At 35.5% G+C, this 61,932-nt stretch overlaps 6 protein-coding genes and 1 long non-coding RNA gene across 11 annotated transcripts in view; 4 read left to right on the forward strand and 3 right to left on the reverse strand.

Moving 5' to 3' along the window:
- Window positions 1-5,382, reverse strand: part of LOC121254817 (mitotic spindle checkpoint protein MAD1) — a 24,302-nt gene extending 18,920 nt beyond the window's left edge. The window contains exons 1-3 of one of the 2 annotated variants that reach the window (XM_041154989.1): window positions 4,972-5,382; window positions 4,512-4,611; window positions 3,777-3,937 (exon numbers count right to left, since the gene is read on the reverse strand). In XM_041154989.1, coding sequence (XP_041010923.1) covers window positions 3,777-3,937; window positions 4,512-4,611; window positions 4,972-5,151 — 441 coding nt within the window. In that variant the 5' untranslated portion in view covers window positions 5,152-5,382. The remainder of the gene's footprint in view (window positions 1-3,776; window positions 3,938-4,511; window positions 4,612-4,971) is intronic. The other variant, XM_041154990.1, reaches the window with a different exon arrangement.
- A 3,897-nt stretch (window positions 5,383-9,279) lies between these two features.
- LOC121254818 (auxin response factor 1) lies at window positions 9,280-21,541 on the forward strand. Of its 2 annotated transcripts, none has more exons than XM_041154991.1 (15): window positions 9,280-9,544; window positions 10,359-10,431; window positions 11,625-11,740; window positions 12,216-12,311; window positions 12,434-12,490; window positions 12,600-12,752; window positions 12,867-12,951; window positions 16,099-16,189; window positions 16,280-16,444; window positions 17,675-17,794; window positions 17,872-17,947; window positions 18,266-18,431; window positions 18,515-18,996; window positions 19,771-19,961; window positions 20,842-21,541. In XM_041154991.1, exons 2-15 carry the CDS (start codon window positions 10,389-10,391, stop codon window positions 21,011-21,013), a joined length of 2,013 nt encoding a protein of 670 aa, XP_041010925.1. In that variant the 5' UTR covers window positions 9,280-9,544; window positions 10,359-10,388; the 3' UTR covers window positions 21,014-21,541. The 2 variants fall into 2 exon arrangements, with proteins under 2 accessions (XP_041010925.1, XP_041010927.1); XM_041154993.1 differs by having other exon boundaries at window positions 9,324-9,544; window positions 10,343-10,431.
- A 2,377-nt stretch (window positions 21,542-23,918) lies between these two features.
- On the reverse strand, window positions 23,919-36,138 carry LOC121254816 (zinc finger CCCH domain-containing protein 5). The gene is made up of 9 exons (XM_041154988.1): window positions 35,632-36,138; window positions 35,376-35,528; window positions 35,147-35,278; window positions 34,856-35,014; window positions 28,481-28,573; window positions 28,096-28,212; window positions 26,500-26,574; window positions 26,057-26,277; window positions 23,919-25,205 (listed from the first exon to the last, which is right to left on the reverse strand). Exons 1-9 carry the CDS (start codon window positions 35,998-36,000, stop codon window positions 24,326-24,328), a joined length of 2,199 nt encoding a protein of 732 aa, XP_041010922.1. The 5' UTR covers window positions 36,001-36,138; the 3' UTR covers window positions 23,919-24,325.
- LOC121254820 lies at window positions 30,410-31,681 on the forward strand. Its single transcript, XR_005938720.1, has 2 exons — window positions 30,410-30,904; window positions 31,444-31,681. It is a non-coding gene; the product is annotated as an uncharacterized LOC121254820 (long non-coding RNA).
- Window positions 36,139-38,950: 2,812 nt separating the features above from the next.
- Window positions 38,951-43,346, forward strand: LOC121254819 (NADPH-dependent pterin aldehyde reductase). Of its 2 annotated transcripts, none has more exons than XM_041154994.1 (5): window positions 38,951-39,254; window positions 39,537-39,606; window positions 41,252-41,445; window positions 41,931-42,194; window positions 42,353-43,050. In XM_041154994.1, exons 1-5 carry the CDS (start codon window positions 39,027-39,029, stop codon window positions 42,362-42,364), a joined length of 768 nt encoding a protein of 255 aa, XP_041010928.1. In that variant the 5' UTR covers window positions 38,951-39,026; the 3' UTR covers window positions 42,365-43,050. The 2 variants fall into 2 exon arrangements, with proteins under 2 accessions (XP_041010928.1, XP_041010929.1); XM_041154995.1 differs by having other exon boundaries at window positions 38,953-39,254; window positions 41,931-42,103; window positions 42,988-43,346.
- Window positions 43,347-44,586: 1,240 nt separating this feature from the next.
- LOC121255877 (chloride channel protein CLC-c) lies at window positions 44,587-51,195 on the reverse strand. 2 transcript variants are annotated; one of them, XM_041156420.1, is made up of 7 exons: window positions 50,804-51,195; window positions 49,662-49,862; window positions 48,704-48,881; window positions 47,394-47,656; window positions 46,524-46,793; window positions 45,197-46,325; window positions 44,587-45,011 (listed from the first exon to the last, which is right to left on the reverse strand). In XM_041156420.1, the coding sequence occupies exons 1-7, from the start codon at window positions 51,010-51,012 to the stop codon at window positions 44,922-44,924; spliced, it is 2,340 nt and encodes a 779-aa protein (XP_041012354.1). In that variant the 5' UTR covers window positions 51,013-51,195; the 3' UTR covers window positions 44,587-44,921. The 2 variants fall into 2 exon arrangements, with proteins under 2 accessions (XP_041012354.1, XP_041012355.1); XM_041156421.1 differs by lacking the exon at window positions 50,804-51,195 and having other exon boundaries at window positions 48,704-48,886; window positions 49,662-49,800.
- A 6,666-nt stretch (window positions 51,196-57,861) lies between these two features.
- On the forward strand, window positions 57,862-60,342 carry LOC121255880 (glycosyltransferase BC10). The gene is made up of 2 exons (XM_041156427.1): window positions 57,862-58,949; window positions 59,671-60,342. The coding sequence occupies exons 1-2, from the start codon at window positions 58,395-58,397 to the stop codon at window positions 60,310-60,312; spliced, it is 1,197 nt and encodes a 398-aa protein (XP_041012361.1). The 5' UTR covers window positions 57,862-58,394; the 3' UTR covers window positions 60,313-60,342.
- Window positions 60,343-61,932: the final 1,590 nt, after the last annotated feature.

Genomic DNA, 61,932 nt, shown 5'->3' on the forward strand with positions numbered 1-61,932 from the left:
TGGAGGCAAGCTATGCAAGATGAACTTCAAGCTCTTCAGGATAACCAAACTTGGGACATCGTCCCATGTCCTGATGGCGTAAAACTCATTGGTTGCAAATGGGTGTATACTATTAAACTCCAGCCTGATGGTACTATTGAAAGATATAAGGCCCGTTTAGTGACTCTTGGAAATTGTCAAGAGTATGGCCTTGATTATGAAGAGACCTTTGCACCCATTGCCAAGATGACTATTGTACGTACTCTTCTCACCATCGCTGCTTCCAAAGGCTGGTCTCTTTGGCAGATGGATGTGAAAAATGCGTTATTACATGGGGATTTGAAGGAAGAAATCCATATGTCTCCTCCTCCTGGTATGTTCAGTTCATCCTCCACTGAGGTTTGTTAGTTGAAGCGGTCTTTGTATGGCTTAAAGCGAGCACCACGTGCATGGTTTGAGAAGTTTCGCACCACTCTTCTTGATTTTCATTTTACTCAGAGTCAGTTTGATTCTTCTCTCTTTATTCAGCGAACTGCCATTGGACTTGTTGTTCTTTAAGTATATGTCAATGATATAGTTATCACAGGTTCTGATTCTCACCTAATTGAGCGACTACAACAGCATCTCAAAACTACCTTTCGTATGAAAGACCTTGGCCCACTTCAGTATTTTCTTGGTCTCAAGGTACATTCTTGTCCCACTGGTATGCTTTTGCATCAGCACAAGTATACCCAAGAGATTCTCACCTTGGTTGGGCTTCAATCTGGAAACTCAATACTTACACCTCTGGAAGTCAATTTAAAGCTTTGTCTGGATGAGGGCGACTTATTATCTTATCCATCTCTGTATCGGCAGTTAGTAGGGAGTTTAAATTACTTGACTATTACCCGACCTGATATTTCCTTTGTTGTCCAGCAAGTCAGTCAGTTTATGCAGGCTCCTCGTTAATCTCATCCAGCAGCAGTACGACGGATCATTCGTTATCTCAAAGGTACATCTAGTAGAGAGTTATTCTTTTCTACTGAGAATTCCTTACAATTAATGGGTTACAATGATGTTGATTGGGCTGGTTGTGTGGATACTCGTCGTTCAGTTACTGGTTGATGCATGTTTCTTGGTAATGCTCTCATTTCTTGAAAAAGTAAAAAGCAGGATCGAGTATCCAAATCGTCTACCGAATTTGAGTATCGTGCTATGTCATCAGCATTTTCCGAGATTGTGTGGCTTCGGAGCTTAATGAGTGAACGTGGTATTCCACAACTTACTCCTACTCCTCTTCATGCGGATAACATCAGTGCTATTCAAATTGCTGCCAATCCTGTGTTCCATGAGCGCACCAAGCACATTGAAGTAGATTGTCATTCCATTCGTGAGGCATTTGATCGTCATATGATTACACTTCCTCACATTTCCACCGAACACCAAATTGCTGACATCTTTACCAAGGTTATGTCTCGCCACCGTCATCAATTCATGATTGACAAATTGATGCTTCTTGATCGACCCACATCAATTTGAGGGGGGATGTCAATGATATCTATATATGGCAGTAAATATATATGGCTGTAAATAGTAGTAGTTGTATCTATGTGTATAGGCGCCAACTTAAGTTTTATTTCCTTTCTTGTATTGCTTTATTCTTTCCTATTTTACAGATGATTAGTAGGCTGTAATTTGGGCTTGGCAGTTTATATAATATACGGAAACTCTCATTTGAGAGGTATTCAAGCAAACTTGACACTTTTTTTAATCAGTAAATAAGAATGAAAATATACAAGAGCCACACCTAGGCATGACTGTCTAAAGCTACAAGAAAATCATGTACGTTCATGCCATTAAAGTCTATTACAATCGACCAATAAAATAAAGTGTGAAGAAAAAAAATTCTAAGTTCATCCATTGTCTATTCACGATCCTCAAAACTCCAACCGTTCCTCTCCATCCATATGCACCACCATAGGCAGGTCAGTATCATCTTCCACATAGCTGCAATTTGAGAGTTACCCTGGATGCCTTGCCAACTGGCCAAAAAGTCAACAATCATTCTTAGCATTACTCAAAAGAGTCCCACTCTCGCAAGAGTATCATTCCATAAGCTCTTGGCTACATCACAATGCAATAATCGGGGAAAGTATTGAAAAATAAATTTTTAAGCTCATCCATTGACCGCTCTTGATCTTCAAAACTTCTTTCATTCCTCTTCTTTTGAATACACCAACATAAACATATTGGAACCATCTTCCATATTGATGCAATCTAAGAGTAACCAACATACTAGAACCATCTTCCATATTGGAACCATCATAAACATGCACCACCATATGCAGTTTTCTAACAACAGACAACAAGAGAACGTTACTCTTTATCACATTAGCACATGATTGGAGTTGGCGGCTCTCATCAATATTTCACTGAGTATATTTTACAAGGGTAAAAGGAGGGGGGAGGATAAAATTCGTTGGATTCCTTGAAAGAACCGATCCTTCAAGGTTAAATCCTTCTACAATGTGTTCAACCCTCAAGTTGGAGGTCCATGCCCATGGAAAAGCATATGGAGGAACAACGCTCCTTCAAGGTTAGCATTCTTTTCCATGGGCATGGACCAATGGAAAAGCATGTGGGTTGCACTCACATGCGCTATTAATAAGATTCACTCTCTAATCAAATAATGAACTTTCCCCATTGTGGGGTAGATTTTCACGCTAGAAGAAGTTTGTCCTTGAAGCTAGAATGAACCAAAAAATCAAAGAACACATAAGTATATATAGCCATTTGCAGAAATATTTGAATTGTTAGGATATGGATTTAAATTTAGTAATATTAGCATTCAGTATTCACGCCAACAAATGAAACAAACAATTATCATGGTAATTAGTGGACCAGATATAACAATCCAAAGAAAACTCAAACTACATCACGGTCTATATTTCAAAAGAACCAATCAATATTTCGATTGGAGCCCTTGGAATTGTTATAAAGGGCAGAAGTTTCTCCTTCACAAGCAATGTGGGATCCAATTCACAACCTCCCTATACTCAATTTGAGGTATTGAAATCCCTACCTTAAAATCCCTTACATCTTTGTCATGTCATTTCATTACAAGTGACACATTTCAAACTGCACAGTTGTGCTTGAGACTGCCTGTTATGCCATTTGCAACAACTCAAGGAAAACTCAAGTCACATCTAGGTATATTCTCCAAAAGTATTTTTTTTATTTGGCACTGGATGTCCAAGAACAACATCCCGACTCATCCCGGGGATGCACAAGCCTTCCGCAAGGAGTTTCCTGCAAGTGTACCTCAGGTAATTCAATGGGAATATCCCCAGTCCGATGACCCCTAGAGACTTTTTACACCCAATGGGATTTGAACTTTACATCTGGGGGAGCATACCCTCAAACCCAAAGCCTTTACCACTTGAGCCAACCTCTAGGGGTTATATTCTTCAAAAGTATTCGATCATTGTTTTTTTATTCATAAACAAAATTTTATTGATCATAAAATAGACAAAGGGCCAAGTATACGGGACATATACAAAAGCATCGTATGTGCATGATAGTTTAGTGTATTCAATCACTATTACAATTGGAACTCTTGGAATCATTATAAATGGAAAGAATTTCTCCATCCCAAATAATGTGGGGTCCCATTTAGCATTCACCACCTTCCTATAATCAACCCAAAGTATTAAACTAGAACTTTTATTCTTTGAGACAAGAAAATAAAATCACATGAAACCAAATGGATTCATCAATTCATCGCATGAAATTAGGTTAGTAAAAGAGAACAAGGATACCTCAAGTTCGCTGTGTGATTGTATTTGTTTTTTAAATCGCTCCTGAAAATCATTCACCTCTTTCAAAAGCTGCTCTTGCAGTGCCTGTTCGCGCCCTTTTGCAGCAGCAAGTTCTTGTTCTGAATATAGGAATCGATCTGAAATTTGCTTCCTCTCAGCTTCTGTTAGGATCATAAATGAATTAGAGGATAGAAGCTTACACCAATCCCACACACACACACACACACACACACACACACACACACACACACACACATCTATGTATGAATGCATGTATTCACATATGCGTACATGCAAGCATGGAGAAGCTTACATCAAATTCTCAATGACAATTCAAAGAATTTTAATGGTGCATACAGTGATATCTATTTAAAAAAAAAAACGAAAAAGAAGACTGCAAGTCATACCATTAAACTCATAAAGCATTTGCTCAGGACTCAGGTTACAGCATATAATGATAAATTAGAAAACATCATTCCAAACAAATTATTCTATTTGCTATCCTCTTCCTAAGATTACTAGCCTCTCGAGCACTATGAGATTAATACTTGAAACAAGAAAATAAAAAATAGAAATAAAACCACATGGAAGTCTGGAGCTCTACGTGGAAATTTAAGGAACGCGAAGACTGATAGAATTTAATTGAGGCAATCAACTAGGTCAACTTTTTTTAGGAAATGCAGGTTTCAAAGTAGAAAATGTTGAGAAATATAGTGGAAGATTTCTTCAACTTACCAACTTTGCTAAAATTCTCCTCCAAAGCCTTCGATCTAGACTGGTAGTCGTCAACTTGCTTCTCTGCACAGCTTAAGGCGTCAAAGAAATCCGATTTAACCTACAATAACAAGAGCAATAAGTTCGTAAACCCAATTGCGTGAGCCATTGTTGATATTGAATAATCGGAATACGGCACACAATATATACACCCAAGCTGGTTAAGTAATATCAGCTAGATGTAATTTATCCCAATCGAACTCTTACTATAGACACACGCAAAAATGTGCGCGTACAGGCATACATAAATACAAAAAACAAGTAGTCTTAAAAAAAAAGTCCACCAAAACGTGTAGCCTTCTAGCTGAAAATCTCAACATGTACATACTAGAATTAAGGAAAATAGAAAAATAAGAGAGCTAAAGTAATGCGATATCGATGATTCAGAATGGACTTGAAGGAGAAAAATGGGTATTGTCACCATTTGGCGACATTGGTAGGTGCAGAGCAAGTGTTCGCCCGAGGAGGACTGGGGAGGGGGCGCCGCTGAAGGAGGATCCTCGTAGATAACGAGAGGCAGGTCTGACGCGGCGGCCAACAGGCTGCCCGGATCCCTCGTTTCGGACCGTTGCTTCTTCGGTGGCGGAGTCCTCAATATCATCCTCTCTTTCTCTGTCTCGGACACCACTTAGGGTTTTTAGGCTCTCTATCGCTCTCAGATTCGCTCTCTAAAGAAGGTTTTGAATGGAAAGCAAAGGCGCCACTTTTCAAAGAGCATCTGAAGCAACAATGGCTGACAAATGGACACTCGAAACAAAATCATCCGATTCATCCCCTTTTTTTTTCCCCGAGTCGCCCGCAATTAAAGTGTGCATTTGTTCCGAAAGATACTGCCAACAACTATTATTATTAGAAAAAGTTTAGAAATAAGTCATCAATTTAAAAATATGTCATTTTATTTTTTTATCTATATAATAAAAATAATTTTAAATATATTTATTAATAAAATAGGATAAAAATATAAAATAACATATTTTTAAGTAAGTATACAAGATGTAAAGTTTATGAGTAGCACGGCTCTTATTATTATAATATTTATTATTACTCTTATTCTAAGGTATGGTTATATAGATGGAAGGAGAAATATATAAATAGTATTGAGATAATTTATAAATAATAGTTAAATATTTTGAATTAATATGTTTTATAAAATTTTGAAAAGTAAGAGAAAAAAATTGAATAAAATTATTATAAAATAAAAATAAAAATAGAATATTATTTTTTACTATTATTTTTATTTAGTTATTTAGAAATTTGAATTATTTTTTGTGTTTTGTTTGAAAGTTTATGAAAGTTGTAATGATTAGTTAATTTAGATAAAAAAAAATTAACAAATTTAAAATTAAAAATGAAAAAGTATTTGTATTTAAATTGTGTTTAAATATTGAGATGAGATGAATTGAGACTATATATAAAACTAAAATGGGCTTAAAGATCTTAAATTACTGTTTATCAGTTGACTGTGTCGGATTTTCACATCCTTCGTATCACTAGTGTGAGTGTTTTAACGTGTAAAAATATGAGTTTCAAGTATATTTTTCTTTCTACCCTCTAATCGATAATATTATGCATACTATATGGGCTAGTTTTCTATCGTCCCAATCCCGTCCTCTGTGTTTGAATATAAATAAAAAAAAAAAAAATACTAGAAAAAGATTGATCTTGTACCAAGCACAAATTAAGATTGTGAGGATATATAATTCCAGCGTAGAACAAAACAAAACGATGAAATTGTCATTTTAAATCCAGCATGCAAATTAGGGTATTGAACTTATAGAATTATGAACTTAGGGTCAGGGGTTTAAATAATTATCTTAACCCACATATTAGGGTTTTAGAGTCCAGACTCCAGAACCTGGACTCTACCTGAATTTTATTTTTTATTTTTTTACAAAAGCCTACGTGTTATTCAACTTTTTACGATGAAAAATAATGTTGAAAAGCTTTTTTTTTTTTTTTCTTTTTTATCTAGAAGCTTGTATTTTATTAGTTTTTTTTTTTAAGGAAAGAATGTTGTTGAGAATCTAATTTCTTTTATATATAAAAGCATATATTTGATTACAACTTTTTCAAGAAATCATGTTGAAAATCATAATACTAATGCATTCAACATTGTCTATAATAATAAAAATCTATTAAAACGGGAAACTGAATTTTATGTAAAAAATAAATAAAACTATAAACATGTAATAACCTTTTTAACTAAATGCATGTAAAAAAAAATCTAATATTTATTTTACTTAAGGCTGAAGACTTTTTTTTTTTTTTTTGGTATATATATATAAACCCGGAACCGAACATTAGGGTTTCAGACCGAACCAGAAAAAATTGAGCTCGAATGAATAATTTTATAAAATAATATCACGCGTGTGGGTGAGATTCTATCAGGCATTGATCAAGTGAATTTAAAAGAAAATATATATTTTTTATTCGCTAGGGAATTGAAGAAAACATTTATCTTTTTTTTAGGTCTGGTTTGAATAGCAAGATCATCTCAACTCATGACATTTTATATTATCTCAATATACAAACACCACAAACGTAAACACTGTTTAATTTCAAATATTCAACTTATTTATCAAATCATTACAGCTTTCTCAGACTAATTCAAAACAAAACACAAAAATAAATTTAACTTTTTCAAATGTCAAAACATCAGTAATATTAAAAAATTATATTCTAATAATATTTTAAATTTATAATATTTTTATTCAATTTTCTTCTCAATCATTTTTTAAAACCCCGTAAAACATATTAACTCAAGCGGTTTTACTCTTATTCACAAACCGTTTAACTATTATTCACAGGTCATCTCATCTTATATCATTATTCATTCAGACCTTAATGGATATTCTATCTTGATCCAATATAAATAAATTCGTAAAAACTTATGATCCATTCGGCAACACAACTGTTTTCAGATATTTCATTATCAAACATCACTAAAATACAAAACACTTAGTCTCGTTTGGTTACACATATGAGATAAAATGAAATTATAAATATGCGAATAATACCTGAAATGATTTGAGCTAAAATGCTTTATAAAATTTTGGAAAATGTGAGCAAAAAAATTGAATAACAAATATTGTAAAGTTAAAATATTGTTGTAATATACTTTTTATTTTAGAATTTGAAAAAATAGAATTGTTTTTTGTGTTTTATTTGAAAGTTTGAGATTTTTTTTTTTTTTATCATTGATTTTCTTAGTGAGAGACTAAAGTGTTGCCAATTGATCAAAAGAATATCAGCAGAAAATTATAATAATTATGTAATGATTAGATAAACAAATTGAATATTTGAAATTAAGGGTTTCACAAATTGTTTCAACTTATCTCAACATTCCAACACAATTAAAATACAAATATTTGTTAATTTCAAAATTTCAAATTTTTTATTTAATTATTACCTAGTCAATATAACTTTTTAAAACTCTCACACAAGATATAAAAAGGAAAATTTTATACATTACACTACCATCCCATTGTTATCCTATGATATAAAATGTGACATATTTATCATCATTGGATATTTTTTCAAAATTACTCAATAAAATTATGAAAATAAAATGAGAATATAGAGTATAATATTACTTAATACAAAAAAAATATTTCTTTCTCAAATTTTAAAACAAAAATTTCAAATAAATTTTTAACTTAATAATATTTTTATCCAATTATTTATCTATTATTTATTAAAACTCAATAAAATATTTTAACTTAAACTATTTATACTAAAGTATTTAAGTATTCAAATGGTCGCTTCTTTGACCATAAAAGGAGGAGGAGGTAGACTTGATAATCATTACAAGCATAAAGACTTTGACAGTGTTTTAGGGAATAAAAGGCAACAAGGAGACAAATCAGTGGGTCTATGAGGAAACAAAATAGTAGGAGAAAAATTATATTCATAATCCTCTAATCACTCATTATATATAATTTTTTAATTTTTATTCCTACCAAATACGCAGTGTATAAATAATAAATAAAAAAATTCAATTAATTTAAAAAAAATAAAATAAAAAATAAAAAAAATTAAATTAATTGTAATGTATAGAGATGATGAATAACAAAACTCAATAATAAAATATGCAATAAAATAGAGAGTAGTGCTATATTTACGTATTCACATTATTATATATAGGGTGTAGTGGTTTTATTTTATTATTATTTTTTTAAATTTAAATTTAAAATTTATAACAACTGACATATAAGTACATATAATTTATATAAATAAAATTGTAAGTATAAATAATATTTTTTAAAATAAAATAAAATTAATAAAGAAGGAGTTAGAAATAAATAAATTAAAAAAAAATAGATTAAAAGAGGTTTAGATAATAAGTTGAGATGAAATGAAAATTAAACATTGAATAAAGAATTATTAAAATATTATTTTTGTTTTAAGATTTAAAAAAATTAAATTATTTATTATATTTTATTTAAAATTTTTTAAAAATTATAATAATTAAATAAAATTGAATGAGATGAATTTAGACTGCATGATCGGGCATAATGGTTGTTAAACTTATCAAAAAAAATAATGGTTATTAAAATAAAAAAAAAAAAGTGAATAATTTAATAATTGAGTCTGAAAATGGGACAGCGGGTGTAGGTTGTAGGGGATACAGGAGCCAGCACTGACCGGGTCGCTGTTCTCTACTCCTAATTCCTTTTCTTATGTCTTCTTTTGTTTATAAAAAAACAGTGTAAAAAAGCCAGTCCGCGTCCGTCCATTGGAATAGGGAGAACTTATGTACACAGTAAAACCAAAAACGAGAGAGAGAGAGTATGTGCGCGCGCGCGTGAGAAAGAGAACTGAAAAAGAGGCAAACAATTTACAAAGAGGGTCCGTGTGGTGTCGGCTTCAACCAAACACCCACCTTATCGATCCCTTGTTCTTCTCCTTCGTCACACCTCTATTTCTCTGTCTGTAGCCCTATTTGCTTTCCATTATACTTTTGTACCAACCGGAGGAGAGATTAAAACTCTCAGGTAATACTCACTCTCTATATTGCTTTAGTCTTATATTTTCTTTTATTAATCTGGCTATCCGCTTCGGCGTGTCTCGTCTGCACTTGTACCTAGGTTTTCCTTTGTGTGTGTGCTGGAATCTGCGAGATCGGGGTTGGGGACGCTGTTTGGTTGGGGGAGAAATATGGATTGAATCGACAGAAAATGGAATTTGTTACTCAATTTGGTCTCTTTTTTGGGTGAAACTCGAGAGTCAGATCAAACGTCACTCCAAGCGGTAGTCGTTTTCTTTCTTGGATCCGTAATTGTGGCGGAATTTCGAGACGCACTTAATTGCCGATTTTCCTTTTTCTCCCTCAGCTTTCCACCAACCACACATGGCATTCAATTACTCACTTATATATTTCATTTTGTTCTACTTTTTTTCATGTGACGAAACTTTCTATGAAATCTGTTGGTTGAAAAGGTTATGGATCCTCTTACGGTAAGGATCTTTTTTTGCTTGCCGGAATGTTCGCCGAGTAAGGTTCGGTGCATATTTGGCTGAATATTGAGTGCTATTTTTCCTTGAGAAAACGACTTCGAAAGTTGAAAACCCAACCTCTTTTGTGCTTTCATTATGGTGCTCTATTTTGAGAGACGCAGCAGAGCTGGACTGGCAGAGAGAGTTGAGTAATTAGGATTTAATAGCATGACTCCGACACAACCAATAATGAGGCTGATAATAAATGCGTGATGATCAATGGGTTTGTTTTACTCGGTTAGAAAATTAATTCATGCTGTCATTATTTTCTGGTTTGCAACAATCTCTGAACACAGGGTTTTATATATTTAGTGCTCAGCTGAAGATTTGTGTGGGTTTCTAATGGCATTTGCGGTGAATCATTCCTCTGGCAGCCCCCGCGCAGGTTTGAGTTATTTGTTCTTTTACATGGTGGCTATTGTACATGATTTGTTGTAAAATTATAACTAGGAGGAACTGTTGACTAGCTTTATATGATATTTCCATATTCCTTTTATGCTATTAACTAACTTGCATTTGCAAAATGATGCTTTCTTATAATAGATATGACAGGTATTCCCCCACACCTCCCTCTCTGAAATAATATTTTGAATGGAATTTGTTATATTTACCCTTTTCTCTTGGGTTGTAACGACTAAATATATCAGCAACTAAAACAGGATTGTGAGGTTTTTGGTTGATCATTGTTTATGTTTCCTAACTGTTGATTTTATTTTATTTTTTTAATTTTTTATGTGGAATAATTAAATGGGAATACTTATTACTAAAAAAAACACATTTTTTTTCCAATATTTATTGGGATAAGAGAAGTTACGTGAAGAATCTCTTTATAAAAGTGAATGGAAAATGTTTAGAACGTAGCATACAAGTTATATTTTGCAATTGTACTCCCCAGGCAGAATGTTTCACGGGTAGACCACTTTTTACACGAATAAATCCAACCTAAATTGTGGCTCAGACACAAATTTGTGTCAGCGAACCGTCAAAAGTTTGTCGAGTCATCTTTACATTTGGTACAAATGGTCAGTGTGTGAGCCAGGACATGTGAATGAGAATCTTAACAAATATATCATGTGGAGTAGAATGTGAATGTGATATGTTATAGATTTTAAAAATCAACCTAATTGCGGTCATGTAGGAAGATGAATATGATTTTTACATCCAAGACATTGTAAAAAATTTGACTTGTTTAGAGATTAACGAACACTTTGGAATGATAATCATAGTATTGTTTGCAATAAATTGTTCATTGGTGGACATAATCTCCAATTTGCAATAAATTGGCTTTAAAAATAATCTCTAATATGCTCATTCGTGGAACTTAATGTGGGAGTTGATTTGAATTTTATGTGGTTTGAGTTGGGTTGGATGGAGCGAAACCTTTCAGTATTATCTGATAACTTCATGTGATGGAAATCATGTACACAGATACAAATCATGGTAACATGCAGTTTGCATTGTATTTTCAACATTATTGTCGTATTATACTGTAAACTTTTCATGCTTCTCTCTCTAATTTGCAAGTGTTCTTGGATTGGGATAACAATTCTTAAAGCACGTGTCTTTGGTTATTTCTAGTGATTCCAAATGATGCCTTATACAAGGAATTATGGCATGCTTGTGCTGGCCCCCTTGTCACACTTCCTTGGGAAGGGGAGCGGGTTTATTACTTTCCCCAAGGTCATATGGAACAGGTATTTTGAAGTTCAGCATTTGGTCATATTGTTGATATAAGGGAACATTCGATTGTTGTTTTGGATTACAGTGTTATAGGGATGAAACTATGTCAAGGGCCAATATAAGCTCAATTTTAGGTTATTTAGATCCTGGCCAATTGTTTTTTTCATGCATATATGGTAAAAAAAAATTTATCAGACAAATTTTACTAAAATTTAATTTTCGTATAACATCCGCATAATGTGGTGACTGGTCTTTGGAATATCTCATTGTCAGTTTTCAGGACTTTGTTATGCACAGAATTCATTCATTCATTTTTTTTCTGTTGGTGCTTTCATTTCTTGATTCGTAAAATTAATTTGAGGGCATGGGTTCCTACTCTTTAAATTATTTCACAAGCCACTATCTGTTACTGTGGCTTTTTTTTTCCCTGAAAAATATTGTCTTTTTGTTTCTATCTCCCTTCATAACATGTATCTTCCTCTTTTACAGCTTGAAGCTTCTATGCATCAGGGTTCAGAGCAGCATATGCCTTCATTCAACCTCCCATCTAAAATTCTCTGTAAAGTTGTCAATGTCCAGCTTCGGGTGAGCATGCCATTATTGTCATTATCCTCACTCATATTGATCTTACTTCTGCTTGTTTTTCATGCATTTGGGAAATTGGAATTTTCCTATGATTGTTATAAGTACATTTACCTTGAGTGTAGGCTGAGCCCGAGACAGACGAGGTCTATGCACAGATCACTTTGTTACCTGAGGCAGATGTGAGGTTTCTCCAACTCTTATTTATTTTTTTTTTATAATTCATTCAATTTTCGTCCCTTTGGCTTTTTTGTTATGCTGGCCTCATCTTTCTTTATCCCTCTGCATCAGCAAAGTGAGATTACAAGCCCAGATCCTCCGCTTCCAGATCCTCCTAGGTGCACTGTCCATTCATTTTGCAAGACACTTACTGCTTCTGACACGAGCACTCATGGGGGATTTTCAGTTCTTCGGAGGCATGCAGATGATTGTCTGCCACCATTGGTTAGCTTCAAAATTTTAAATTATCATTCAAGTCTAAATGAGATACTTGATGGTCCTCAACCACCTTTATCCAGTTATGTTCCTTGTGCCTAATTTACAATGTTGTCTGTTTAGGATATGACCCAGCAGCCACCATGGCAGGAATTAGTTGCAACTGATTTGCATGGAAATGAATGGCATTTTCGGCACATTTTTCGAGGTTCACAATATTCACAATTTTTTACACTGATTGCCCTTAATGATAGCTGCAGTTTGTGCACTAGCTGCTTAGAATGGAATATTGTAGTCTCTTTATGCTTCAAGGCTTGTATGTTTAATTAGTTGTCTTGGTAGTTTTTTTCTACACGGCAAAGCATTTTTCTTTTACTTTGGTATTATTGCATGCAATTTCCTAGAATGTTATTTATTTTAATGCGTAGTCAAAGATTTTATTAAAACTCTCAAGACTTAGCCCAAGTATATAGGTAGTATACAAGAGGAACACCTAACTAGTGATAGAATTACCTGGAATATTACTGGAAATTCAACCTTGAAATATACTTTTTATTGCTCAAGTTTTTTTCTTTTAAGATCTTGCTGAAAATATCATTTTTTATTTTTTATTTTTTATGGGCAATAGTTAAGATTTCAATGGGCACCTTAGAATACCTCACTATCCAAATACAACTGAAGTCTTCATGATTTCGTTTTATCCATTTCTATTTCTAGGCCTACTCTTGTTTACTTCTCAATTACTTGGACTAGGCCTACTTAATATTTATTGATAAAGTTTTTGTTTACCTATTTTTTTTAATGATTTTTTTTTCGGTTTTGTGAAAGTGGTGGGGCCATTCAAAATTGTTTGGGAAGATTTTTTTTTTTTTTTTTTGTGTGTGGTTTTTATGTTTTTTTTCATGGAAACTTGGGGTTTGTTTGGGAAGTGAGATGATATGAGAATTCTGTGAACAATAGTGAAATGGATTGTGAATAATAGTGAAATTATTTGAGTTAAGATGTTTGATTGGATTTTGGGAAATGAGAGAAAAAGTTGAATAAAAATATTATAAGGTTAAAATATTGTTAGAATATAATTTTTATTTTGAGATTTGAAAAAGTTGTATTGTTTTTTGTGTTTTGTTTGAAATTTTGGAAAAGTTGTAATGATTAGATGAAAAATTTGAAGATTTGAAATTGATAAGTGTTGCGTTTGAGTGATGTTTGGGAAGAAAATTATGAGAAATTATGATATGAGATGAGATCAGCTCACTTCCCAAACAAGCTCTTGGGCAACTGATTAGATGAATTTTTTTGAGAGATTAAAAATTTTCCCTCGGGAAAATCATCACCATTGACAATATGAGGAAACGTGGTTTTTGTACCCTGGATTAGTGTTATTTATGGAAGGAAAAGCGGAATCAGTGTGGAAGATGGCCCCAATATGTCTATGGTGGTGTATTTGGAGGGAGAGGAGGGCAAGAAGCTTTGATTTTCATGACTTCTTGTATCGCTAAACTAGCACGCATAGGCTACGCTTTTGTATATGTCCGGTATACTCGGGATTTTGTCTATTTCACGATCAATAAAATTTTTGTCTATCGATAAAATAAAAGAATGAAAAAGGGGAATCAATGGACCATTTATTGTTGCTATTGTTGCATTGTGAGGTGGCCAAGTCCTTGTGGGATGATATCTTCAATTAGACCAAAGTGACATGGGTTGTGCCTAGAAAGGTAGCAGAGTTGTTTGGTGTTGGAAGGGTCTTCAGGGTAATATACATGTGCTTGCGGTTTGAAAAAATTATTCCTCATTGTATTATGTGGTGCCTTTGGATGGAGAGGAATGGTAGGTCTTTTGAAGACCAGGAGCGTTCTTTGGAAGAGCTGGAAAGATTCTTCTTAATACTCTTTTTTATTGGGCTTCGGTTATTGATTGTAACGGGGATCCGGGATAGTTTCCACAATTTGCTTGTATCCATTTCTAGTCCCTATAGGTCTATTCCGTGTATACTTCGTGTATTTGGGCCATGCCTCTTTCCTTTTGATAAAATTTTATCCTTACTCATCAAAAGAAAAAAGATGCTTGTGGAACATTTTAGGGTACCTGCAGTTTCCACTTTCTCTTGGGTACTTCTTTTTTTGGGGGGGTGGGGAGAGGGGGTTTGATCTCTACTTGTCAGTAGTGCTCTGTGGTTTTTTGGTCATAGAGGTCTTGGAGGAGATTGGGAATTTAATTGGTGAACTTTATATCTCAGGTGGTCTTTCATTAGAATAAGTCCGTGTGATACCCCATACCAAGTGGTGAGTATAGGTGGTGTATGAGATTCCATATTATTTTGGAGAGAGAAGTTCTTACTCTTTTGGATGTTTCCAATGGGTTCCAATTGTACAGTTAACAAGGTAAAGATGCTTGTGGAACATTTCAAGGTACCTGCAGTTTCCACCTTCTTTTGGGCACTTCCCCTTTTTTTTTTTTTTTTTGGGGGGGGGGGGGGGGGGGGTGGTTTTGATCTACCTTGTCGGTAATACTCTGTTGTTGCTTAGTAAAGAGGTTAATAGAGTATAGGTCTTGGAGGAGGTTGAGAATCTCATTGGTGAACTTTATATCTTAGATGGTCTTTCATTAGAATATGTCCGTGTGATATCCCACACTGAGTGCTGAGTATTATAGGTGGTGTATGAAATCCTACATTGTTTGGGAGAGAGAAGTTCTTACTCTTTTTAATGTTTCCAATAATTGTACAATTGACTAGTCTTTTTAGAATATGGCCCAGCTGTGGCTTGGGCCTTCATTTGCGGCACTGCAAATGAAAAGGGAGGTTTCATTTATAACGTTCCAAAGGGAGGCCCAAGCCACATATGCGCCATATTCCAAATGGGCCATATTTCATTGGAGTCAATTAGAAATTAGAAACATTATAAAGAGTAACATAGGATCCCATACACCCACCTATACTCACCATTCAGTATGTGGGTATCACAGTCCAAGTTAGTCATTTATTATGTGGTTTGTTGGATGTAATATTTCGAGTCTTCAACTTGGACTCTCTCTCTCTCTCTCTCTTTCTCTCTCACACACACACACACAGAGCTTTGTGGCATTTATTTTTCTTTCTCTCATGATTTCTTTCACAGGGTTTTGGGATAAAAATGTTTTGTTTAGGAGTTCTGCTTTCATTGCTCTGGCACATTTATTTCACATCCTTCTCATGTTGATATTGAGATGACGATTCCTTTAAATTTTGCTGTCTTAATTACTTATAAAAAATATATATATTTTGCTTTCTTAATTTTGTGGGTCTGATTTTGAGTCCCCAATACCATGGAGCTTCCCTATTATGAGGATAATGATAGAAAAACATTGATTGTAGGGCAACCAAGGCGCCACTTACTGACAACCGGATGGAGTGTCTTTGTTAGTTCAAAAAAACTAGTAGCTGGTGATGCATTTATATTCCTGAGGTGAGCTATGTTCTACTTGAAAATAGTAATGTTTTCACTCTTGTTATTTTGTTCTCATCAATGATCGTGCTATTTTTTATCAATTCCCAGGGGTGAAAATGGTGAGCTGCGTGTTGGAGTAAGGAGACTTATGAGACAGCTAAGAAATATGCCATCTTCTGTTATATCTAGTCACAGCATGCATCTTGGGGTTCTAGCGACTGCATCTCATGCAATTGCAACTAAAACGCTCTTTTCTGTCTTCTACAAGCCAAGGTTTATGTCATCTCTTTAATTTGAAATGACTGTTATTGTGTGTTTCATATATCTTCAGGCTTTCTCATTGATAAAAAAAAAAAATATCTTCTGGTTTTCTCATGAGTATCTTTCAAGAATATGGTGAGAAAACTGTGTTTATGATCTACACGTAAAAAAACCATGTAAGAATGTATATGTATCTATAAATTATTTTTCTGTCTATAAATTATATAGGCATATATACCTCTTGTATACCTCCTTGTGTACTTGGGCTACGCCTATTCTTATTAATATAATCGTTTACTTAAAAAAATTTTATAGGCTTGTATGTGGAATGCTCTATGTTGTAGGTGTCGTTCTGTTAAGATTGATGGGGTCTCATCCTTCCACAAAATTGTGGATTTCCTTTTGTCAAAATTTAAGCCATGTAAACGGTTAAAACTCTCATATATGAAAGAAACAGAATGAAAAGTATGCATTAGATCCCGCTTCTTATCGAAAAATTGAATATATATGCTCAACTAATATATCAAATTTTGTCCACCTTTATGATTTCTACGTGTGAAAGGTTTGGATTTTCGAAACATCCTTTCATTGTGTGTGCATATTGATGAGAGAATAACAATGCTGAATCTTGATGGACTCGCTTCAGAATATCCCGATATAAGATTTTTTGTACAATGGCATTTTAGGCGCTTTATTGAACTTTGTTATGCTTTGAAATTAGTGTTGCTTATTTTTGTGCACCTAACTTGATTCCTCTGGAGAGTGATGAATTTATTGCACTAATTTGTTTGAGAAGAGATTTTCTTGTTTCCATTTCTTCTTCCTAAATAGGTGTTACCTCTTGTATACCCCCTTGTGTTCTTGGGCTATTCATATTCTTATTAATACAATTGTTTACTTATAAAAAACATTAATCTCCTTTTTCATGAAACTGGTGCTGTGCAATGTTAATTGTTAGTGTGGGCCTTAAAATAAAATGGAGAAGTAAAGGTTTTCGTGAGTTGTTCTTAGCCTTAGAAAGTCATTAGATAATTTTCTGCGTGCTTCACTTTTTTCCCTGATTTCCTTTTGAAATTTGAGATGAAGTTTGATAGGCCAACATTTTAAAGATTTTGGAACTGTTTCTTTTTGCCTTAAGAAGCAAATAATTTTTTTTAAATGTCCATGGTAATGTACATGGTATTGTGCTTGGAATTGTTGAGAAAATTAAGTTGACTGAACTAGTGTTTTTTTTTTTGTCAGAACAAGCCGATCTGAGTTCATTGTAAGTCTCAACAAGTACCTTGAAGCCCGGACCCACAAGCTATCCGTGGGGATGAGGTTTAGGATGAGATTTGAGGGTGAGGAAGTTCCTGAAAGAAGGTATATTGTTTTCCTAGTTTAATTTCGTGTTCCTTTTGGAGGTGTATGATGCATCACCTGTCTATATCAAATTACAGGTTCAGTGGCACAATTGTTGGCATTGAAGATAATAATTCATCTGGATGGGCTGATTCTGAGTGGCGATCATTAAAGGTCAATTTTTTTTTTTCTTGAGATACTCACTATGTTGGTTTGGTCCAAGAATGTGTTTAAAGCATCTGAAGTCGTGGGCATCCCATGGAAGTAATTGATTAAACACCTGAAATCAGATTCCTTTCTTCCATTTATACTTAACTAAAAAAAAGATTTCTTACTTCGTGAGATGATGTCTTCAATTTGATTATTTTCCATCTCAATTCGAGTGTTGATTATCTGAAGGACTGATTGGGTGCATTTGTAAATTTATACCATTTTTAATTCTCATGCTTAAAAAAAAAAAATTATCTAATTACAAATGGTATCATATTTCAGGTTCAATGGGATGAACCCTCATCAATTTTGCGTCCCGAGAGAGTTTCTCCATGGGAATTGGAACCACTTGTAGCAAATGCTCCTCCAAGCTCCCAATCCGCACAAAGGAACAAGCGAACACGGCCACCTGTTTTACCTTCACCAACACCAGATATATCTGCAATTGGTAGGACAGTTTTCCATATAGAAATTCTAAATGTCAATGCTGCTTGTTGATTTTGATTAAAGTTACTTGATTCTGTGAATCAGGTTTGTGGAAATCCCCACTTGAATCTCCTGCTTTCTCGTATTGTGAGCCACAACGTGGGCGAGACTTTTATCCATCACCTAATTTCAACTCTGCTACTAAAGGAAACTCTTTCAGCTTCAGTGGTAACAACTCTGTGGCTGCAGTTTCTAGCAACTCAGTATATTGGTCTCATGGAGCAGAAGCCGTAACAGAGTCCTTTTCACCCGTGGTTAACAAAGAATCAGGTGAAAAGAGACAGGGAACTGGGAATGGCTGCAGGCTCTTTGGGATTCAGCTTCTGGACAATTGTAACATGGAAGAAACTTTGCCAGTCGTTACAATGTCCAGAACAGCGGGGGATGAACCATATTTAGATGCTGAATCGAACCAGCACTCTGAACCAAATCGATCTGATGTTCCTTCAGTTAGTTGTGATGCTGAGAAATCATGCTTGAGATCGCCTCAGGAGTCACAAAGCAGGCAAATTCGGAGCTGCACAAAGGTAGTTTCATGTGTTTTTTATAATCTTTTGTTCTGTAGTTAATAAATTTTATCCGTTGAACAAGATTTGCTACAGATTTTTGGTTTTACAGATTCTCTCTCTCTCTCTCGCTCTCTATTAAGTTTGACTGTGGGATAGTTTCCTAAATGCCGAATGCTATGAGTGAGTTTTTTATTTTTTCAATAAATAATGCAATCTTTTTAATAGCACAGAAGGGTACAACGCTAGTATACAAAGGATATGCCAAACTAGCAACAAAAAGAAGAGAAAATATTTGACATCTAAAAAGCTAGTGAGTTTAGAGTTGGTTGAACAACTGTGAGATCCCCCACTGCTGAGAATTCCAGTACCTTGGTTTCAATGCAAAGCCAACTTTGAGAAACCCATTCTGACAAGTCCAACATTGCAATGAAAAGCAAAAGTTTGTGACAAGATATTGAGCTATTTCATCAGAAAAACTTGCTATGCATTGAGTGAGAGGGGAGAGAGTGACAGACTAGTTGGAGCTTTTACATAAACCTCTCTTTGGGGTGTCATGTTTCATGTGAGAAGACTAGTTGTTTTAGAGTTTTGACCAACTCTTTTTCTTATTCTCCTTTCTGTCTCTCTCTGCACTTGTGATATGAAATGTCCTCCAGGCATTTTTTAATTAAAAAACAGATATTTTCATCTGAATTGGGATTTGAATCATTTGAATGCAAATACACCTTTGTGTTGTTCATAAGGGCCTGCTGGTACTAGTTGGGAATATCCGATATATTTGTCCTTTTCCAGGTTCACATGCAAGGGATTGCTGTTGGGAGGGCTGTTGATTTGACGCGATTTGACCAATATGAGGATCTGCTCAGGAAACTTGAGGAGATGTTTGACATTAAAGGTGAACTTTGTGGATCTACACAGAAATGGCAGGTTGTGTATACTGATGATGAAGATGACATGATGATGGTTGGGGATGACCCATGGCAGTAAGTTCCTTTGATTCATTCTCTGAATTCTCATCTGCTCGGTTCTCTCTCTCTCTCTCTCTCTCTCTCTCAGCTCCATGCAAACTATGCCTATATTTTTATTTGTCTTTCAACATGAAGATTGGATTTGAACTTCAATTGAGCTTTTAGCTCATGTTCTAAATGCTTTTGCTGTCTTCAGAACAAATGATCAAAGTTTTGAAGATAACATAATTCAAGAACTAAGGGTTTCATTTTTTTAATTTACTCTACCATTGGATGGCAGCCCACCTGTGTTTTTCTAGCTTTAGCTTCCAGGATTTTTTTTGACGTTTGAGGCAAAAAATGCTGTCAGGATTATAGATTTGAGTTACTTGCTATACCAGTGGGCTAAATTTGCTCTTTGATAGCAGATTTATTTTGGGGGGGATATTAGTGGTCTGTTTCAGTAGTTACATGTCTGTTCCAATGTTTGATCTCTGTTGAATTCTACTAGATTTGAATGGCATCAATTGCATGTTGTCATCATATTTGCCAAGGTCCAATTCGCTTCCATATTATTCTGCCACATGCTTATTCTGCCACATGCTTTGTTTTTGCGGAGATTGTTGTATGATGGGACTGATGTGCATCAATTTGCTTGTAACAATGAAGCACAAACAAATGGAAAATGTCTGTAAATATCTAGAAAGGAGTTAGTTGGCTCATTCACGAGAACCTTAATACTTATTTGCTGGTTCATGAAAACTCTACGGGCAATAGCATTTGCAGATAAAACTGTAATGATGATCCTTAACATATTGCAGATACTGGTATTAAACTCGATGAAATTTCTTAAAAAGCTAAAATCCAACCTCATATCTAAAACCTGGTAATATTTTCCTCGATCTGTTTATTGCAGTGAGTTCTGCAGCATGGTGAGGAAAATTTTCATCTACACAACAGAAGAAGTCAAGAGGCTGTCGCCAAAGATAAAACTTCCAGTCCCCACAGAGGCCAAACCAGTCAAGCCGGATGTTGAAGTGGCTGTAAATACCGAGGACCAGTCATCAATTGTGGGACCTGGGTGCTGATGTTCTCCCATGCCTGGTTTGGCTTGATACCTGCCAAGTTTAGCTGAACCATCAACCCCGAAAATGAAACCCGAAAAGCAAGTTACAGGGGTAAAAGGACGCTCAACTGTTTTAAGATTTTGTGTATAGGTTTACACGGGTGATGTTCTTCAACAGCAAATTCCCAGTGGAATGGCAGATACAGTTTCTTCCCATGCTGCATCAAGACTAGAACATGCCACGATATGGAACGACGGTTCTTTTATTTGCACATGCCATCTGGAGGATGTAACTAGCTTTTTAAGGTTTGGGTGTTTTGGTTATTATTTAAAAAAGAATCTCGTTAATGCTTTTGCTTGTTCAGACTTCGAAGAGGCGGCAAGTTTGTCAGGCCACGAATGAAAGGGTTATGACCTTTACAATATATATATATATATATATATATATATATACACACATTCTTGACCTCACCCTCTCTCAAGTTTCTATTGGTATTGACACGGTACATCTATCTTATGTGTATATAAATACATACAGCCTTCTATCTCTTGCCTTTGTGTTTTCTTCATTTTTCCCTTGAAAGAGGCTAAATCTACGGCCAGGCAAGATTTCCCTCGATACTTGAGCTTTTTCCATTTCTATTTTGGTTAAATTCTTACGGATGTAAGATTGGTTATATGGTTGCTGCTTAAAAGGTGGGAAAAACACTACTCTGTCTCCCAAGTTGTACCACTCAATTTGACCACTTGACAAATTTTTTTTTAAATATTTAAATATATTAAAAAAATGTGAAATGAAAAATGAAAAAAAGAAATCAAAAAGTAACAAGCTGGATTACTCTGGATGGCAGATTAGCCCGTCTCTAAAAGGTGAAGTATCAATCTATTCTGATTTGGTGGTGGGTCTTCTCCACGTACTTGTAGAGGCCTATAGGGCATATATATATAGAATCTTATGGGATTGGGTTAATAGAAACTTAAGAAATGGACTGGGTTTCAAAGCGGCGTGGTCTGGAGCATTAACGTCATAGAATTCGTCTTTCTTCTTGCTTGGGCAAATGGTCTGAGCATTAATACACACACTCGGAACTAAAAGTAGATGCGCATATTTGAGGGAAAAAAAAAAAAAAAAAGGCTGAAAGAAAGGGAGCCGGGGACGCACCTTTCCTGATCTTGGGGAGTGGCACAACAATTTTTCCCGAATGGTAGGTGGGGTTCCTGGAGCTAGTCGGCTGGCAACGGTCACAAGATTTAAAATTTGAGAAACAAAAGCTTTTCAAAGATTCCTTTTAACGGTGCTCTTGGAAGAGCGTATATGCATTAGATTAGATTATACATGGACACAAAAAGCAAATCCGTGAGCCTAACTAAGAGAGGTTTTCTGCACTTGACTAGCTTCATGAAGATGATGAAAGCTGTGAAGAAGCTTAAATTCTGGTCAAGAAAGAAGAGAAGAAAGAACCATGTCCATGAGCCCTATTGCCCTCCCTCGACATGTCATTGTTGTCACTCATACTACTCAACTCAGCCATCGGCTCCACCCTTACCGCCATGGCTTGACCTCGAGCAGACCCGTCACCCCATTCCATCACCTGCGATCCATGCCCTCCCAGATTTAACCTTTCCAAGTCAAAATCAACTACCCCAACAGGAGATTGGCTTCGAAACGACTTCAATTATGTATCCGGTAATGCCTGCTGCCACCACATCTTATCAGCAATACATGGCTCCCAATCCTGTCTATGGCGTGCCTCTTGTGCAGACAACTAGAAGAGAGAGAAGGGCTGGATTTTTTGGGTGTGTTGTAGACTTTGGCATCCATCTCATCCGCTGCTTCTGTCCATGTGTTCGCATTCGAGAGGTTTAGTAAAAATATTGCAATGAGCCAATTATCATCTTGATCAATTTGGGACCAACAAGGTGCAGTTCAAATATCTACTCTTTCAACACTAAAAGCTTTCATATGTAGACGTCTTGCTCAAATTTGTGTTTTCTTCCTTTTCATATAAATTTATTTTGAAAATGTTGCAGTTTTCGATTTTGTTAGAAGTTGCTACCGCTATTGAAAGAACTTGTAATCCTTGTTTATTGTATAATTTTAAATGTAACACGTGGATATTGATAATTTTACATACAAATTATGAATGGGCATTTATGGATTTAAGCTCCCTTAACGTTAAATGATGGGATGTAAGATTTATTAAGCTCAATAGGTGGACTATAAAATATAAATTGCTTCAGATCTTGCTAATCACAAACAAACCAAGCTTCTATACGGTTTATCTCTGGGATTACCTATAAAAAAAACACAAACCAAGCTTCTTTATGGAGAAAGCCTCACCCTTGGATTCCTAGCTAGAACTTGAACCTAAACATCATAGTGTTTCTTCATTCAGTAGAATAGGCAAATTGACATGGGTAGAACTTATTTCACAGTACTAATAATTCTACCATTATATATCACGGACAGATTTACTACGTGCAACACAGAGGGCCAATTCATTCTTAGTTCAAAGAGTCATTTTGTTCACAAGGCTTCATCGCTAACTCGGAAAGCCTTACGTTGGACAACACATTTGTTTGCAATGTTAAACATGTATATGGTCCCAACGATTTACTCTCGTCTATCAGTGATGCCTTTTGCCTGTCCCGTTGTATATGGAAAGTGAATAATGTGTTCTGGTTGGTGTCTTCAGAGAACACAACTGTTTTGAAATGGACATCTTTAATCCAAAAAGAATAACATAAGGAACCGAAACGGGTATATATGCATTTTCATATTTGTGTTCATTTGAACAGAATGCAAGCCTTTTGACTAAGAAATATTCAGACAATCCCTCCCAACCAACAAACCAACAAGAAGCTTGCCCGAACCTCTCCGTGCTAGCGGGAATGCAAGAAGGCTACCAAAGACAACAATGGACCGCTTGTTATGAGTTATGCTCTCGGCAGCATATCCCACCAAGGAGATACTCCTCTCAATGGATTTATTTATTTCATTTTTTTTTTTTTAAAAGGGGTAGGGCAGATATAAGAAATGAAGATGTACCAGGTACCTTCAAGTTCTAGAACTCCAAAACGAGTACATTATCTAAAAACTCAAGGCCTGTGAATATTAAAACTAGCTGCCTGAACTGCTTAACTCACCGCTCAACAATCCCTTCTCGAGCCTTCTTCTAGACCAGACTTCCCCCCACTGGATTCCACGCTGTGACGCTTATCTTTCCAACTTTTTTGCTGATTCCCTTTCATCATCGGAGAAATCTGACACTTCATTCCAGTGTCTCGTACATTTCCTTGTTCGACCGTGGTGTTTTTCTCCATCACTGCCTGACTAATCATTCATCAAACCAGTATCATCGGCCCTGCTTGTGCTATCCCCATGATCATCTGAGATGCTGTCCTGTTCGGAGCCTTTCTGTCGTCTACTTTGCTCTCTATCACTATTGCTGTCCCTATCTAACCATTCTCCTTCATGACTTCCATTCTTACTGTCCCCATGATCATCCTGACGTTCCACTTTCCTCTGGTGTCTTGAGCTTTTCCTCCTTTTTCTATGATGCCTGTCTCTATCTCTATCTCTATCTCTTTCCCCGTCAGACCACTCTACACCAGTATCATGAGTTCTGTTCTTGCTGTCCCTATGATCATCTGGATACTTTACTTTCCTCTGGTGTCTTGCACTTTTGGTCATCTGACCATGGTATGTTTCTCGGTCTCCATCTCTTTTTGACCACTCTCTCCTACGGTTTTCTTGGTCCTCACAATCATCCAGGAGTGTAACTTCTCTGCTGTGTCTTGATCTTTTCCTAGCATGACGGTTGTGAGTTTCTCTATCTTCACTATCTGACCAATCCCCCTTAGATTCATCTCCACATGATCTGCGCTTTTTATCCCCGTCCTGAGATCTAGAGCTTTTGCTTGCACTACCATGGTATCTATCTCTGTATCTTTCTTTGTCCCCATCCTTATCCAACCATTCACCATCAGAATCTGTATCATGAGTTCTGCTCTTCATGTGATTAGTTTCTTTTAAGTTTGTATTCTCTTCATACATATCCTCACCAAGAACTTTCATTTGCTTTCTATCATCACTCGCATACTGCCTCCACCGTGTGCTCTTTGGAACATCATTACCACTGCCATTTCTTCCACTACAGCTACTGCTATTCAAGAAATCCATCTCTCTGGATTTAGATCTTCTTGAGCAAGACCTGCCATGGATATTCAGGAAACTATTGATAAGCAGAAAGAATCATGCAATCATCATATGAACAATTTGAAGAGAAGCATCTGATCATATAGAGAACAAATTCTCGTCGAGGGGTAGACTGACTTATAATACATACGAATTACAATATAGACAAGTTGGATGATATGGAACATAAAGTTCAAAGTTAAAAGTATGTCAAATAGGCACCATTAACAAGCATTAACACCAAAATCTGGAAGTCAAACTTTGCCTCCAAGAACTGGATTTTATTTTAAATGATCATAAAACCATAATATGCACAATTTAACAAACAAAGACAATTAAAAATCGGCTCCTCCAATCAGAGCTTTATTCTAGCATTTGGACAAGTTGTGTTTGCTCACTGTATGGTGGTATTTTTTAACATTATAGGAAACGAGATTTACAAATTAACTACCAACAGGGCACCGTCTACAGATACTTCTTCTACAAATAATAATAAGATCTTTCAGGACCACATGCATGTGGTGGGTCTTGTGCTCAACTCAAAATCTCACCCTCTACTCTGTTCTTACAGAGGGGAGATGATCATAGGCCTTCTAAATCATTAAAATGGTCATACAGCTTGTTAGGAACTCTATCCCATATCACATTTCATATGGGGAAATTGAAAAAAACAAAAGACATTTCTAATAGTTAAAAGGTTTTGATGAAAATAAATAACAATCCACGTAATCTGGTTGTTTAGATTGGAATAGAGGAATGGATATTTCATCAAGAAAAAATTGACTCAGAAAACATAGCTTAAGAAATTCACTTTCACAAATACTAGGTACCACATGTTACATCCACCAAGGAAAAATATAGGCACACCTGTCTACATCAGTCATCATCTTGCTAGAGTGCCGCCGATGCCCCAAATTTTCTTGTTCCACCTGTTTCTCGTGCCCAGCTTCATCATAATAACCAAATAAAGCAGTCATCTTTTTCACCCAATATTTTGGAGGTGGTTTATCACAATCAGCCCATTCATAGTCTCCACCAGGATTGTGGAAACAGTGGATAAAATTGCAAGCAGTTCCATGAGAACATGTCTATAAGGATGCAACAAGGATGTAGTCAGGAAGAATGACGAGCAGGATTCAAAATTAACGTCAACAAGTGATTCAAGATCAATAATCTTATTTTTTCAAAATCAAATTATTAAATGAATGGCACATATCTGTCCAAAATAAAAGCACAATGGAAACCAACAAAAGACAAAAAAAGAGTACGTTACCGCCAAAAACAAAAACAAAAAGTGGGGCCAATTATACCTTGAACCTTGACTTCATATACTCCCCGCATATGGCAACCTTCCATCTGGTCAAATTGACAAATTCACAACTTACCTGCCAAAAGCAACACAGAGATCAATAAATGTGATACCCCATGTGATAAGAGGATAAGGTAGGTGGTTTATGAGATCCCACATTGTTTGGAAATGAAGCCCTTTATAATGTTCCAATAGGACTTCAATTGTATCATTGACTAGTTCTTTTGAAGTATAGGCCATGTGGTTTGGGCCCTCTATTGGGGCATTACAAATAGGACTATAAATGGACCAGTCTGTGCGATAGCCCGTTCGGTACTCGCTCGGTTTAAACTCGAATCGAACTCGACTCGTGAAAAAAAAAACTCGTTCGTGAAAGCATACCTGCTCGATTTGTAAATGACACATACTCAACAAGACTCGACTCGGCAAAGCTCGTTAAGGTCCGCTCGTTTATGCTTGAGTCGACTTGTTAGCTTGACTCGATTAAAACTCATTCATATATTGATAAATATATACATACACCTATGTATATATACATATATATATGTATTAGCTACTTCATAGGTGTATTTTATAATTTGTATAATAATTAATCGATAAAATTTAATAATTTCATATACTAGTATGTGGGAATTATATATAAAATAGATATATGCTATCATATTAAGTGTTTGTATTAATAATATATGTAGACATATAATATATTGTTATTTTGGATAAATATCAACTAGTTAGATATTAATTATTTATAAATTTTTTAAAACTTTATAATTCAATAGAGGTTCTACTTGTTAGTTATATAAATTCAATATTAGATATTTTATTTTTTTAATTTATTAATTATCAAATATTATTCAAAAAATAAAAAAAATAAACAATTCAAGCTCGAGCTCGACTCGACTCGAACTCATTTGTGAGACGAGCTCGAGTATTTTGAGTCGAGCCGAGCTCAGCAAGCCAAAGACAGGCTCGGCTTGGCTCGATTACAGCCCTAGTTACAAATGGTATCAAAGCCTATCCCAATTAGAAATGTGGGACTTGAGCCGTGCCACCTATAACGGATGGGCTCGACGAAGACGTCGGGAATTTAAGGGAGGGAGATTGTAACACCCCATATGATAAGAGGATAATGTGGGTGGTGTATGAGATCCCATATTACTTGGGAATGAGAAGTTCTTGCTCTATATAATGTTTCAATGGAAGTTCAATTGTATCATTGACTAGTTCTTTTGGAGTATAGGCCAAGTGGTTTTGGCCTTCCATTGGGGCGTTACAATAAAACACTCACAAGAAACTACCATTGAACAAAATTAGTGAATAATTGAGTTCAGGAAGCTAAAAGACCAAAATTAGTTGAATAATAGAGAGGTTAAATTATGAAATTTGGTCCTAGGTGTTGCTCTTGTATATGTCCCATGTACTTGGGTTTTACATATTCCTCATCAATAAAAACTTTGATTACCAATCAAAAAAAAATTGAAATTTGGTAGAAGGTATATCCCACTACAGAGAGAACCAAGAGCTCATGCAACAGCTAAAATAAGGAGAACGTGGTACTTATATTTAAGAGACTTCACCTTTACGGTAAATACAATACCTGTTTCCCAGCAAAGTACCGGCCATTAATAGAATGATAAGCAAGAACAGCTGAATCGAGTGACTTATATTGTATGTAGACATTTCCCCGTAAATGGAATGAGCCATTTCTGCACACCTGAAAAAGACATGACATTTGTTATCATAAGACAAACCATAACTCCCAACTACCCACAAGTTAGCACCAGAAAATAGTCTCCCAGAATAGCTATAAGCAGCTAATGGAATTCATAATCATCAATTGTAAATAATTAACCAATATGATCAAATTCTTCAACAAATAAAAAATTGTAATATTCCTCAACTCTCAATAAACACAATATCCCCAGGTATGAATATGTTAATCGAATAGTGGGCAAAAACAACACTAGGACAGTAGCAACAACCTTAAAATTCACAATTTCCCCAAACTTCAAGAACTCTGTGTGCACATCCTCGTAAAATTCTTCATAACAACGTTCAACCTCTTCATCAGTGTACTGGAAACAAAAATTGAAAAAAAAAAAATAAAAGAATATATTATCAGAGATATAGACATTAGCTGTAAAAAGAAGCAGATAGTAAATCGTGGTACTAAGATTTCTCAAATCCACAAAATGAGTCTGCATCCTCCACAAAAACATTTTGATAGGTTTTTAACTTTGACTACTATTCAAGATATTTAGAAAATACAAATTAGGCAGCCATGGAGCCACCCTAATTCGAAATGGACTAAAATTAGACCAAAACGAGGTAGAGCAGTCACCTATTGGGAAGAAAATAATGCAAAAAAAAACCATATACAATTTCCAGTAAAGTTGGTCTCTCTCTCTCTCTCTCTCTCTCTGCGCACACATGCAAATGTTAAAGAAAGAACTTTTTGAAAGGTGAACATTGCAACTTTTTATTAATTTGAGGGTGCAAGATATCAGTTCTGGTAGTTTGTTGCATAAAGCATAAAACACCAGTTATTTGGAGGGTAAAAGTGTATTTTCCCATATTATGACCTATTTAGAGAAGTGACGGGCATTGTGACGGGCATTCTCTTCCTTCTTTTCATCTTTAGCGCAAGTAAAGAGAGTGCCAGGAAGGATGGCGACCTACCCTTGAGGGTCTTGCTTTTGACGCCATTGAGCCGAATGATGTATCTCGAATGGAGAGGGCCTTTGAGGAGACGGAGGTTTATAATGTAGTGAGGAAAATGGTTAAAGACAAGGCACCGGGGTCTGATGGTTTCTTTATGGGCTTCTTTCAAACTTGTTGGGAAGTGATAAAAGAAGATCTTATATGGGTGTTTCAAGAGCTATTCTCGGTTGGAAAATTTGAGAAAAGCTTTAACACCACATTTCTTGCATTGATACCAAAGAAGGTGGGGGCTATGAAGGTTAAGGGAGCTAGCTTTACTGAAGAGAATGGCACTCTAGGAAAACTCTCTCCGTACGTAAGGAAAACTCTCTCGTAAGTAAAACCCTAAGGAAGACGCCGCCACCCGTGCTGGCGAGTGACCTCTCACCGTCGTCACAGACAAAGCCGACGGGCCCCGACGACTTCCTTGAGGGCCGTTCGGCATCGGTCCAGAGGAGAGAGAAAACAATACGAAGCGCGAAAACCCTAAGGAACCAGATCTGCCGCCACCCACCCTTTGTCGGCGAGACACACCGCACCGTCGGCACAGATAAAGCCGACAGACCTCGGCAACTTCGATGAGGGCTGTCCGGCGTCGGTTCAACCTCCGACGTCTTAGATATCGCTATATTGCCTCTCAGAGTACACCGGCGATCCTCCCAAACGCTCCGTTGGTCATGCCGTCGACCCTGAAGGCTCCGGCGAGTGCTCCGGCGTCTTCTGTGAGCACGATTTGCAGCTGGAAACAACTCTGCAGTGCTTGCAGTGAACACGACCTGGAGTCCACAACTTCGCAGTGCTTGCAGCTCCCAACGGATTTTGGATCTGGTTTCTCTGAGATGATGAATGGTTGTTGAAGAAGGGGAGTGGGTCAGTATGGGTTCTTCTATGGAGTTGGCCATAGAATCTAAATCCTTTACACTGGTAAAGGAGGGGAGCATGTTGGCCATTACTGAAAGGAGTCGAAGGGTGATATCTAAGTTGGTTTTGGGTTCGACAACAGTGCAGTGGCTGGCCAAGGCCATAGAAGCGTGTACTAAGGATAAGAAACAAGATTTTTTCTCCACTGTCTAGGAAGGTCGACGCAGTTTCACAGCTCATCGCTGCTCGAATGCTTGCGGACGTTATATGGCGGTGGAGGAGTATGGTAGTGGGGGAGGAGGAATTTTATTTTCATTCCTGAAGAGGGGGCAGTGGTTGGAGAAGGATGGGGGAGGTGCTGCGTCATTTTTCCTTCGGCAAGAGAGGGAGTGACGGCTTGGAAGGACAATGTGGTGTGGGAGGGAGGGAGAACTTGGAGAAAGACCCAAGTACATCCTTAGTGGTGAGGCAATCCTATGCAGCAGCTCTAAAGACGGGACATGCTTCGGGGGTTCAGAGTGTGGGGGGTTTGTCAATCACGCCTCAAGACCAGCTTGTCAAGATGCACAACTCTCTACAGGAGATGGAAACCCAATTTGTCGAGTTGAAGACAGCGATAACTTTCTTGTCTACGAAAATAGATCGGCTTTCAGCTGGAGGCAACAGGGTGGTAAGAAACATGATAGGCCCGAATCTTTTAAACTTAGAAAAAGAAAAACGGAAGATTGGATTCGGCCCTGTCCCTATAACCAGATCCAGGAGAGTATGGCGGGTCAAAAGGAAATCTGGGTTATTTGAAGTGGGGTCTACATCGGGTATTGGCGTAGAGACATCAGTAATGGAATGTCATTCGCCTCGTGTAACACAGGATAGATCGATAGTCGGTATTACACCCTTGGTCCCTGAAGAAACTATGGCTCCCTCGTCAGAGTTGAAGGAAAAAAGTGTACTGCCGAGGTCTGAAGGAGATGTAGGATCCGCTATCACCCAAAGGTGAAGGGACTTGTTGTCACCCCAGAATCTCCAATGGGGACCCCGATACCATTGGAGAGAACCAATGGAGTTACTGGAGAACCAATGGGTTTGGCGTTGGTGCCTTGTGTAGAGGAATGTCTAGAGTCGGGAGTGCAGGTTGATGGGGATATTGTGGCTCCCCTGGTCTCTCTTCCTCCAATAGCGGATTGGATTCTGCCTAAAGTTAACGAGATTCAGCAGTTCATGGGAATTTCATATGGAGGATGTGAAGACCAATTTAACGAACTAATTACTGCGATCGAGGAAAGCCGCACACTTGAAACCAAATCAAGCTTCAAGAAAAGCAGGGAGTTACAACGTCTCTTTTCGACAATCAACTACGACGCTAAGGGAGGTAGTTCAACTAGAGGGAAGTCTAAAGGGAGGGTATTGTGAAGACGAGAATCAAGGTGTTGGGGTTGGTGTTCGGGTAGAGTTTTAGTTCTACGGGAAACAAGGATTGGGGTCGGGTCTGATGTACTTTGGGTTGGTTTTTTATGGGCTTTTTGGGTCATTAGGGGATTGTTGAGTCATTTTGGGCAATGTGTTTTCTTGTATACATTTAGTGTACTTGGTTTCTCCTTTTGATATACAATATTTTTACTTATCAAAAAAAAAAAAAAATGAAGGTTAAGGAGTTTCGGCCCATAAGCTTAATGAATGGGGTATATAAGATAATTTCCAAAGTGCTGGCAAACCGTCTAGGTGAGGTTTTGGAAAAGATCATTACAAAACCCCAAAATGCTTTTGTAAAAGGGAGACAGATTTTGATGCGGTTCTTACTACCAATGAATGTCTGGATAGTAGATTGAAGGCTGGCACAATAGGGATCATTTGCAACCTAGACATGGAGAAGGCATATGATTACGTTAACTGAGATTTCCTTCTCTACCTTCTTGGGAGGTGTGGTTTTGGGGAGAGGTGGCAGTCGTGGATTCGTGATGCATATCAACGGTGAAATTCTCAATGTTGATAAATGGCAGTCCAATTGGTTTTTTCATAGCACACAAGGCCTAAGACAAGGAGATCTGTTGTCGCCATTGTTGCTTGTTATTGTGATGGAGGCGCTAAATAGGATGACCTCGGCATTGGTTAATAATGGTTTCGTGGATGGATTTTCGATCAGAACCCCGGACAGGGGAATCATTAACATATCTCACTTGTTTGCAGATGATACACTTATCTTTTGTGAGGTTGATCAAAATCAAATTCGAGCACTGAAGGCCCTGCTCCTTTGTTTAGAAGCAACATCCAGGTTGAAAGTGAACTTCGACAAATCAGAGATGGTGCCTAATGGAGGTGTTCTTAATCTACGACAACTGGCTTTGGGGTGTAAGATAGCCTCACTTCCTATGACTTACCTTGGCCTTCCGTTGGGGGCTCCTTCGAGAGCGTCTTCTTTATGAGACACAGTGATTGAGAAAGTAGAACGGAGACTAGCGGGATGGAAAAAGATGTATTTGTCAAAAGGTAGTAGGATTATGTTGATTAAAAGTACTTTATCTAACCTACCAACTTATTTTTTATCCTTGTTCCCTACACTTGCAAATGTGGCGGTTCGAATTGAAAAACTCCAACGTGATTTCTTGTGGAGTGGAATGGGGGAGGAGTTCCAGTTTCACCTTGTCAAGTAGGAGAAGGTATGCCGCCCCATTTCTAATGGTGGTTTGGGCATTAGAAGTATGAGGATCTTTAATAGGGCGTTACTTAGCAAATGGCAGTGGAGATATCATAAGGAACTAGAAGCCCTATGGAAATTAGTGATTGAGAGCAAATATGGAGGTTTTTTTTTTTTGGGGGGGGGGGGGGGGGGGGGGGAGAGATGGTGCACTAAAGAAGTAAGGGGGGCGTATGAAGTGGGTGTGTGGAAACACATTCAAAGAGGATGGGAGGTCTTGACTAGAGACACTAGACTTCATGGTGAAGGCTCTAGGGTTAAATTCTGGAGAGATATTTGGTGCGGTAATAGTACTCTACAAGAGATATTCCTTTCACTGTTCAATATTGCTAGTGCTAAAGATGTATTAGTGGCAGAAGTCATGGAGATATCCGGGGGTAGATCTGTTGGAACATCATCTTATATGGGCGGCACAAGACTGGGAAATGAGCAACTTTGAAGATTTTGACAGCCTTTTGTACTCCATAAAACCGAGCATTCAGCAGGAGGACTTAATGTGGAGGATACTCGATGGTAAAGGGGTATTCTCGGTTCGCTTTTTATAAGGCTCTCACACAAGAATCCAAAACTCAGATTCCGTGGATAAGGCTTTGGAGACTTAAAGCGCCTCCCAAAGCAGCCTTTTTTTTCTTCGTGTGGATAGCCTCATTGGGGAAGATTCTCACAACCGAAAACTTGAGGAAACGAAGGGTAATCATTGTAGATTGGTGTTGCATGTATAGAGAAGGGGGAGAGTCTGTAAACCATCTCCTACTACATTGTGAGACAGCTCGGGTATTATGGAATGAAGTGTTCAGTAGATTAGACTTGTCTTGGGTTATACCGGAGACAGTGGTGGCAATGCTGGCCAGCTGGACAAATCTAAGAGGCATGCAATAGATTAAATCTGTCTAGAAGATGATCCCTATATGCATTATGTGGTGTTTATGGCAGGAGCATAATGACAGGACATTTGAAGAAAAGGAGAGGTCACAGAAGGAGCTGAAAGATTTATTCTTTAGAACACTTTGTACTTAGGCCATTGATGTTGACTTCAATGGCATGGACCTACATATTTTTTTGTCTATAATGCACCTACATAGAGAAGGGCATGCCTTCGTTTTTACTGTTTAGAATTCTATATATGGCTCTGCCTATTTTTTGATCAATAAAATTTGTTTACTTAAATAAAAAAATAATAATAATAATAAAAAAAAAGTGCCAAGTTTATCCTCTTTCAACTATAGTAGCTTGCATGCTCAAACCTTGCGAGGGAATGGTCATTATCAGTAGAGAGCTGCATTATTCCCAGAACACAAACAACTTGTTAAGGAATAGTAACTTGCATACAAATCAGAGTGAGTTGGCTATCAAATTCTAGAATGAAAATAAATCTCAAATATAAAACCAAAATTTGGACCATGTTCACAGATAATGGTATGATATACAAATAAACGTCGAATCAATAGAGACAATTGAATCTACAAATAAATGCCACATCAACAGAGACAATTGTATCTCACCATAATAACTACGACTGCAGAAAGTTAGGATTTACAGGCATGATGAACAAAACATGTCACCAAATCAAACAGAAAGAGAAAAAGAAATGAAAATGCAAAAGAAGTTTAAAAAAGTGTAATAATATATGAGGTTAACATTTTCAAGATAAAAAAATAATAAATAAATAAAGGGATACTGTAAGATAACCACCCTTGGACCGGCAAGTAGGATACAAAGGAGCTAATTTCTTTTACTCCAACCAACCAAGGCCAAAACCATGGACCTTCATCGTAGTGAATCTTGAGATGGATTTCTGATTTAAAGTCAAAGAACAGCAATAATAATTCTAAACGTAAAAAAGGACTGACTCAAATAATTGCTGATATATATTCTATGTATAGTATACCTATAAAAAATCTATGCATAGTATAAAATTAACCACAGAAAGACAGACAGAAATAACGAAGTTTCTAATGATAACATGCCTTTGGGATCCTAAACAAATAGCACATTTTTTCATTAGGATTTGTGTGGCAAATCTTGCCCAGTTAAATGACAGTGTAGAAGCTTTCCATAATTGAAATCAGGATACAAGAATCACATGAAGGCAGCATTTACAGACCTCAAGCCCCTCGTCTTGCTCCCAGGCAAGGCCAGGACCATTGTACATATTCCTGATCAACAGTGTAAATGATTTGTCGGGGTAGAAATGAACTCTGCTGCAACGCAGACCAAAACGGCATGCACCGGTTTTTAAATGGAAAGGGCAATGGGCTTTATCCTGCCAAAGATACAAGTACACAATTAACAGATTAGATGCTGGTTGTTAATAACGAATATTAACACGTGCAAAAGACATCTTGAACATAAAAATTGAGAACTATACGCTCGCGCGCGCATATGTATGGCTTACCTGTTCGGTTCCAAAATTAGGAACTTGTTGAGAAACATTCTTTAAAATATGCTCTGCCGAGGATGCATTCTTATAACTAGAAAAAGCTTCAGACTGTGGAGGAAGAGGATTTGACGTAGGCCTATCAGCATCCTGCAAAGGAAATTATAACCTCCATGATTGAAAATCTTCCCATCCAAAACTTAAAACACAACCACAAAGCCAATTATCTCAATTGAGTTGATGATACCTCTTGTCTACTTTGTTGATTGGCGTCCTTCTTTGGAACTCTGACCCTTTTCTTCTTCACAATTATTTCATTTCCTTGCCATATGATCTCTGCAGGCCCTTCTTCTACATACTCCCAATCATCATCCTCATTAAACTCGTTTTCATTCTCAACCTGCCATAAAAGAAGAGAAATTTCCATAGAATGATTTTCTTTTCCTCATTCCCACGCTATCTCAACCACCAAACAGAACTCATCCAAATATAAAACCACGAACCTGTAGTCTTTTCGACTTTTCTTCTTCCAGAGCCATCCTTCGCTCCTCCTCTTCCTTCTTCTTCTTCTCCATGGCTTCAATCCACGCCCTCTCCCGATCCTCGAATTGCTTCCTCTCCCTCTCCTTCCTCTCCTTCTCCTCCTCCTCCATCAAACCCTCCCTCCTCTGCTCCTCTGGATCGTTCAGCCTCGCCTCCTCTTCCTCACGCTCCTTCTCCGCCATCTCCTTCCTAATCTGTTTCCTCTTCATCTTCTTCTTCGCCTTTCTCTTCTCCTTCCGGCTCATTATCTGTAACAAACCCTCCATTTTAACTGTACACTCTGCTTCCTCGTCGTCTTCTTCTGCTTTGTTGGGTACTGGTTCTGCCATTAGTTCCTTACTTCGGGACGAACGCGTTTTCTCCGAAATTTTGCCGAGAAAATTTAGAGGTAAAAAGCTTTTCTCCTCGCACCGACTGACGGAAACATCGATCACTTTCTTTATTCAAGGCGCTCGTAAAGCACACCGTTTTAGCCTCTAGATTTTGCTACTCAAAGTTATTATTTTATTTTATTTTGTAATTATTAATAAAGTGGTTTATTTTTTTAATATGTAAAAGAACAAAAATCTAATTATATCAGTGATAACTTTAAAAAGATAAACTTATGGGACGGAATGACAATACTATATATCTATTTTATTATAATAAGTAGCTATTTAATTATGAATAGTAATTTTTGTTATTTTTTTGTTAAGTTTTGTTTTATCAAAATGTCTTTAAAATTCTTGATCATTTGATGTGTAGCTCTCTTATAAAATTTAATGAATAATCATGTTTTACCCAAATGTCCTCAAGACTCTTAACCATTTGACGTGTAGCTCCTTTATAGAATTTAATGAATGATCATGTTTTATTAAAAGCCCTTTAATAGCCTCGCAGTGCACATGAATTAACGTCTTTTTTCATATCATTTTTGTTTTGACAGTATATTCATTTTCTTTTTTTTTTGTTTCAATTTTTTTAAAATAAAAAAAAATTAAAATGACTTTACTCTTTAGAACAGAAACGTTTTAGAACATTCTCATTGTAAAATTCAACTTTAAGTAAATTTAACTAATAAAATATTTAAAACACTCAATATAGAATATTAATTATTAATATTAATATTGAATATTATTAATTTGATTATAAAATAATAATTATTACTATTTAATTAGTAGAACTATAAAATACGATAAAAATAAAAAATAAAAAAATTATTAAATTTATAATATTTTATTATTATATATAGAGTAAATAGATAATGATGCAGACTAATGCTCATATTTTACTTAAGCTTAGATTTTTTTTTAATCATGATTTTTTGTCTTTCTTTAACTTTATATATTCTTTTTCCAAATAAATAAGCTACTAACTTTTTCATTTTTTTTATTTAAATCATTATGTTAGGTACATATCGGGACTAACGCACCCGGGGTCATTTCCTAATATATATATATATATATATTTATTTATTTATATATATTTTAGATAGTCATTCTTATATAATAAATAAGGCTAATGTTACACACCACACTTTCATCACACTTTTGTCTCACTATATAATAAAGAATAAGAGTGTGTTTGGATGTTGAGTTGAGTTGAGTTGAGATGATAAAATATTGTTAGAATATTATTTTTTAATATTATTATTATTTTGGGATTTAAAAAAGTTGAATTATTTATTATATTTTGTATTGGAATTTTAAAAAGTTGTAATGATAAGTTGAGATGAGTTGAGAATAGTTAAGGAACCAAATGAAGCCTAAATCTTCACAACCTCCTCACACTCCACCATTTTTTAATTTTTTTTCTTTTATCAAATATTTATTATATAAATAATGAATAGAAAAGTTAAAATAATTAAAAAAAAAACTCAAAAAAAATAAAAAATAAAAAATAAAAATTTAAAAAAATGTGGAGTTTAGAGTGTGGTGGAGGTTGTGTAGCAAAAATCTTTATCCATTTGTGACCAAAGTTCTTTTAAAATTTTATTTTAGCATTATAATTTACAATAGTTGGGATTGAAGAGTTTTGCAATTAATTCTTCTATTAAACTCTCACTAACTGTTCAGTGTCTCGTATCAACCACTCAAAATGTGACGTGTGACATTAAAAACGACAAGTCATAAACTCTATTAAAGATAATACAATATAGCAATTTGAAATAAAAATTATTTTAAAAAAATCTTAGAAAAATAATAAATTAAATGGTTAAAAAAAGGAAACACTCCAGCGCAAGAGGATGAAAGGTGGGGGCAATTCCTCTGGTATGGTTCGAGCCCATCGACTTGGACCACTTTATGGGGATCGAAACGACCCAAACCGCCACAAAGATGCGTGATCCCAATTGGGCCACCAGCCCTCCACTCAAATAAAAATAAACTTGAAACAATGAATAAATCAATTTAAAACGACAATAATAATAATAATAATAATAATAATAAAGTACTGTTAAATATAGGTAAGTAGTGTGTAAATATTGAGTAATTATTTTAAAAAATAGTGATATTTATGATTAAAAAATTAACTTTTTGCGTATGCATATTATAAATATAGTAATAAGAATAATTCTACTCATGATTTATACACTATATATTATACTTTATATATTTTTATTATTGTTAAATTAACAAAAGATTCATTTGATAGTCTATACGACACATTTGATAAGTGCATTCTCATCCGATGTACCAAAACATCACTTTTCTTATAATTTGAGGTTTATTTTACAGTTTTAATATCTATTTTAGGAAAAATATTTAGGAAATGAACAACTGTTTTTCAAATATAAAAAATCACTATTCATCTCCTAAACTATCTTTATCAATATTTTATTTCAATACATAAAATAACTTATTATTCCAATCATCTAAATTTTCTTTCATACTCATATTTGTTATAGTTTTAAATAATAATTTTAAAAATAATTTAATTAATTATGAAAATATAAAAAAATTAATTTTAAAAATATTATCATATCTATAAAAAAAATTATTTAAAATATTCACTAGAGTAATAGTTTAAAATATAAAAAAAATATTAAGTAATTAAATTTTTAAATGAAAGTGAGGGAAAAAAGTAATAAAAAAGTAATAGATAAATATTATTTTATTAGAATAAAAAAGGAATAGGGAATAAATTGTAGGAAGTTTTTGAAAAATAAATAAAATTTAAGAAAAAATTTAAAAAAAAATATTTTTTAATTAAATTATAGAAAATTTTACGGAGAATGAGATGGAAGTACCTATTCCGCTCCGTGATATGTATTAAGCCACGCCTACGAGTTATCATTTTCATCCACAAGAATCGAAATACAAGAGATCATTAGAGAGACACAAATCAGTAGGAAGGAGAAAGAGCGTGTGTATGGTGTATGACGACGCCGTATACCGGGATGAGCGCGGTGAACGGAGTGGGAGGAGGGAGGTCTCGGACCGTTCTGATTACAGGGGCTAGCAAAGGGCTTGGGAGAGCCCTTGCCCTAGAGCTCGTCCAGAGGGGTCACACCGTCATTGGCTGCTCCCGCGCCCACGACAACATCAACCCTCTACAATCCGACCTCTCGTCCCCCGAAAAACACTTGTTCCTCAACACTGACGTGGTCACTCTCTCTCTCTCTCTCTCATGCTTTGAAATAGCGATTGAATTTTGAAATTTTTGGCCTTTTTTTCAACTTATTTATTCTTTTTTAATGTTTATCTGAATATTCTAATAAAAGGTGGTGCTAAGAAACTATTGAATTTGAGTTGTTGCTTACCCTTCTACATATATTTTTTAACTAAGATTCTGGTAGTTTCCGAGTGTTTTATTCATAACCGCGGGGATTTTTTTTTCTGGATGAGTTTCGAATTTGTTACTAAATAACCAGATTTTTTGTTTATAGAGATCTAATAGCAGCGTTGAAGAGCTGGCGCGTGTTGTGATGGAGAAAAAGGGGGTTCCCGACATCATAGGTATATATTTTTACTCGTAATTCTGCTTCTTAACTTCTCGCTTGACTGTGCTTAAGCCTAACCCTTTCTATAGAAATTTTCCCTGCTTCTTTCTCTCGAAATAGTAATAAATGAACAATGGATTTTGGTGATTTCTAGAGGCTAGAACAACCACATTCTGAAAGTGTGGCGTGACTCTCACTGAGGTTTCACCTGAATCATTTCATGTCACATAAAAATGTATATATTAGCTTTCTCTGTAAACGCAATTCTAATTAATGTGCCTCAACGCGAATCACACCTAAAATGCCACGAGGCATTTATTTTCTTTGCTGGAGTCCTTGAAGGTATAGGCTTTGTCGGCAGTGCATTCACTGTTTTCATTCGTAACCGTTTTGACCACCTTTTGTTTTGCCTAAGTGTGTCGACCAGGAGCCTATAACATAGAAACAGTGCTGACAGCTAACTTCTTATACTAATAAAGGACTTTAACTGGGAATAGTTTATCTTGAGTTATGCAAAGATGTCCACTCTTTTGGGTCGATGATTGCCACAACTGAGAAGCCTGGCCAAAAAATAGTGGATTACACTAGCAAAGAATGAAAGTAAAAATTGGAAATACTAGTTGCGTGTTAGAAGTTACAGTCGAGTGAAGAATAAAACTATAATAACATTGAAAGATATAAACATTGAAGTGAATCTCAAATTCAGAGCGTGAGATGTACTGGTTGGTGTGATTCTCATGCCATTGTTATGTACTGAATGCTATCAGATTATTATTTTTCTTTTTCTTGTGAATTATCTTTTACTTGTAAAATTTTAAGTATCCTATTATTTAACTTGGATTCAAAGTTCAAAGGGCTTACTAGACGGTTATCCTTCCCCTTACATGGATTGAGGCACCTTGCCTTCTGCTTTGGCCTTTTAAAACTATGGCACGGGCTGAGGCAGAACTACATCATTCTCTTGAGTTTGACATGTTTTATTCAACATTCTCCATGTACCGTTTATAGTTCATATACTGTTCCGTTTATGTTCTTGAAGATACCAAGGTATTTTAATTGGTTCAATACCCGCAAGTAGGGGAACTTGAGGCCTTAACTCTATACATTATGGTTTTGCAGATCACCATCACCTTTCATGGCACTGTCAATGCACGGTCATATCATGCACTTTTTTAACTGCATTTGGTGAATTTCTAATGTGTAGGCACCTTCATGGTCAATACAATCTTCTATGCTCTTTAGTTGGTCTGGTCTGTGCATAAAAAAATATTGAGATCTAATTGGTAGATGCATCATTTGAACTTTTCTCTTGGTGATAAATATGTAATTATTTCATTTTTACTACTCGAATGTGCCAATCATACAGAGGCAAAGATTTTTAATGTTTTTTCTTCCCATTCTTGACTCAACTCTCTCCTTCAGTGGGATTTATGTGTTTGGCATTGTAAGGGTTTATGATTTTCCAAAGAAAAGAGGGTTTTACTACCTTTTAAACAACTATAATGCTTGGTGGCAGTTTACTGGCTGGTGCAGCATCTTGGTTGATTGCAGTCATCTTGTCTTTATGTGAGGTTATCCTATGTTTTTTTGTTTCTTTTGGCTGTTGCCTGGCATTTATTCTGATTGGTGTATATTCAGGACTAATATAGAGGTAGTTCCAGTAAACAATGCAGGTACTATCAATAGAAACAACAAGATCTGGGAGGTTCCTGAAGAAGAGTTTGATACTGTTATTGATACAAATGTAAAAGGAACGGCAAATATGTTGCGTCACTTCATCCCTCTCATGATTACAAGGAAGCAGGGAATTATTGTCAATATGTCTTCAGGGTGGGGAAGATCTGGTGCTGCCCTGGTAAATTGACATGATGCTATCACAAATAAAATGTTTTCTTTCAGTCTTGGTTAGATGGATGCACATTTTTAATAAATATGATAGCCCTATTATATCAAAATCCACTAGTAGGATTTTTTATTTTTTATTTCTGAAAACACCTACACAAGTCTCCATACATGTTCTGTCGATAATGTGAGGATGCTTTAGATGGACAAGAAGTTGCATTCTACAACTTTTTGCCAAATAGAGCGGAGATTATCTCCTGGAATTTATGTTTATCCTTTTCGGATCATGGCTGGGGTGTTTGCCAGGTTACTTTGAAAAGGATAGATAACCCACATATAATGGTTAGTTTTTTAATGGACAAGTGATGAGCTTACTTTTACACAAAGCTATCCATAGTTTTTCAATAGTTTTATCTTGTCTAAGTCTTCATTTCTTGATGACGTTGGCATCTGGGACAGTATGTTAATCCTTTACCAAACCTGATTGTACTTTAACAGGTTGCACCTTATTGTGCGTCAAAATGGGCAGTTGAGGGTTTGACTAGATCGGTGGCAAAAGAGTTGCCTGATGGAATGGCTATTGTTGCACTTAATCCAGGCGTGATCAACACTGATATGCTTGCATCATGCTTTGGCAATTCAGCTGCCTTGTACCAGGCACCTGAAGCATGGTATGCATTTTCATCTTATATGATAATCGTATATGAGTTCTCTGAAAGATGTCTTAACATCTGGACAATTTACTGGTGCTTCCAATCTAATTACATCAGTCACTTCAATAACCGCTTACTTGGTCGCCGCTACCTGCCTCGAGTGCCCCCACCAAATAGGCTGAAAAGCATTGTAATCATTTTCCTATTATGTTCGTAATACGGAAACATTCATCGCATGCACATCAAGAAAATCTAAGATATCCTTTATATGAAACCTAACAAAAAAAGGTTAAAACTTATTTAAAATCTATTATTTATCCAATCTTCTAGCAATGGATTTCTGGATATGAAACCTACGAAAGTGCAATACTTCATCTGATGGGTAAATTGCAAAGCTTTTGAAATTACAGGGTAAATATCAATGCAGTTGAAATTAAGGTGAAGTCAAACTGTGAGGTTTACTATATGTTCCCTGAAATTTAATATGCATATAACCATGTTAATGCAATTCCTTCATTTGTTTCTTCTTAATAAAAGACAAAGATTACCTTTAAAAGTCACTTCCAGGCACAATAATTATTTGTTTGAAGTTTTATTGGTTTTGTATCAAATATATTGCCCCGAGCCTCTGAGAAGCATGGCAAAACGTGTTAACACACGTGGGTTAAAAAAGTGGATGCATCATACCTATTTTTATCAAATAAGAATATTGCTAGCATCCTCTATGACAACTTATAGGATGCCATATTTTCTCATAGACATATTACTGTGTAGGTTTGTGCTTATCTGTCTTTGTCTTACATGATATCTCCATGTTGTTTTTCATTTTCCCCAAGTTTGTTGGGACTTTGCCTTATTACTATAGACTGAGCAATTTTGTATTTCTCATTCAACCCTATCAGGGCTTTGAAGGCAGCTACAATGATACTCAATCTTACAGCAGCAGACAATGGTGCATCTCTCACTGTTTGATACAAGTATCTACTCAACATACTAGCATTGATTTTTGCAGATACCGTGATCGGAAGCTTGGGACAACTCAAGCCAGATCTTTTTTTTTTTTTCCTTTCCTTGTCGAGTTTGAATTTCTTGTTTAAGAAACTCTTTCTCAGCTTATAGATTGCTCTTGATAGGTCAATCACAATCTTGTTTGCACTTAATATTTGCAATATGTAGGGAATTAGTAACTTTTTTCCCCCTTTCATGCGGGGCTGGGGATTTCTTTCATAGTTAGAGATAATGACAAACTGTGGTTCATGTACATGTCACAATAATTTTCCAACAAAAAAAGGGATCATAGAAAATTAAGACAACGGATGCTGGATAAAGGTACCCACGAGTAATGACCCGTAAATAAGCATAATTCAATTGTAGAAAGTTTTGATGCAATTTATTCTTACTACATTAGAAAGCTGTTTCTTTTATCTCCAATATTAGAGGTAATGTTGTTGAGAATAAACCTAGTAATTGTTGTGGCAATTTTCTGTTGATAAGTAAATAATCATTTAATTAAAAAGCGATAAAGGTGCATATCAAGTACTATTTTTTTTTATTATATATATCAGGGAACCTTTCTAAGGCAAGGTCCTTTGGATTTACTATCGCAAAGTAAACTCATATCTCGTGTACCGTATTCTTGAAAATTTTTTTATATAAAACTGGTTAAATCATTGATTTTTCATTAAGATGTATGATTCTAAAGGATTATTTGCACTTATGAGATTCAAGTATTGAATCTTAAAGGAAGTGATACCTCAAGATCAAGCCTTCACCACTTGGGCCAACACAGGTGTTTCCAAGTACTTGTTACAAGTTTCGTAGTATGTTTTCACTTTTATGTTTTTCTATATAATATAATGAAGTTGAGATATGTTTATGTAAAAGGTTGACATGGCGGCCCCGGGAAACAGTGTCAGTAATAGGTCTGGTCTGCCTGCCCCTTATGGAATTTTATTTTGTTGAATGAAGATATGAAAAGAGAGTGGATATATCTTACAAAAACTCATTTCAGTTTTTTAATTAAACGAAGAGTAGTTGTTATGGTACTTTCGGAAAATTTTGTTCATATATATATATATATATATATATATCTTTTAAAACTTGTCGATTAAGAAATCACAAATTTGTCTGGCTAAGTAGTTTGGGTCATTGCTTTGTGTTTTTTTTAAAGCAGCAGCTTCTTCAATCATTGGCTGGCTATAGTTATTTAGCTTCAACACTATTCTCATTTATTTTTACAAAATCACAACCCATCTCAACTCATCTAATTATTACAACCTTTTCAAATTCTCATACAAAATAAAATAAACAATTCAATATTTTTAAATCCCAAAACAAAAATAATATTAAAAAAAATATTATAACAATATTTTATTTTAAGTTTCAACTTTTATCTCAATCCATTTCATCTTATCTGTGAAAACAAATATATATTACACCTTTATATTACATGCAGAGCGTTTGATAAAATAATTTTAAAAATAGTTATAGAAGCGTCATAATTTAACAGAACGCCGGCAATTTAATTTCTATTCATCTCAAATGCAAAATCAAAATCCACCTGTGGCGTTCTTGTTTCCAGAATCTGCTCCGAAACAGATTTCCTTGTAAGTAAACACTGAACGGATACAACAAATTCATATTTACCATATGCTTCTTTCTTCAAAAATAAGGGAAAAAAAAAAAAAAAAACTCGTTAATGAATTAATTACACACATCGACCTTATATAGCAAGAATATAGAAACGACCATAACAATGATAACAGATAACAATGGTTTGAAACTGACGACAACACCGTTTGATACCATTATATACCTTTTGAGTAGATTGCTCGCTCTACTTGTGAGGGTTGAAGTGTGGGTAAAGTCCCAGTATATGCTCCATCATGAAGTCGTGCCTTGTCAGGATTCCAACAATTGGAGGCCTCTGCAAATGTCAAAAATCCATTAGAGGTTGTAATGTGTTTGTTTGGGAGCTAACAAAGTAGACAAAGGGAAAAAATATAAGTTTAAAAAATTATATCGAATCCCTCTGAATTGGATAAATGCAAGCTAATTTTCTTCTATGCTATATATATAATAGAGAGAGAGATAGAAAGGCAGACAGATTACCCCGGGTGTCTTTGGCACAACCAGCAAGTGCCTGAGGCCAACCTCTCGAAAGAGAACTGCAGCTTTAGCTAGGGACATTGTCTCCACCACTGTGTATGGAGACGTATTAGTGATGGGATGAAGATCAACATACATCTCCATTTCATCTTCCTTGATGTCTATATCCTCCAGCTTGACCCCCTTGCCTGATCCTGCCTTTGCAAAATCATGGGCCTTGAACCTCGACATCATTTCGGTTCCAGTCATCACCCTCTGCCTTGCAAACTTCTTTCCTTTAAGTAACACCAGCAGATGTGACCTCAAAACAAGCCCACACAACTCCGGAGCGTCTGAGAAAGGTGGTTCATTCATCACAGGAAACCCGTTATGCCTCGTTAGTTTTAGAGCATGTAATATATTCCCCACTTTTTCAACCCCAGAAAATGTAACTAATGGTCCAGAAACAACATCACTTGCAACCAAGTGCCTCATGTATGGTTCTGCATGGGCTTCCATGTAAGGTAACCCCTTCATCTTAACAATTTGGTCATAGACACCCTTGTTGAAACAATCAGCCACAGTTTTTGAAATAAGCAGAACTAGCATCACCAATGGGAGCATCAATAGATCATTAGTAAGTTCAAGAAGTATCACACACAGAGAGACAGTCATCCTCATGGTGCCCCCTAGGAAGGATGCAGCTCCAAGTAGGGCAAAGAAGCCCACATCAAGATCAGAGAGAGAACCCAGGAGATTCCCAAGGAGGCGTCCATAAGAGGCCCCAGCAAGTATGACAGGGATGAAGAGCCCAGAGGGAACAGCAATTCCATAAGTTATAATGCCCAGGAAGTATATAGCAGCAAAGAAAACTATTAGAGTCGATAATTGAAATTCCTTTTCAGAACCAGAGCTAAATAGGTTTCGAATAGCATCATCATTGGTATTCATAAAGAGGGAGGCAAGGTCATTGTAATGGTGAGGCGGACATTGGAAATTCTTGTAGTTCCCAGTGCGACCTACTGTGGGGCATTGATCCTCCAAGTGAGCAGGACAAGGAATGCACCGTGATAACCATGGTAACCCATAAGAGCAACAGGAGGTCAAAAGGGAGATGGTGATGGCGAGAAGGATTTTGAGCGAAGGACCTCTCCTGCAATTCATTCCCAACAATCAGAAAAAATGAAATTTTGAGAGCCGCCAATGCAGTAGGTCTACAGAAATATTATATATACGTATAAATGTATTGTATGTGTGTGCCTCTGTATGTATGTTTAATGTGAAAGATAATATAGGGAAAAAGTATAACCACAAGTACGCTTATAATTTAAGGGGAATTTCTAGGGCATACTCATTGATGATGCTATAAGTTCGAAGAACCTTGTCAACAAGATAATTGTAAAGGCTCCCAAAAATGCCTCCAATAACTCCAAGGAATATCACTGCAAGTAGATCTGGGACGCTATAAGTGGGCTTTGCTGAATTGACATCAAACATGATCAGGCCTCCTTCCCCAAATAGTCCACATTTTCCACCCCGACAAAATACCATGAAACCCCTCAAAACTACTGCTACTACAGCTGTTGTAAAAAATGTCCTCCAAAGAAGAGCACTCCTCCACCTAAAAGTTAAATAAAAGAGGACACTAATTACAACATGAAATAAGGGAGATGCGGACCTCAAAATCTATTCAGTCAAATTTGAAGAGAATCAGTGAATTTACCTCCACTTGGTTAAGTTTTAAGGTAAACTTTCTGCATTGGAATATTGGAATTGCTAAAATTACGCAACTGGCTTTCAAAAATGCTAAAATCTCTCCCAGGTTTCATGAGATATCAAATTAGTTTGTTAAGTTCAAAGGAGTAATGAAAGTAACAATGTTCACAAGCATCCCATGTATTCAGACAAGTCCAACTTTTTTTTATTCCTACGTTTTGCTAAAATAAATCTGTCTATTGTGTACAGCAGACAAAATCAAAGTATGCCAAGACATTCCAATTAAATTAGGTTCTATGACTGAACGGAACAGCCAAATATAAACTCAAAAATAGAACAAGAATATGAGGAAAAATATGATATAATCTGAGGTGGCTATCACAAAATATGAATGTCTTTACACGGTTCACAGTGAAAATCTAGCTGCCGATAATTATAACGCCAAATATATATATATATATATATATTGAGAGAGAGAGAGAGGGAAAGAGAGAGAGAGAGAGACCATGAAGCTGCTTCTTCCAGTGCAAAGAGAACCCCGCCAACCGGGGCACGGAAGGCAGCTGCTACACCAGCAGCAGCACCACAGGTAATCAAATCCCGCCGGTCCCGATCATTTTTGAAGTATCTAAGCCACTTCCAAGTCAAACGATACTTGCGAGAACCACCCTGTCCAAGTAAAGAGGCTATGCAGGCACCGGTGTGTACCATAGGTCCTTCCTTGCCCACAACAAATCCAGCAGCAACTCCAAAAATGGAACCAAAAATCTGCCAAATTTGATGGCGTAATTATTACAGACTTCTTTTCACAATAACATACTAACTTTAAGTTGGTAGTAGGCTCACTATTCCAACACTTCTAGCACATAAAAAAAATTCCTTTTTATCCGGTACAGAAAATTATAAAGGCACCCTAAATTCATCTTTCTTAATTTAGGTTTCAGGGTTGGAGATCTTTTATTTTTTGGGGTGGCGTTGGGGGGGGGGGGGGGGGTCGGGGTCAAGAAGAACGGAACACCATTGGAGATTTAGAACTAATATTTCCAATAATGACAATATTTGCCACTTAATTATTAAATGAAGGATAAATATTGAGTACCAACTTAAAACAAAGGTCTGAAGGCACTTGATGTTCCTGTTGGGACACAACCTAGTGGTCTATGGACGAGCGTGAGATAAGCTAGGTGACACCTTTGCAATGGGACCCAAAAAAGTAGCATTAATATGTTATATGATACATCATGCATCCATAACATAGGTGGTCAATTCATGAACCCTTAAGCAGAATCACTCATTTCAGATAACTCTATAGCTAGGAAATAACTTGATTAAATTTGTATAAATCTTCTTCTCTTTTGAACGGGTACCATATATAGTTGTTCCTTGGAGTGGTTGCATAAGACTTTGGATGGATACATTTGTCCATCCCATGGGAAATTCGATTACATCTATAAATTTTTTCCTGAGTATTTTACTTGCTATCATGATGTCATCCACATCACTCACCTAGAAATTTCCTATTTGTACAATTGATTGATTTCTCAATATTCTCCTTGGCAGGCTTGTTGTACATATAGTAAGCATCAATATGCTGCCAGGAAGGGGGGGATAATTTTGTTTTGGCATAAAAGCTAATAGGGAAGCGTTAAAAACATCCATATCCCTCCATAAAACGTCTTTTTTCGTATAAAAACAGAAAAAATGCCCTTGAATTTGATGGTCTTCCAATTAAATGGATAACCAGTTATTCCTTATATGTGTGCACCCTCGCACTCACATGCAGAGAGAGAGAGAGAGAGAGATTTTGTTACTCACCTTTACAAAGAGGGTGCTTGGAGCCAATATAGAATGAGCATCTACACCATTGAGGTAAGCTTTCACCTCAGGTATTCCAGAGCCTGCTGCTGCAGGAGCAATGTAGGCACAGAGGGCTGCTGCAGCAGTGGCAAGAACCATGTTACAACCAGCATATGCTACAAATGCCTGATAATACCTGCACTGAAATTAAGATCATGCCATAGTTACTAAATTTACAGTTAAAAATTTATATTACAGGTATTCCTAAAGCATGAAAATCTTTGGAGCATATAAGGTTAACAGGTTTCTAGGACAACAATTACAGTCTGGGATTTCTAATGATTTGAGCAGAGAAATTTAACTTTTTGAAGCAAAAATGATTAACATCTGTGCATGAAATTCCTCCGCTGACTTGGCAATAGCAAAGGCCCTTTAAATGGAGTTTTGTATGCTTAAATTTGCAAATAATTATTCTTCGTTGCTCATTTCCCATTTATCCTAAAATCCCATCTGTCTTGCAACATGGTTGTAGCTGAGCATGCACTCAAACATCAACAACATTGGGGGTAATGCAATGCAACAGCAGTGAAAAAGCATTGACATTCTGCACGCTACCAGACTGCCAGGCGAGTTTGCAAGAGGCATGCATCAACAACAGAGTACAACACTAGTTGGAAAATGAAAAAAAAGGGCATTGGTTCAAAAGGACGCTGAGATATTTGCAAATATAAATCTGAAGTTTATTTATTAAAAACATCTGAATTTGAAGTTCAAGTCTTTAAGATTGACGGAAAAGTATTACATCACAGAAAGATAACTATTTGGTTATCCATATAGAATTGCAGACTACTGCTACATTATTCCAAACAAGAAACAAAACATAAATGCTTAATACTAAAGCATATGGTAAAGTGGATAAAGACTCGATTGCATTAAGAAACTCCAGTTGCATCCAGCTGGTGGTAAGTGGACTTACTTATCTTTAAGCATAAGGTTGTTGGTCAGCAGAAGTTTGAAACCGGCTATGTTCTCAACAGCAATGTTATTAAAGATGCCAACGAGCCCTGTACTTAAACCGATAAGGAGTGCAAGAGTCCATTTACAGAAAATATACTGAAATATCTCGGTTTTTGTTCTAGACCTCCAATCTTGCTTAAAAAGATCATTCTCGATAATCCTGTAAAAAAGGAAAAAGAAAAACAGTGAGGCAGGCATGTTTTGAATTAAAATGCAATCCTATAAAGAGCTGTAGCATACTCAAGTCTCTAAACCAGAACACCACGAAACATAATCTGCTAACTCATTTCCCAGAAGATCGAAGGGCGATTTAATTTCAATTTTTTGTTGTATGTATCATGACCAACTAAGTGAGGCTAAAAGAAAAGGAAAATGACATAATAAAAGGACAACGCAGACATACTTTCCACGCACTTCACTTCTTTTGTGGTTTCTTCCCCGCTTGACTTCTTCGCTTATTATTTGATAATCAAAATACGCTTAATAACGCACAAGATCTAATCAATTTTATTTATATTCCTCCACTTTCTAGACACCCCCGGAAAAAAAAAATGCTAAAAAAATGAAGAATAAAAGAAACGAGGAATACTCCTAGCAGAGGCTTTCAAAACTTCCTTTCCTTTCCCCGCATTTTCTAACCACCCACAGCGGAAGATATTCAAAACTTGAAAAACAAAAAAATCAGCTAATTAAATGAGATCCCACACAAACCAGTGCATTTGTATATACGTCCAAAAAATAAAAAACAAAAACAACATGCTAAATATTAACTTAAGGATTATAACTAAGTTAACAACTTAAGTAATTGAAATATAAAATAAATCAGTTAAAATGACGAGTTTCAAAAGTTAGCTTTTTATTTTGTTATTTTTTTCTATTTTTTAGGGAACAAAACAGAGAGGTAATAGAATGATAGAAAAACGAAGGAAAATATATAATGAAGATGGACAAAGTGATCTATTAGACATATATAGAAAGGGGAAAAATAAAAAACACATCAAAAGCTCCCTCTGTTTGCCTGCTGGAACGATGGTCAGACATAATGAAGAAGATTAAAAAAGAAAGAAGGATATGAGGAATTGATAGAGACAAAGATAGTACTCGTAATCAAGGCTCTCAATGGGGCAGACATTGGCACCAACAATAGCGAGCTGGGAGGTGTTGTTGGTCCTCCTGGTGAGAAGGAGAGGCTCTCTGAGGGAAGAAGACGAGGATGAGAGCGATGGAGCTGATCTCTCCCTCTGCATCCGAGCCCCAGCCCCGAAGTCTACCTCGATGTCATTATCGTCTTTGCTTCGATCCTCACTCATCCTCTATCCGTGGTCGATTTGTTGAAAACTCAGGAGGATTGTTGAGGTTGTGGAAAAGGCTTGGATTTGAATCTGTTCCGAATCTCTAGAAATCCTTTACTTTGATTTGCTTTGCTTACCTTCGTTTGAATTTTATGGCCATGAAGTTTATTTTCTTTCTTTTTGTGTTTATTTTTATTTTTTCCTTAATTCTGCGTTTGATTTTTGATTGTGTATTTGTGGATGGTGTTGGACGGATACGCCACGTCATTATCCACAAAACACGGGGGGCTTGCTGCTTATTAATGAACAAAACGACTAGTACATATAACGATAGAGAAAGCGTACTCGGCCGCCTCCCTATTACGGCTCAAGTGTTGGTGTATCGTTCGGAATTTTTTTATTTTTTATTTTCTTCCAAACTATGAGATCTTCGTTGAAAAGAAAAGGTAATAAAGGTTAGTTACAGATAAATATTCATACTATTACTACCGTACTAAACAAAAGCCAGTAACTAAGCTAAAGCCAGTAACTAAACAAAAGCCGGTAATATTCATATTTTTTTTCTTTAATAATTAAAGAAGTGGTTTTAAATATATTAATATATATTTTTTAATTTTTAAAAATATTTAAAAAAATAATAATAAAAAACTTAAAAATTACTATACAGTCAAACTGAGCTCGCAGAGTGGTCCGACTCATAACTATATAATAATAGTAATAATAATAATTATATTACGTATATATAGGGATGTAATCGGTCCGGTCTGATTTTGGACAAAATCTAAAATCGAACCAGTATGTACCGATTTTTAATTTTTCAAAACCGATTACGTCCCGATTACCCTCCTAAACTGGTACATCCGGTTTTACCGGTTTTCGGTCCGATTTTCCGATTTTTTAAAATGTAAAAAATATATAATAAAATATTACTTCTTATGATAAAATGTTATTAATAATTTAATATATATATTATATTTAAAACATATGATCAATTAAATTTTCATCTTTAAGATTAAACTTTTATTTTATAAATTATAATAACATTATCTTATATATAATTATATTAATAACATATGATCAAACAAATTATAAATGTTCATATTTAAGATTAAAATTTTATGTTATAATTTATAAATTATAATATGAAATTATTTCATATATGATATATAATTATATATTATATATATAAATTTAATATATAATTATATATTATACATAAAACTTATATATATAAATATTTTGTATAATATATAAAATTAATTTATATATATATATTTTTACAACCGGTCTAGTTCCGGTTCCGGTTCCGGAAACTACGGAACCGAAATCGGACCGATTTCGACCGGATTTCATAATATAGGAACCGGTTCCGGACCGGACCGGTTCAAAACTAGACCAATCGGTCCGGTTCAGTCTAATTTTTCGGTTTAAATTTACATCCCTATGTACATATATTGAACACGAGCCATTACCATCCCTGGAACACGTGCTCTCAACCACGCAACACCCCTGATCCGTTTTATTTTCTAGTTCCTACCTGAGAAAAAACAAAAACAATCCCTGTTAAGGAACCTTTACAATAAGAAAAGAAGTTAAAGGCAATCGTTTTGTGTAAGCGCGGTGCAAACACCGACTGATATGACAAAAAATTGAAATGCCCCATTTAGTAATACTTCCTTCCATTTCCCTCCCTTTCTTTCATTGTCATTGAGTTCTTAGCTCTCTAAAGACGAAATGAAAAGAAAAAAATATAAAAACCTACACTAATGCTCAAAAAGTACGTTGCTCTGATTCTTTCAAAATCCTCCATCTGCTTCGTAGGTTCCTTGCAATACAGCAGTGCAAAGCTGAAGTCTACGCCAACGCTAAAAAAATGTCTCTTTTTCTCAGCTGATTTATTTCTAAGTTACTAGAAATAAGGTTCCGATTATCTACTTTTTTTTTCCCTCATTTCAATGTTTGTTTGATTTTTGGTGGTGGGTTTTCTGAGTATATGGATTTTTGGTAGTGGGTTTTCTGGGTTTTCCTTCATTTCCATTTTGGTGCCTCCTTTACCTGCTGTAAAAAACTTGAATACTCAAAACCTAGGACCAAGTCAGCTGGAAGCCAGATCCCAAAAAACAATCAAATACAACCTCTAATTGATATATGTCCTAGAATATTGTCTATTGATGAATAAGGCAAGTCCATATCACTGGCAGTAGAAAAAGAGTATTCAGTTTGCGAGAAAAGCTCATTCTCAAGATATGCCAAAATTAGCTAAGCCACCAAGGAAAGATTTAAGAATGGAAGCAGAAAATACAAATCAAGTTGGCAACTGAAAACCCAGATGAGCATGAAGACAAAGATCTAGAGGAACACGAGCTCTGTTTTAGTGTTTTTGTTTGGATTTTTTCTTTCTCATTTCGGTTTCGCGCGGGCGTGGTCTTTTGTCCTTTTTTTTATATTCTATTTGACGTGACCTCAGCTACTCCGCACCGTTTGCATGAACGGTTTGATTTCAATTTGTTTAAACTTTAAACAGCTCCAACAACTATCATTATACTTTTCACAAATTTTCACACAAAATACAATAAACAATTCAACTTTGTCAAATCTCAAAATAATTATAATATTAAAAAATAATATTATAATAATATTTTATTCAACTCATCTAAAATCATCTTATCTTATCTCAACTCACTATCTAAACGGCACCTGGACGCACAACTCTGTCCAGTGCACTTCATTTTTAGATTGAGTTTAACATCTAAATGCAGGTTTTTACACAAGTTGAATAAAGTCCAAAACTGAACTCATCTGTAGGACCCACAATTGATAAACATTAATTTTTGGTTTTACTTTTTCATCTCTGTCAGTTTACTTTTATTTCCATTGTGTACAACTTTTCCATCTCTCATGGGCCTAACTCAATTATTTATCATTTTTTCTACTTGGCTGGTTTGGCTGCAAGTGCAGCTTGTTAGGAATTTATATATATATATATATATATATATATATATATATATATATTTTTTTTTTTTTTTTATGCAGGCTTCGGCGCTGACAGTTGCTAAGACCATGTCAAATGAATGGTAAAATTTAATGGTAGGACCCATTTATTTTACAACTTTCTATAAATATATATAAACTCATCTTAATATTCAAACACACATAAACTCATCTTAAGTGAGTCATACAAAACTCACCCAACCAACTCAACTCACTATTATTTATAAAGAACTCAGCTTAGCTCAACATCCAAACCCATCTCATCTCATCTCGTCATTACAATTTTCACAAATTTTCACATAAAATACAATAAACAATTCAATTTTTTCAAATCTCAAAACAATAATAATATTAAAAAAATAATATTATGACAATATTTTATTTAATTTTCAACTTTTATCTCAATTCATCTCATCTCAACTCACTAATTCACATATTATTTTAATATAGGAAATTGCTACATATTACATATTCATCTTATTCTCATGATTTATCTAATTATAACTTTTATTTTTTTCATAGAAAAAGATGTTCCAAGGATAATGGAAAGAAAAAAACTCAAGGCCAGACGGGTGCCTTCCAATTTTTACACCCGCCAATGATGTGTTGCCATGTAGAAGGTATAGGAAACTCCATTCTACACCCGCATGCATGATTAAAAATAATAATAATTTCTCTCAATTCTCCCTTGTGCAGTATGCCCGCTCCTTTCTCCTCTCTGACGTCAGTTTCCTATCCCCTCTTCATTTCTCTCTCTCCCCAACACCCTTGCAACAAGAAGTGAAACATTTTAATAGAAATTGTTCTGAGGTATCTTGTTAGTAGAAAACTATGATAAAGATTCAACCAAAAGCAATTAGCGAAATATTGCTTGCAAGATTGCAATAAGAAATTGCAATAAGTTTCAACTGAGTTACATCAAGAGGTCATTACATATGTACATAATTTTGCAAGCCAAAAATCCACATCATAGATTGATCATGGGATGTATAGAGTTTAGAACTCAAATAAAAAGTGTGAATCAAATCCTACATAATTTTATTTCTATGATTGAGAAAATGTCAATGGTGGAAAAGGGAAAACAACAAATACAACTACAACAAAGGTAGTCGCAGTAGCACAATAAATTTTACTTGTTCTCATTAGCCAAACAGAAATCTTCCACCTCTTTCTCTCAGCACCCAAATAGAAATTAAAAGGCAACAAAATCAGAGTATAAAAAGAATAAAACCTCAAAAGCCTCTTGTCTCTGAGCAGTTGGCGCTCAAATGGAAAGCCAAGGCACCAGCAGCAGCCACAACATCGACAGCCAGGACCGATGGAAAGCAGAGCAAGCAATTGCCAAAAACGCAGAAGCTCTCTATGTTGAGTTAGTACCCTCACCTACCCCTCAATGGCCACAGATTTCTCAACAAGGGGCAACAATTGGAGGAGAGGGAAGGAGAGAGGGAACCGAGTATATTCTTGGAGAGAAATCATATTTTAGAGAGAGAGAGAGAGAGAGAGAGAGAGAAGGGGCTGGGGGAGAGTGCAAGCGACGAGGTGTAGGGGAGAGTAGGAGTCGGGATGGGGGAAGATGTAGTGAAATTTCTTTATCATGCATGCAGGTGTAGATGTAGTTTTCTAAACCTCTTATGTGGCAGCGCATCATTGGCAGGTGTAAAAATGGAATATCCACTCGACCTGCCTGTAGCTTCTCTCTAATGGAAATGGTCATATCTACTTAAATAAAAGTATGATAGGAGTGTAGTATATAACACTACTTGTGAGTGCTAAATTAATTATACCTCAAAAACTCTTGGTAATGACATATCAATGCAATAAGACGAGTAAGGGTAGGATAAAAATGTAATCTACAAAAACTTTCATTAGTCAAGCAAGGCGTCATTGGGTTACTCTCGAGAAGTTTGATATGTACTATTCTTGAATTCGAATTTAAATCTATATATTCACCATATATTATTAGTATTAGCCACCTAAAATCTCATTGAACTTTCTTATGAAATTGTTGTCTAAACTATGGCTCAAGTCCGACTTGAGATATTGCACGTGGCTGCCTACTTTTTAAGCCCCTACTGTTCGGTTCCTAGGGAATATGGTGCTACTATGATCAAACCCAAATAAAAAAGTTACATTCGATTACCTCTTCTCACCCTTTTTTTATCCGGGGAAAAAAAAAAAATAAGAACTTGGGCCTTGCCTTACATGATGTGTATTGCATGTACATGCTCCTTATTTGCCAAAATGAAGTGTTATAGCTATAAAAATATTTTATAAAAATAAATTTATAAACTGACATGATTTCATATTATATATTATATATATTTTATAATAAAAGTAATTTACAATTTAATGTATCATATCAAATCATGTCAGTTTGTAAATTTATTTTTATGAGATTTCTTTATAGCTAAAGCATCTATCTTTGAGATATATTTTGAAAGGTATGTTGTATACTATATACATATCCCACTTGCATCAAACTATATTGATATAATATTGTCCATTAATCACTAGATCAACTTTAATTTTTTAAAAATAATAAATTTAAAGATTAATGAATAATGTTGCATTAATAGGATTGAAATAAGCATCTAGCATGTAATTATTTTTTTCATTACTCAACGGTAGGTGTGTAACCTCTTAAACCGGTACATCCAGTTTTACTGGTTTTCGATCCAATCCGGTTTGGTTTTCTTATTTTTTTAAAATATAACAGTGATATTAATACTAAAATATTAAGTTAACTATACTATTATACATATATCATGCTATAACTTTTATCATATCTATTTTATATTAATATATCATAGTATTATAGTGTTACTACTATAAATTATAATATTATGCTAATAAATAATATCATAGTATCATACTATACTAATATCAAACAAATTACATATGTTCATATTTAAAATTAACATTTTATGTCATAAATTATAATGTGAAATTATTTCATATATGATATATAAAAATCTCATATATAATTATATATTATATATAAAACTTATATATAAAAAATATTTTGTATAATATATAAAATTAATTTATATATATATATTTCCCAACCGGTCCAGTTCGGTCCTGGAAATTAAGAAACTGACCGGATTGGGTCCAACCGTTTTCATAATATAGGGACCAGTTCAAAATTGGACCAACCGGTCTGGTCCGGGCCCATTTTTCGATTTAAATTTATACCCCTACTCAACGGGACTAGATTATTATATTTAAAACCAATAGGAACATTGCTTAAAAAAAAAAATAGGAACATCATTATTTTTTCTTTTTCCTTTTTTTTTTATCTGAATGTGATTGAAAAATAGAGAAAAGATCGTAGCTTACCAATATTTTAATAGAAAAATCTATCTATCATATTTATCATCATTCTCTCAGCATTATATAACCTTAAATAATAGGTTTATAAGTGAAATATAATAAATAGTTTTAAATCATTTAATACCATATTATAAAATGATAGCAAAATAAATGATTAATAACATAACTCTATTTTAATACGACGAAACAAATATGCAAGTGAAATTATACAAAGATTTGCCACTATTCTATTATTTATACACTCACTTAGGAAGATATGTGGTCTAAATGATGTCATATTATGTATGTAAAATGAATATTTTTAATAATAATTTCTATCTATATTTATTCTTATTTATAAGAAGTTAAGAACGATATGATTTGGGACGAGAGTACTCAAAATTAATAAATTAACACATGAATTATTTATCTATCAAAATTCTTTAAAGGAGTAGAAACAAATTATGTTTTATTTTAAAGTTAAAAATAATAAATGTTTATCGAAAAGTTATTATTCATTATTCATTCCACCTCGATGGCCATCCCCACCCGCCTTCTCTCTTCTCTCTCTCTCCAAACCTCCCACATTCTTTCCTGTCAACGTCACCGAGTGCACCACTCTCTCTCTCTGATATCCGGAACACAACACGGTCAGGTCTGATCCCACTCCCTCTCCGAAACGTTTCCTTCTTCTGTTCTCCTCGTCGCCCCCTTTCTCGTCCATCCAAATCCCACTGCTCTCGCTGTGTTGAACGCGACTGAATTCCCTACCCAAATCTTTCGGATTCGTTCTTTTTTATTATTTCATTTCATCAAACCGATTCTTCCCCACTCTCTCTGATTTAATTTCTTTATTTTCCCCTTGAATTTCCCGCATAATCGTTTTTCCGATCCTATTTTTCAAGATTATCTTACTCTTAAAAAAAAACTTATACCTGATCAAAATGATTATTAACGACCTCTGTAATTCAAATTAGCTTTTCTTAAGAATTTCAAATCTCTCCCTCACCCTCTTAAAGAAAATAGCTGAATTCATGTAGCTTTCCTTTCCAAACAGATCTAGGGAGAGAGAACCCGAATTAAGCCAGCCTGCAATGGCCAGGAGTAGTAGTAGAAGGTCTGGGGATCACAAAGAAGAAACCGACAAGCACACGGGTCTGTTAAAACTGGTCCAAATCCTATCTTTCCTATTGGTTTTCGTCGCCGGCGTGGTTATCGGATTAGCGGCCACGTGGCACATCAACCGCAAGATGGCGTTCAACTATCACCCGGAGGTGTACTCCTTCGTGAACCACGTCTCCGCCCCCGGCAATTGCACCAGTAGGAGCACAGTCGTCAAGCCGGTGGATTGCCTGAGCATGGAGGCGTTTCTGCGGCCGATCAATGTGACGCACGGGATGTCCGACGAGGAGCTGTTTTGGAGGGCGTCGATGGTGCCAAAGAAGAAAGAATACCCGAATCAGAGAAGAGTTCCAAAGGTGGCGTTCATGTTCCTGACAAGGGGGCCGTTGCCAATGTTGCCGCTGTGGGAGAGGTTCTTTTGGGGACATGCTAGGGAGTTGTACTCCGTTTACGTTCATGCGCCTCCCGGGTACAACCTCAACGTCTCCACCCATTCACCTTTCTATGGACGCCAAATCCCCAGTCAGGTACGAGGCTTGTTCCATACGTTCGAATATGATAGGAACTATAGACAATATTTGTAGCTTTTTAGGTCCCATGTCCGTATCAAAACCTTATCTCTGGTCGGTTAATGATTTTGTGATTGACTATATTATGCCTTTTTTTTTAATTCTTTTCCAATTACATTGTGGGTTTGGGATATTATCATATATATTATGTGTAATGGAATTGACCCACAAATATATATATATATATATAGTCGAGGGAGATGAAAAGAAAATGTCGAAAAATAACATTATTATTGATATTAATGATGCTTTGATAGAGAAGAATGCTGGAATTGGATTTGATCACATTCCAAATAATCATGCATCGAGTGTGTTAGAATATTACCGTACTTATGATAATATTCTAATATATGTATGATATTATGACTTATTCTCTACCATATTTAGTTTATTGCGTAAATCAGTTAATATCTTTGATTTATTGTAATTTCTTTCTTTCTTTGACATATAAAAATACAAGTTGTTCTCTCTTAATTTCATAGGTATCAATCCAGTAACTATATTTATATATTCAAGATATATATATCATTTATATAAATTTATTTTCGAAATTTGGGCGAGAAAGAGAAGCAATTAGCATATAATTAATTACAAACAGCATGCATGCAGCACGTAGTTTCCAAAGAAATGATGATCAAAGCATTTTGTGACTGTTGTCATATATATGTATATATTTCAGAAGGTTGAGTGGGGAACAACGACACTATCGGACGCGGAGAGGCGGCTTCTGGGCAATGGATTGCTAGACTTTTCAAACGAAAGATTTGTTCTGCTTTCGGAGAGCTGCATCCCGGTCTATAACTTCCCAATTGTATACAAATATCTGACTGCTTCTTCCCATAGCTTTGTTGAATCATACGATGAACCCTCTCGTTATGGAAGAGGTCGCTACAATCGCAATATGCTCCCCTACATACAGCTCCGTCATTGGCGTAAAGGGTCTCAGTGGTTTGAACTTCACCGTGCACTCGCTATTTCCATAGTCGCCGACACCAACTACTACACCCTCTTCAGCAAATATTGTAGGCCTGCTTGCTACCCAGATGAACATTACATTCCTACTTTCCTCCACATGTTCTACGCTTCACATAATTCTAATCGGACCGTGACTTGGGTTGATTGGTCCATGGGCGGTCCACACCCCGCACTCTACGGAAAGTCTAACATCACAGATGATTTCATACGATCTATTCGTAACAACGGCACCCACTGCCAATATAATTCTGACACCACCTCTGTTTGTTACCTCTTTGCTCGGAAGTTTGCTCCGAGTGCACTGCAGCCATTGCTCAACCTTTCCTACTCTGTACTTGAATTTTGAAAGTTCTGAGTCTGCAGAGATGCTATTATTTTTTCGGATATATATATATATATATATATATATATATACATACATTTTTTTTTTTCAAATTTTCTAAACGAGAGCGTCCAGTTGTGGTTTGCCAACTGACAAGTGCAGTAGCGCAGGTTCAATGATCTTTTGTTTCGGCATAAAAATGCACATTAAGTTTTTTTTGTAAGAGAATTTGGATGCTTTTCCATTGAGAGAATTGTAGAGGTCTAGCAATATTACCGTGACGACAATACCATTTCTTTAACGTAAAACGTTAAAACCACAAGATTAAAATAAAACAGACATGCATGTACCTGTACGCACACATCTACAGAGATCGATCAAAATAAAACAGGTGTACACATTGTCCGAGTTCGTTCAAGCACAAGATAGATCCTGACATCAGCTTAAATTCAGATTCATTGCAATAATGAAGACCGGAAATATCTGGAAATATCTTGTCTATTTATTTATGAATAATACTACATACAATCATGAAATGTACAAATACTGAATAATTATTTTGAAAAAATAAAATCCACTACTAAAAAATTAATTTTTCTCATGACTTCCGTATTTACTTACTGAGTCATGCTACACAGAAACTTCACTCTGTTATGAGGATAAAAAGTAAAATCATATATTTTTAAGTGGTGTATAAGTGTGAAGTTTATGTTTAAAATTTTTTTTACTCACTTTTTTAAAAAAAATTGTGTGATGCTTGTGCACTCCATAATTATAAATATTATTTCCCCATATTTATTTGCACTGGCCACTAAATCACTAATGTAGATGCAGCCTCCACGTTCATCGAAGCAGCTTCTGTAATCACATAACCACAAAACAACTATTTCCTTGATCTTTGTGTATCTACTGTATTACATGTGAGGGTAAAAGTAACAGAGTACAAAACTTTTTATTTTTTAAAAAAATAGCCAAGGCTCGAAGATTACAGTTTTTAGGACATAACAGTTGGTAGTAAACCCTCTCGTAAGACTTGTGTCTAGGTATCTGCACACCAAACGCTGACTCCAACCTACTGTTTACATAAACCAACGAGCATTGATCCAGGCAAAAACCTAAAAGACTCCAATGAAATAATCTAACATAATTCAATTCTGAATAAACTCCTAAATATTCCAAATTAAATCTGGATTCTTCTAAATAAACCAATGATCATAGGCTCCGATATTAGCTGCCAAGAACTGCCATGCAGATGAAGCAACACTTCAAGCCAGTTAATTTGAGAAACTCAAATCTAAAAAGATTATTATTTCAGATGTCTAAACATATGTGAAACCAATTACACACTATACACATACGTACACTTATCCATTGGTATAAGTTGCAACTATTTATTTCTTTTTCTTTTCTTTTTGATAAGTTGGCACGACTATTTATTTCTCATCATATAATTAAAGAACCATACTCAGAATGTAGCATAGCAATTTCTTAACCCCTAATTTTCTATTTTTCTTCACACCTTTGTGGTGGGCACGTGCACACAGGCATACTCAAGACCAAATAGATATTTTTTTTAGTGAGTCACAAACAAATAGATGCTAAGCACAAAAACTAAAAAAATTAAAAATCTTCATAATGGAAAAC

This window comes from Juglans microcarpa x Juglans regia, chromosome 3D (assembly GCF_004785595.1).
Source record: "Juglans microcarpa x Juglans regia isolate MS1-56 chromosome 3D, Jm3101_v1.0, whole genome shotgun sequence".
In the NCBI taxonomy this organism is placed as follows: domain Eukaryota; kingdom Viridiplantae; phylum Streptophyta; class Magnoliopsida; order Fagales; family Juglandaceae; genus Juglans; species Juglans microcarpa x Juglans regia.

Excerpts from the sequence above, each read along its gene's own strand:
- LOC121254818 (XM_041154991.1), top strand. The coding sequence starts at position 10,389 with ATGGCATTTGCGGTGAATCATTCCTCTGGCAGCCCCCGCGCAG. Across the intron at positions 11,741-12,215 it reads CCCAAGGTCATATGGAACAG|CTTGAAGCTTCTATGCATCA; the intron begins GTATTTTGAAGT and ends CCTCTTTTACAG. Across the intron at positions 18,997-19,770 it reads AAATTCGGAGCTGCACAAAG|GTTCACATGCAAGGGATTGC; the intron begins GTAGTTTCATGT and ends GTCCTTTTCCAG.
- LOC121254816 (XM_041154988.1), bottom strand. The coding sequence starts at position 36,000 with ATGGCAGAACCAGTACCCAACAAAGCAGAAGAAGACGACGAGGAAGCA. Across the intron at positions 35,015-35,146 it reads CTAATTTTGGAACCGAACAG|GATAAAGCCCATTGCCCTTT; the intron begins GTAAGCCATACA and ends TATCTTTGGCAG. Across the intron at positions 28,213-28,480 it reads GGGAAATTGTGAATTTTAAG|GTGTGCAGAAATGGCTCATT; the intron begins GTTGTTGCTACT and ends TGTCTTTTTCAG.
- LOC121254819 (XM_041154994.1), top strand. The coding sequence starts at position 39,027 with ATGACGACGCCGTATACCGGGATGAGCGCGGTGAACGGAGTGGGAGGA. Across the intron at positions 39,607-41,251 it reads GGGGGTTCCCGACATCATAG|TAAACAATGCAGGTACTATC; the intron begins GTATATATTTTT and ends AGGTAGTTCCAG. Across the intron at positions 41,446-41,930 it reads GAAGATCTGGTGCTGCCCTG|GTTGCACCTTATTGTGCGTC; the intron begins GTAAATTGACAT and ends GTACTTTAACAG.
- LOC121255877 (XM_041156420.1), bottom strand. The coding sequence starts at position 51,012 with ATGAGTGAGGATCGAAGCAAAGACGATAATGACATCGAGGTAGACTTC. Across the intron at positions 48,882-49,661 it reads AACCTTATGCTTAAAGATAA|GTATTATCAGGCATTTGTAG; the intron begins GTAAGTCCACTT and ends ATTTCAGTGCAG. Across the intron at positions 46,794-47,393 it reads CTGGAAGAAGCAGCTTCATG|GTGGAGGAGTGCTCTTCTTT; the intron begins GTCTCTCTCTCT and ends TTTAACTTTTAG.
- LOC121255880 (XM_041156427.1), top strand. The coding sequence starts at position 58,395 with ATGGCCAGGAGTAGTAGTAGAAGGTCTGGGGATCACAAAGAAGAAACC. Across the intron at positions 58,950-59,670 it reads GACGCCAAATCCCCAGTCAG|AAGGTTGAGTGGGGAACAAC; the intron begins GTACGAGGCTTG and ends TATATATTTCAG.